Source organism: Pelophylax lessonae (assembly GCF_965119305.1).
Source record: "Pelophylax lessonae genome assembly, chromosome: 3".
Taxonomy (NCBI): Eukaryota; Metazoa; Chordata; class Amphibia; order Anura; family Ranidae; genus Pelophylax; species Pelophylax lessonae.
In genome coordinates, this window is record NC_138770.1 from 671,798,605 (window position 1) to 671,870,693 (window position 72,089).

The 72,089-nt window shown below is 44.9% G+C and overlaps 1 long non-coding RNA gene across 1 annotated transcript; it reads left to right on the top strand.

Moving 5' to 3' along the window:
• Window positions 1-21,411: 21,411 nt before the first annotated feature.
• Window positions 21,412-52,511, top strand: LOC309551171. The gene is made up of 4 exons (XR_014225058.1): window positions 21,412-21,509; window positions 28,166-28,213; window positions 36,281-36,325; window positions 52,453-52,511. It is a non-coding gene; the product is annotated as an uncharacterized lncRNA (long non-coding RNA).
• Window positions 52,512-72,089: the final 19,578 nt, after the last annotated feature.

Sequence of the window (72,089 nt, forward strand, 5' to 3'; positions counted from 1 at the left end):
CAACATACTGTATAAATAGTTGGTGAAGCATCATTCAGTCTCCAGGTGGATGTAACCTGTTCGTAGTTGAACACGGATGCCCACATGCAAATATCTACAGAACCGCAGAGCTCTTTGTTTACCCACTTCAGCTCCTGAAGATTTTCCCCCTTAATGACCAGGCCATTTTCTTGCGATTCGGCGCTGCCTTACTTTAACGGACAATTGCGCGGTCGTGCGACACTGTACCCAAATAAAATTAATGTATTTTCTTCCACAAACAGAGCTTTCTTTTGGTAGTATTTGATCACCTGTGCAATTTTTAGATTTTGCGCTATAAACAAAAAAAGAGCGACAATTCTGAAAAAAAAATAAAAAACGATATTTTTTACTTTCTGCTATAAGTCCCGGGTTAACATTTGTGCGATGCGGGAAGGCTGCGATTATACAGCGTGTTCCCACATCGCTTTTGCACCCCTGGCAGTTCACACTGCCATATGCGATACGCAGGGGGTGTCAATTAAAAGTTAACGACACCCCCAGTTGAGATCGCATATCGCAGTGCGGTCTGCAAGTTCGCACAGAATCGGATCAGAATAGGGTCCTGTGCGTGTTTAGTGCGGATGCGGTGCGAATTCAGCCATACAAAGTGTATGGCTGAAATTTGCACCGCACAGAGATCGCATGTAATTTAGGAGCAGTGCGCTCCGAATTACATGCGATCTCTGTGATCGCACTAATGTGAACCAGCACTTAAACATTCCCAATAAAAAAATTTTAAAAATCACATTTCTTTATCAGTTTAGGCCAATTTGTATTCTGCTACATATATTTGGTTAAAAAAAAAATCCCAAAAAGTGTACATTAATTGGTTTGCACAAAAGTTATAGCGTTAACAAACTACAGGATAGATTTATAGACTTTTTATTTATTAGGCTCCATGTACACGGGACATTGTAAATGGCCGTTTAGGAGCAGTTGGGCGTTTTTTTTCAGAAGCTCCTGAACCCACCTACATTTTATCTTATCTGTCCATGTACACAGGGTCCTTTACAGTCATTTGCAGGCAGTTGAGTTCAGGGACATTTTTTGGAATGCAATTATTTGCGTTCGAACGTGTGTTTCCCGGCGTTTCAAACGCAGAAACGCGGCCAAATGTGACCGAACGTGATGAACGTACGTTCAGCCACGTTATAAGTTTTTTTTTTCTTCCATTCAAAATCAGTGGTTCCCTATGGGAATCCGACTTGTGGCGCGACTTGCGCTGTAAGAATCTTGAGGGGGAACTCCACGCCAAAAATGGGAAAAAAAAATTGCGTGGGGGTCCCCCCCAGGTTTCAAACCAGGCCCTTCGGGTCTGGTATGGAATTTGAGGGTAGCCCCACGCCGAAAAAACGGTGTGGGGTCCCCCCCAAAATCCATACTAGACCCTTATCCAAGCATGCAGCCCGGTAGGGCAGGAAAGGGGAGGGGACGAGCGAGCGCCCCCCCCCCCGGACTATACCAGGCCACATGCCCTCAACATGGGGGGGGTGTTGGTGCTTTGGGGCAGGGGGAGCTAAGCACCTTGCCCCCATCCCATGTTGATGAGGACAAGGGCCTCATCCCCACAACCCTGGGCGGTGGTTGTGGGGGTCGGCGGGCAGGGGGCTCATCGGAATCTGGAAGCCCCCTTTAACAAGGGGGCCACCCAGATCCCGGACCCCCTCCCCATGTGAATGGGTATGGGGTACACTGTACCCCTACCCATTCACCCCTTAAAAGGCAGTGTATGTAAATAACGACAGGAGACGTTTTGGAAAGTTTATTAAAAATCTTCATCCGGTCTTCTCTGCTCTGGTCTTCTCCCTCTCCTGGTCTTCTGCTCTTTTGTTGTCCGCTCTTCTGCTCTTCTTCCTCCGGTCCTCCTCCGATGGATGTCTCCGGTGATTATGCTGGTCTCCGGTCTCTGCAGCTTGTTATATAGCCATTGTGGGCATGGCCCCCCGATGATGTCATCAGGATGCCCCACCCCCTCATGTCACAGATGACGTCATCTGTAACATGAGGGGGCGGGGCATCCCGATGACGTCACCGGGGGCCACGCCCACGATGGCTATATAACAAGCTGCAGAGACCGGAGACCGGCATAATCACCGGAGACATCGTCGGAGGAGGATCGGAGGAAGAAGAGCGGACAGCAAAAGAGCAGAAGACCAGGAGAGGGAGAATCAGGATGCCCCGCCCCCTCATGTCACAGATGACGTCATCTGTAACATGAGCGGGCGGGGCATCCCGATGACGTCACCGGGGGCCACGCCCACGATGGCTATATAACAAGCTGCAGAGACCGGAGACCGGCATAATCACCGGAGACATCGTCGGAGGAGGATCGGAGAAGGAAGAGCGGACAGCAAAAGAGCAGAAGACCAGGAGAGGGAGAAGATCAGAGCAGAGAAGACCGGATGAAGATTTTTAATAAACTTTCCAAAACGTCTCCTGTCGTTATTTACATACACTGCCTTTTATGGGGGGGGCAGAAAAAAACGCTGCTAAAAGCAACGTGGCAAAACGTGCAATAACGTAAATGGAAAAAGCTACTGAAAGCACGTTTAACAGCTGCTTTTTCCCGGCGTCAGAACTAGTTTTGCAGCACGTTTTTTCTAACGTTCTGTGTACATGGAGCCTTAATTTGTTTATTAGTAATGGTGGTGATCAGCGATTTTTAGCGGGATTGCAGCATACAGATCGGACCCCTAACTGACATTTTTGACTATTTTCGGGGACCAGTGACATTACTACAGTAATCAGTGCTAAATATTATGCACTGTTACTGTAATAATGACACTGACAGGGAAGGGGTTAACACTGGGGGTGATCAAAGGGTTAAATGTGTTCCCTATTGTGCTTACTAACTGTGTGGGGGGATGGGTTGGACAGAGGCAGAGAGAGATCGGTGTTTCAGTTTAGCTGAATCACACAATCTTTCCCTGCCTCTCTGACAGGAGAGCTGCCTGCTTTGTTTACATAGGCAGGCGGCTCTTCTGTCATTCTAGCCGAAGATTTGCTGGAGGCCGGTGGCAGCGATCGAGCCCGCTCCTCCCGCGGTCTGGCTCCCGCTGCGTCTAATCACAGCGGGAGCGCGCATGTTTTGTCTGCTTTTCCTACCACACTTATTCCTTTTAATCCTTTCTGCGATTATAAATATAATAAGTGATCGATGCCTTTTGTTTATGTCAATATCAGGCCTTGTTGTATCTCTTACATTAAAAGAATATTAATAATGAATAACCACTGTGCTAAATAAAATAAAAATAAAATCCAAATTGATTACAGAAGAGAAGGTAGTCACTAATAACATAAAAAATAAAAAAAAAAAACGCAAAGTAGGTGAGTAATACAATAAAAAAAGAATGATGTTACAATGGAAATACAAATGCTATCAGTATACAGTAATAGGACAAATTGCAAGATGGAAAAAGTTGCAGAAGAGCGAAACAATAAAAATAAGGCTCCTTTCACACGGCCGCTGCGGGACTTTTTTTTTTTTTCCCACGGAGCGGATGCCATTTCTATCATCCGCTCCGTGTGCCCGCATATCATCTTATCCGTTTGCGGATGATATGCGGACATAATGTAAGTCTATGGGCACTGCGGATGTCAGCGGATGACACCGCTGACATCCGATTTTCCTTCCTTTCCGTTTTTTACACGGACGGAAAAATGGGGTTCTGTTCTGTTCGTAAAAACGGAACAGAACTGAAAGGAGGAAAATCGGATGTCAGCGGATGGTATTCCGCTGACATCCGCAGTGCCATTCACTTACATTAAAGTCCGCAAATCATCCGCAAAAAAATAGGATGATTTGCGGACACACGGAAAGCAGCGGAGCGGCCGTGTGAAAGGAACCTAAAGGTGATACATTACATAGACCTCCTGATGGTCCTGAGGTTTGTGCTCAAAGAGGTCTCGGCTCTAAGAGAAATTTTTAGAGCTTTGACTGTTTTTTTTATATACCTTCTCTATCCAACCCCCTTTAGTTAAAATAAAGAATAAATAGAAAAAAAAAAACACACCCTTAAGGCCCCATTCACACATACGGTCCGCTCAGTTCATCAGTTCAGTCACGTCAAAATGTATCAGTTTTTCATCCGTTTTTCATCCATGTTTTTTTTTACATCCACTACCAATGCAAAAACGGAAGAAAAACGGACCGTTTGTCCGTTTACATCGGTTTTTCGTCCGATCCGTTTTTTTGACGGATGAAAAATAGGGCATTCATCTGTTCCAAAAAACGGACATTGACAGAAGCGGATGAAAACGGATGTTAACGGATGATCATCCGTTTTTCCATAGAGATGCATTGATGTCCGTTTTTCATCCGTCAATTTTCATCCGTTCAGTTCATCAGTTCAGTCACGTCAAAAATGTATCAGTTTTTCATCCATTTTTCATCCGTTTTCTTTCAGTTTTCCATCCATTTTTCATCCATTTTTTTTCATCCATTTTTCATCCGTTTTTTTTGTCCGTTTTCATCCATTTTCCATCCTTTTTCATCCGTTTTTTTCCATCCATTTTTCATCTGTTTTTTTTCATCCATTTTTTCGTCCGTTTTTCGTCCGTTTTTCATCCGTTTTTAATCCGTTTTTCATCCATTTTTCATCAGTTTTTTTTTTTTACATCCACTGCCAATGCAAAAACGGATGAAAAATGGACCATTTGTCTATTTACATCCGTTTTTCATCCAATCCGTTTTTTTGACGGATGAAAAATAGGGCATTCATCCATTCCAAAAAACGGACATTGACAGAAGCGGATGAAAATGGATGTTAACGGATGATCATCCGTTTTTCCATAGAGATGCATTGATGTCCGTTTTTCATCCGTCAACGGATGGATGACAAACGGACCATATGTGGGAAAGGGGCCTAAGGCCCCTTTCACACATATGGTCCGTTCAGTTCATCAGTTCAGTCACGTCAAAATGTATACGTTTTTTATCCATTTTTCATCTGTTTTTTCCATCCATTTTTCATCCGTTTTTTTCATCCATTTTTCATTCGTTTTTTCCATCCATTTTTCATTCGTTTTTTCCATCCATTTTTTCATCTGTTTTTCATCCGTTTTTCATCCGTTTTTCATCCGTTTTTCATCCGTTTTCTTTCAGTTTTCCATCCGTTTTTCATCCATTTTTTTCATCCATTTTTCATCCGTTTTTTTTGTCCGTTTTCATCCATTTTCCATCCTTTTTCATCCGTTTTCCATCCTTTTTTCATCCGTTTTTTCCATCCATTTTTCATCCATTTTTTCGTCCGTTTTTCGTCCGTTTTTCATCCGTTTTTAATCCGTTTTTCATCCATTTTTCACCAGTTTTTTTTTTTTACATCCACTGCCAATGCAAAAACGGATGAAAAATGGACCGTTTGTCTATTTACATCCGTTTTTCATCCAATCCGTTTTTTTGACGGATGAAAAATAGGGCATTCATCCGTTCCAAAAAACGGACATTGACAGAAGCGGATGAAAATGGATGTTAACGGATGATCATCCGTTTTTCCATAGAGATGCATTGATGTCCGTTTTTCATCCGTCAACGGATGGATGACAAACGGACCATATGTGTGAAAGGGGCCTAAGGCCCCTTTCACACATATGGTCCGTTCAGTTCATCAGTTCAGTCACGTCAAAATGTATACGTTTTCCATCCGTTTTTCATCCATTTTTCATCTGTTTTTTCCATCCATTTTTCATCTGTTTTTTCCATCCATTTTTCATTCGTTTTTTTCCATCCATTTTTCATTCGTTTTTTCCATCCATTTTTTCATCCATTTTTTCATCTGTTTTTCATCCGTTTTTCATCCGTTTTTCATCTGTTTTTTTTTACATCCACTACCAATGCAAAAACGGATGAAAAATGGACCGTTTGTCCGTTTACATCCGTTTTTCATCCGATCCGTTTTTTTGACGGATGAAAAATAGGGCATTCATCCATTCCAAAAAACGGACATTGACGGAAGCGGATGAAAACGGATGTTTTTACATAGAGATGCATTGATGTCCATTTTTCATCCGTCGACGGATGGATGAAAAACGGACAAACGGACCGGGGCCTAATGTTGATCAGGTTTTGGGTCATCCTCACATCACCCCCCCCCCCCCTCCAAGTGATTCCCTCCGAACTGCATTGTTTTTAACAACATTGCATTGCTTATAGATACCATCTATATACCAAGAAAAAACAGCCTTCCCAGCATCGTGGACAAAAGAAAAAACAGACCTTCAAAAGATAACAACTCTAGAAACAATACATCAGACTCTCCCAGCCCAGATAATAGCCTAGATACAATAAAACAAATCTGTTTTATGATGTCAGCTGTTCTGATACTTTAGAGTCACCAAAAGTTCATTTCAGGTAAAAATATTTCCATTACACGCGCGCCGCCAAAGCCATGTGCACATAATCATGTAGTCTTACATTAATCTTACCATTAGGCAATCAAGGGTAAATCATGGGACACGGGGATAACATGCGAGGTGTGACAACAAAGCCTCAAAATTGTAGCGCCAAAAGATGCAATCATGCCAAACCTATAATAAGGAGCATAGGCGGATGGGTAAATCGCTATTCTAGCCAAACATATTCATTTACTATCCTAAAGGCTCTTTCACACAGTCCGTCGGACGGACTCAGTTTATCTCAGTGGGGGTTCGATCCACCGATCCCCCGCTGAGCAGGAGGATAACAGCTGTTCTCTGTGCTGTGTGCGGAGACAGAGCTGTCGGGTCCCCATGCATCTCTATGGGGGAATCGGATGGGAACGGACCGTCGGGAGCACACAGGGGCCCACAGAAGGCAGAACACAAGTGATCTGGATAGGAGGAGTTGCGGAGGCAGAATACAGAGGAACCAATCTCCTCCATTTTCCTCCTGCAGCTACAGGAGGAAAAAGGAGGAGAGTGATTTCTCTACATGCTGCCCCCGCCCCCCTCCTATCCAGGTGTACAGGGGAGCCGCACAGGCATCCTGGAGCATAGGGGCCCGGTTGCAATTGCAACCCCTGTAGTTACGCCCCTGCTAATACCTAATGTGAAGGGAAGGGGAAGCTTTATGCCTTGGATGTTTGATGGCTACTAGTTTGATCAATACCCTGACTATGGAATGCTGCATCTACAACGTGACCATATCTGTTATATATTTCCTAAGGAGATCCTACTAAGTGTCATATTAGGTATGATAGTAAGTGAATATGTTTGGCTAGAATAGCGATTTACCCATCCCCTATGCTCCTTATTATAGGTTTGGCATAATTGCATCTTTTGGCGCTACAATTTTGAGGCTTGTTGTCACACCTCGCATGTTATCCTCGTGTCCTATGATATACTCTTGATTGCCTAATGGTAAGATTAGTGTGTGGATCTGAAAATAATACAGTGGTGTTGATACAGACTATGACGGATATTTGTGATGTATAATTTTTTCTTTTTGGATAGATCAATGATTTTTCTTTTCCAAACTTTAAGCCGGCGTTCCGGACATATTAGGACACTTACCTGTCCTGCAGTCCAGCGATGTCGGCACCGCAGCCGATGTTTCCACCAGCTCTCGGATGCTGCCGCCGTCATTGTAAGGGAACCCGGCAGTGAAGCCTTGCAGCTGCATGGCCGGGTCCCTACTGCGCATGCGCGAAGCGCTCTGCACTCTTTTACTGGCCTTGAAGCAGAGAAAGGAGGAGGGGGGCCGAACTTCTGACGTACCTCACAGCGGCGAGGTCAGACGGAAGTGGGGATAGGTCAAAAAACAGGTACCTGCTCCCCCAAAAAGGTGCCAAATGTGGCACCTGGAGGGGGGAGGAGACAGGTAAGCAGAAGTTCTACTTTTGAGTGGAACTCTGCTTTAACCACTTAAGCCCCAGAGGATTTGGCTGCTTAAAGACCAGGCCCTATTTTGCGATTCGGCACTACGTGACTTTAACGGACATTTACGCGGTCGTGCGACGCTGTACCCAAACAAAATTGATCTCCTTTTTCCCTAAAACGTCTTTCAGGACAGCACCTTAGAGAGATGGCTCCTCCCTCTCCTCATCAGGAAACACCCCATCCACCAGATTTTAAAAGGAGGCTTCTCCCACCATTCGTCAGTTTTTGTGTTTCCTCCGGCCGAGGAACACCTCTGTGGGGAGCTGGGCTCTCAGCCCCGGTTCACACTTCTGCGAGTGCCGGGTTCGCATGTAATGTCGGAGCGCACTGCTCCGACATTACATGTGATCAGCTGTGCGGTGCGAGTTTAGCCATACAGTTTGCATGGCTAAATTCGCATCGCACCCGGAGCAAACACGCACAGGAGGCATTTTTGCAGCCGCATCAGGATCGGATCGCACAGCGGTTCACACTTGTGCGATCCGCTCCTGTGCGAACTGCACGATCGCACTGCGATATGCGATCAAACTGGGGGTGTCATTAACATTACATTGACACCCCCAGTGTATCGCATATGGCAGTGTGAACTGCCGGGGGTGCGTGTGCAATGCGGGAACAGGCTGCGAATTCGCAGCCTTCCCGCATCGCATATATGTGAACTGAGCCTCAAGGTGCTATCCTGAGAGACCAGGCTTCCTACGTCCAAATAACATCAGCAAGAAGAATCAGTGAACTGAATGCTTTATCAGCTATTGAACCTTTCTTGTCCATATATCCAGACAGGATAATTCTCAAGACGGATCCAGGGTTTCTCCCAAAAGTAGCTTCAACGAGAAACCGAGCACAAGAAATTGTGTTATCTACCTTCTGTCCTAATCCATCAGGAGATAAGGAAAAAAGCTTTCACCACTTAGATGTAAGAAGAATTCTTATACACTACTTGGAGGTTACTAAAGAATTTAGATCCTCAAACTCTCTTTTTGTTCTTTTTTCTGGCAACAAAAAAGGTCGCCAGGCATCAAAGGGATCAATAGCCAGATGGCTCAGATCCGCTATTGCAGAGGCTTACTCCCAAATGAAATTGTCTCCCCCCACAGGGGATCAGAGCTCCCTCTACGAGAGCGCTAGCCACTACATGGGCAGAGAAAGCTGGTGCCACTCCAGATCAAATCTGCAAAGCGGCTACGTGGTCAAGCCAGTGCTGTATCTTGGCCTAGGCCAACAAGGCCCAGGCCTAGGGCGGCACTTTGCAGGGGGCAGCAAAAAAGTGGGCACTGATAAGCTTCACTGATGGGGCTGCATTGATATGCTGCACTAATGGGCTGCACTGATGGCGAATGATGAGGCTGCAATGACTGCCACTGATGAGGCTGCAATGACTGCCACTGATGAGGCTGCACTGATAAGCTGCACTGATGGGGCTGCACTGATAAGGCAGCACTGATGGGCACTGATATGATGCACTGATAGGCTGCACTAATGGGCACTGATAGGCTGCACTGGTGGCCACTGACAGGGCTGTACTGATGGCCACTGATGGGCAGTAATGAGGCTGAACTTATGAAAACTGATGAGGCTGCACTGATAAACTGGTTGTAGTCTGTGGTTTATAGATAATAGGGCGGGTCATAAACATGAAGGGGTGTGGCCTTTACAGGAAGGGGTGGGTCATATTTAAATTGGGGGTGCCCAAGTTTAGTCAGGCCTAGGGCAGTACAAAACCTAAATACACCACTGGGTCAAGCTACTTTACATTTGCACGACACTATAGGTTGGACCTTTTGGCAGCTGAAGATCAGGCTTTTGGCAGAAAGGTCCTTCAGGCTGTGGTCCCTCCCTAAATTGAGTAAGTCTCGATAATCCTCTCTAAGGTGCTGTCCTGAAAGACGTTTTAGGGAAAATTCAAGTTAGACTTACCGGTAACTTGTTTTCCAATAGTCTTTCAGGACAGCAGGAGGATCCCGCCCTATTGTATAAAGTTTATTGCTGTGATTAACCAGATCTGTTTATGTGTTCCAGCATGGGCCGGAGGTACTCTTCTACAAACTGACGAATGGTGGGAGAAGCCTCCTTTTAAAATCTGGTGGATGGGGTGTTTCCTGATGAGGAGAGGGAGGAGCCATCTCTCTAAGGTGCTGTCCTGAAAGACTATTGGAAAACAAGTTACCGGTAAGTCTAACTTGAATTTTTTCCCACAAACAGAGCTTTCTCTTGGTGGTATTTGATCACCTGTGCGATTTTTTATTTTTTGCGCTATAAACAAAAAATAGCGACAATTTTGAAAAAATAAACAATATTTTTCACATTTTTTTTATATGAAATTCTCAAAAAAAAAAAGAGTAAAAATCAAATTTTTTTAACATTTTAGGCCAATTTGTTTTCTGCTGCCTATGTTTGGTAAACAAATCGCAATAAGCGTTTGCGCAAACGTTATTGCGTTTACTAACTATGGGAAAGATTTATGTCATTTTTATTGTTTTTTTGTTACTAGTAATGGCTGCGATCTGCGATTTTTTTTTTTTTTTTTGCAGGACTGCGACATTGCGGCGGACAGATCGGACCCCTAACTGACATTTTTGACACTTTTAGGAGTACCAGTGACATTACTACAGTAATCAGTGCTAAAAATATGCACTGTTACTGTCAAAATGACACTGGCAGGGAAGGGGTTAACTTTATTGGCGATCAAGGTGTTAAGTGTGTCCCTAGGGGCGTGATTCTAACTGTGGGGGGCGTGGCTTGTGATGTAATCACAGAGACATAGCAGGATCGTATGATCTCTGCACTTACATCAGGGAGAATGACAGGCGGCTGTGTTTACATCAGCCGTCTGCCTTTCTCCCTCTCCTGCGGGAGATCGCGAGTGGCCGGCGGACATTGGAGCCACCGGTCACTCGCGCGGGGTTGCCTGTGAATGAGCGGGGGCGGGAGCGCGCCTGCGGCGGCATGCTGAGCAAGTGACGTAGGGGACCCCTACGTCACTTTGCCCAGCAGCGGCTGCCTGCCGCAGTATATCTGCGGTGGGCGGTCATTATGTGGTTATTGTTTGAGGTCCTGAGGAAGCCATAATTGCGAAACACGTTGACCTCTTCACACATTAACAAAGGAATATTGAAGAAAATTCCTACTGATGATTTGCACTATCCCTATAAGCACCGATTTGTATGATTATATGTAGAATCCTTTTTTATAAAAAAAAAAATTCTGTAATAAAATACTCTTTTTTCTTTTTATATTAAATACGGTTTCACTGTCCTTTTCTGGTACCATTACATGCCAAACCTTTTTTAGTTCTCCTTAGTGAATTCATCCAGTGCATCCCCTCACCAATTCACACCAGTACAAACAAATGGCAACCACCTACATGCATCATCCTTCCATGTCCTCCTTGCTGCAAAGGCCAGTTATCAGTTGGAGTGGTTGCCATGTGTTTGTACTGTTCTACAGGAACCACCGGGACCTCATATTCATGGCTTAGATGTCACTTCAGCTATTTAAGAGCCCATTGAGTAGGTGACCAAGAGAGGCAGATATAAAATAGTCCGATGTAAAATGATGTAGGAGGTCTGTTTTCGAGGCAGTTTGTTTGTACAGGTCAGATCCATGCAGGTACAATCCCTCTGTAATATGGTTTTGTATTATCTGATCTAGGGATAGACCGATATGTTTTTTTTAGGGCCGATACCAATACCGATATTTTGGTCACAGCGTATCGGTATCGGCTGATATGGGCCGATATTTTGTACATTTAAAGTTTTGAAAAATAAAGACAATTTTTGACACAAATCTGGTTCTGAACATGTTAATTTTTGTTTAATGCTTAATGGCTGGCTTGCTGGCACCCTGTGGTGGGTGGCTGGCAAAGTGCCTGTGGCTGGCTGGTACAGGGTCTGTGGGTGGCTGGCTGGTACAGTGCCTGTGGCTGGCTGGTACAGGGCCTGTGGGTGGCTGGCTGGTACAGGGTCTGTGGGTGGCAGGCTGGCAAAGTGCCTGTGGCTGGCTGGTACAAGGTCTGTGGGTGGGTGGGTGTCTGGCACAGGGGCTGTGGGTGGCTGGCTGGTACAGTGCCTGTGGCTGGCTGGTACAGGGCCTGTGGGTGGCTGGCTGGTACAAGGTCTGTGGGTGGCAGGCTGGCAAAGTGCCTGTGGCTGGCTGGTACAAGGTCTGTGGGTGGGTGGGTGTCTGGCACAGGGGCTGTGGGTGGCTGGCTGGTACAGTGCCTGTGGCTGGCTGGTACAGGTTCTGTGGGTGGCAGGCTGGCTGGCACCCTGTGGTGGGTGTTTGGCTGGCACAGGGGCTGTGGCTGGCTGGTACAGGGCCTGTGGCTGGCTGGCTCGCTGGTACAGTGCCTGTGGCTGGCTGGTACAGGGCCTGTGGCTGGCTGGTACAGGGCCTGTGGCTGGCTGGCTCGCTGGTACATTGCCTTTGGCTGGCTGGTACAGGGTCTGTGGATGTGGGTGGCTGGCTGGCACCAGGCTGCTGTGATTGGGTGTATGGCTGTGATACACTCCTGCGAGACTAGTCCCGACTCCAGACGAGGCTGTCCAAGACGAGGGAGGCGGCCTAAGAAGGCAGAATGACGTCACAAAAATATCGGCAATATCGGCCAGTTCCGGGGCCAATACCGATATATCGGGGGAAAGTGCCTATCCCTAATATGATCTCTTCGGCTAGTCAAGTCTTTGTGTAATGTGTAAAAAAAATACCAAGCAATCTACTGCTGTTGCAGAAAAAGGTAGATACATGCAGTATTTCACATCTGGCTAATTAAAAATAAATAAAAATATATATGTAGCACCCTCCTAGGTAGGTGATAGTGAGAGAGTATAGTTTTTGGCTCTGTCTGCCTATCAGAGGAGCAGCAGGGAAATCTATATTGCACTCTGCCTACCAGAGAGCAGGATCTGTGAGTTAGGGCTGCTCAGTGTGTGATTCATTGGGTCTAGGGAGTATTTCACACTGGTCCAATAGGGAGGCATGTTGGACAGTGGGAGGAAACCTGACCAATGAGTACACGGGCCTTGATACAGTCTTAGTGATTGGAAGAGACAGGCTGTCTCGGTGCATTGTAGGATACTGTATAAAAGCCAGGAGCACATGTGCTGCGGGGTCTTTGGCTGGTGAGCGGAGTCCCGGAAGGAGGGGGCGGTGGCCTCGTCCTCTGTAGCAGTGGCACGCGGTCACAGGTGGTCGGCCTGGGGACCAGAGGAAAGGAACTTAACCCAAAGGTCCAGGAGAACTGACTAGAGGGGTAGAGATACTGGAGACCCTGGAAAAACAGTATCGTGAGTACAGGGGATAGTGTCTAGGGGCCTGACCTGAGGGGGGCCACCCCAGTGTAGGATAGTCAGAGGACGGGTGTCAGTCTGTGGAGTTAAAGAGGATACTAGGCGGGTATCCTGAAGATAATCTACCCAACGAAGTTATCTGCACAGAGAGTTAATCTAAATTCATCTAGTGGCAAGGTGAATCTGCAGCCAGCTGCATCTTCAGACAGGAGTCCTCATCCATTGTGAATAATTCAATTTGGAGTATCCCACTCTTCCCTTCTCCCATCCCTATTTAAAATAAAACACCAAAAACAACTACATACCCCTGGATTGCGTATTGACTGAGCCAAGAAGTAAAGTGTTAATCTGTGAATGCCAGTGTTGCTAACAGTAACCCAGGAGTCCTAAAGGGGGCAGTGCTACATATTCAGATTTTTTTTTTATTTTTTTTAGAATAAACATAATTAGAAAAACATGTATAGAATAAATTCCATAAACAATTGAGTTCTGATAGCAGATAAAAGGATATGATCTTTGAATACAGCTATATTTGTCCCTCTGGGGGTAATGTGCTGCTGTTTCTCTGGTGGCATCTAGTGTTCAAAATAAATACTGCACTTCATTATTTTCTGGGATAATGTGCTGCCATTTCTCTGGTGACATCTAGTGGGTAAAAATGAATATAGCACTTCATTGATTTCTAGGATAATGCAATGCTGTTTCTCTGGTGACATCTAGTGACTAAAAAGTATTACTGCACGTTTTCCCTAAGCAGCAGAAGAAACTCACGCTGCATAATATTACCTGGGGCTTCATTCATAGAAAAACATGTTTTGTTTCTGGTCTAATGGACAGGTGAGCTCCAGGCTAAACCATTATTTATCTATTCACAAGTGCAAGAATGGGAAGAACATTTGTCAGTGTAATCGGTGTAGAATGTTATCTCCAGAAACTGAACTTTTGCTCTTGGTAAGAGACAAATATACTCCATGAGTAATTATTTCCTGTAACCCCTTCTGGAGATAACATTCTACACCGATTACACTGACAAATGTTCTTCCCATTCTTGCACTTGTGAATAGATAAATAATGGTTTAGCTATGCATACTAGCACATTATGTTACACTTACCTGCAACGAAGCCCACGTTGTCCGCCAGTCATGGCACAGGGCTCTGGAGAAACGGCACGGGCGGCCGTTTCTTCAAAACGCATGCGCCGATGACGTCATCGGCTGCATGCACTGTAAATACCTGTTAAACGGTGCAAGTTTAGGAGATATTTATAGCACCTATAGGTAAGCTTTATTATAGGCTTACGTATAGGTAAAAGTTATTAACCACTTTAGCCACGGAGGATTTTCCTGCTTAATGACCAGGCCCTATTTTGCGATTCGGCACTGCGTTACTTTAACAGACAATTGCGCAGTCGTGCGACGCTGTTCCCAAATAAAATTGACGTTCTTTTTTTCCCCCACAAATAGAGCTTTCTTTTGGTGGTATTTGACCACCTGTGCGATTTTTATTTTTTGCGCTATAAAAAAAAAAACAATATTTTTCACATTCTGCTATAGAACATTCCCAAAAAAAAAAAACATTTAAAAATCAAAATTTTTTAACATTTAAGGCCGATTTGTATTCTGCTACATATTTTTGGTAAAAAAAAAATCGCAATAAGCGTATTTTGATTGGTTTGCGCAAAAGTTATTGCGTTTACTAACTACGGGAAGATTTATGTAGTTTTTATTGTTTTTTTTTTTTTTTTTACTAATAATGGCAGCGATCTGCGATTTTTTTTCTGGGACTGTGACATTGCGGCGGACAGATCGGACCCCTAACTGACATTCTTGACACTTTTCGGGGGACCAGTGACATTACTACAGTAATCAGTGCTAAAAATATGCACTGTTACTGTAATAATGCCATTGACAGGGAAGGGGTTAATACTTTTATTGATCAAGGGGTTAAATGTAAGCCTAGGGGCGTGATTCTAACTGTGGGGGTGTTTGGCTTGGGAGATGATCACAGAGACATGCGATCCTATATAGCAGGATCACATGGCCTCTGTGATCACTTCAGGGAGGAGTTTGGATGGCTGTGTTTACATCAGCCGTCCGTCCTTCTCTGTCAGCGGGGGGGGGGGGGGGGGAGATCACGAGTGGCCTGGCGGCCATCGGAGCCGCCTGTCACACGCACTGGCTCCCCAGCTGACGAGCGGGGGCGCTCGCCCCCTAGAGTCTCTTGAGCGAGCAACGTAGTACTACGTCGGTTTGCCCAGGAGCGGCCGCCTGCCGCAGTAAATCTGCGGTGGGTGGTCGTCAAGTGGTTAAAATGGGTTTGCAACCACGGTAAAGGAGATCTATGGTCACAGCATACACTTTTTTTTTTTTGCAAATATTTTATTTATTCATAGAGAGAACAAAAGGATGAACAGGTACAAATAGCAGAGACAAAATAGAAAATATAGCAACAAGAAAATGACATTGGCATGTACATATTATCATGTTATCAATACAGATCAATACCAATACCTAGCTTTAGTATGTACGGCAAGACACAGTTGCGCGTTCAAATGTAAGCATCCTCTGGTTTCTGGTTTGACATGTTACAGTAGCAACAACTATGAGTGAATTGCCGTTACCCATCACATCCTTCCCTCCTCATTTTATAAATTGAAATGAAATGAAAGGAAGGATAACTCACAGGGAGTGAGTGCAGAAGTGAAATGAAGAAGAGAAAGAGAGAAAGACAGAGAGAGAGAAAGATGGAGAAAAAAAAAAAAAGAAGGTGGGGGTGGGTTGGTTAAGTGGTCAGAGTAACCACTTTCAGACCGGAGGATTTTCCCCCTTAATGACCAGGCCCTATTTTGCGATTCGGCACTGCGTTACTTTAACGGACAATTGCGCGGTCGTGCGACGCTGTAATGAAATTGACGCCCTTTTTTTCCCATGAATAGAGCTTTCTTTTGGTGGTATTTGATCACCTGAGCGATTTTTATTTTTTGTGCTATGAACAAAAAAAGAAGCGACACTTTTGCAAAAAAAAAAAAAAAAAAACTATTTTTCACATTCTGCTATATAACATTCCCAAAAAAAAAAAAAAAATTAAAAATCAAATTTTTTTTTAACATTTTAGGCCAAGTTGTTTTCTGCTACATATTTTTGGTAAAAAAAAATTGCAATAAGCGTATTTTGATTGGTTTGCGCAAAAAAAAAAAAAAAAAAAAATGAAAAATCAAAATTTTTTTAACATTTTAGGCCAATTTGTTTTCTGCTACATATTTTTGGTAAAAAGAAAAAAAAAAAATTGCAATAAGCATATTTTGATTGGTTTGAGCAAAAGTTATTGCGTCTACTAACTACGGGAAAGATTTATGTCATTTTTCGTTTTTTTTTATTTTTATTTTTTACTAGTAATGGCGGCGATCTGCGATTTGTTGCAGGACTGCAACATTGCGGCAGGAAGATCGGACCCCTAACTGACATTTTTGACACTTTAGGGGGGACCAGTGACATTACTACAGTAATCAATGCTAAATATATGCACTGTTACTGTAATAATGACACTGGCAGGGAAGGGGTTAACCCTATGGGTGATCAAGGGGTTAAATGTAAGCCTAGGGGAGTGATTCTAACTGTGGGGGGGGGGGGGGGTTTGGGCTTGTGAGATGAACACAGAGACATGTGATCCTATATAGCAGGATCACATAGTCTCTGTGATCATCCAAGGGAGAAGGACTGGTGGCTGTGTTTACATCAGCCGCCCGTCCTTCTCTGTCAGCGGCGGGAGATCGCCAGTGTCAGGCGGCAATCGGAGCCGCCTGACACCCGCTCTGGCTTCCCCGCAGACGATTGGGGGCGGGAGCCCTCTGCCGGCGGCGCATGCTCGCCCCCTAGCTCCTCCCAGGCAGATGACATTTATTAACATGATTCTGCCTGGGAGAGACACTTTGCCGACGTAAATAGAAAGTAAGCGGTCGGCAAGGGGTTAATATACAGTCGGCAAACAATACTCTACATTAACAACTATGCCTAGCAGAACCCATGAGGATTTTCCCCTTATTCGATAGGATAAACATCTTCCAAATCATCCAAGTTTTATCATATTTTTCCCTTTCATGCTGAGCTGTTAGGACTCCATTTTATTGATCTCTTCGACCTTACGTATGCATTAACTAAAAGTCAGGGGTTGTTGTTTTTTCTAAAGTAGTGGAATACAGGATTTAGCGGCGTTCAGGATTTGGTGCAGTAAAGACTTTCTATATTTTTGCACTGGGATGTTTGGGAGATGAAGCAGGAAGAAAGCTGGGTCATTTGGGATCTGGTATTCATTAAACTCTTTGGCGAGATTCCAGACTGCCCTCCAATAGTGAGCGAGTTTCGGGCAGGACCAAAAAATGTGCAACAATGTTCCTCGCTCCCCCCGGCATCTCCAACAGAGGTCCGTAGTGTGTGGATAGAATTTATAGAGTAGGGTGGGCACACGATACCACCTCATCAGTATTTTATAGTTGTTGGTTTCCTGTATTTTAGTACAGGTTGACGCCTTTAGCGAGAGCAAAGAGATATTTTGTTTTTGTAGAGATGTGAAGGTGCGATTAAGATCCGCCTCCCGCTTCTGCAAAGAAGGTAGGTAGTATTGCTCTGGTGGAGATATCAAGAGTAGGGATCGACCGATTATCGGCAAAGCCGAAATATGGAGGACCGATATGCACTTTCCCCGATATATCGGTATCGGCCCCGGAGGTTACCAATATTGCCGATATTTCGGGAAAGTGCTTGTACCAGAGTGATGGCTGCAGCTAGAGGCATCACCCCGGTACCGGCGTCCATAGCCGACGGTCGGCTGTCTTTTAATGACAACCGATGCGGCTGAGAATTACACCCGGCATACAGGACAAGAGAAGTGGTACTGTGCAGAGTCCATACATACAGAATAAGAACAGATACTGAGAATTACACCCGGGACAGGAAAAGAGAAGTGGTACTGTCAGGGCCGGACTGGCCTATCGGGATACCGGGGTATTTCCCGGTTGGCCGCTTTAAGATGGGGCCGCCCGCAGCCGCAGCGCCGCTTTAAGCATTGTGGCCAGGCCGGCTGCTATTATAATGGCCGCGGCGCTGCAACCCCGCCCCCGGCCTCCGCTCCCGCTGTGCTCCAGACAGAGAGTGACTCTGTGACGCTGTGGGCGGCTACGTCAGCCGCTGTGAGCGGCATGACGTCACTTTCGGCGGGGGCGGCTGCGCGGCGGTGGATCAAGTCTGAGTGACTGACTGGCTGCCTGCAAGACTGTCACGGCGCCGACTCTTCATGACATGGGATCATCAGGAGGAAGGTATGTGAGCACATACCGCTTGAGGGGGGCACACAACTTACACTGCAACTGTACCAGGGGAGTGAAGGTCGGGGGCTTACTAAGGGGGTCTGTACTGGGAGTAGGGCTTACTGAGGGGTCTGTACTGGGAGGGGGGCTTACTAAGGGGGTCTGTACTGGGAGTAGGGCTTACTGAGGGGTCTTTACTGGGAGGGGGGCTTACTGAGGGGTCTGTACTGGGAGGGGGGCTTACTGAGGGGCCTGTACTGGGAGGGGGGCTTACTAAGGGGTCTGTACTGGGAGGGGGGCTTACTGAGGGGTCTGTACTGGGAGGGGGGCTTACTAAGGGGTCTGTACTGGGAGAGTGGCTTACTGAGGGGTCTGTACTGGGAGGGGGGCCTACTGAGGGATCTGTACTAGGAGGGAGGCTTACTAAGGGGTCTGTACTGGGAGGGGGGCTTACTAAGGGGTCTGTACTGGGAGAGGGGCTTAATGAGGGGTCTGTACTGGGAGGGGGGCTTACTAAGGGGTCTGTACTGGGAGAGGGGCTTACTGAGGGGTCTTTACTGGGAGGGGGGCTTACTGAGGGGCCTGTACTGGGAGGGGGGCTTACTAAGGGGTCTGTACTGGGAGAGGGGCTTAATGAGGGGTCTGTACTGGGAGGGGGGCTTACTAAGGGGTCTGTACTGGGAGAGGGGCTTACTGAGGGGTCTTTACTGGGAGGGGGGCTTACTGAGGGGTCTGTACTGGGAGAGGGGCTTACTAAGGGGCCTTTACTGGGAGGGGGGCTTACTGAGGGGTCTGTACTGGGAGGGGGGCTTACTGAGGGGTCTGTACTGGGAGGGGGGCTTACTGAGGGGCCTGTACTGTGAGGGGGGCTTACTGATGGGGTCTGTACTGGGAGAGGGGCTTACTGAGGGGTCTGTACTGGGAGGGGGGCTTACTAAGGGGTCTGTACTGGGAGAGGGGCTTTCTGAGGGCTCTGTACTGGGAGGGGGCTTACTAAGGGGTCTGTACTGGGAGAGGGGCTTACTGAGGGGTCTGTACTGGGAGGGGGGCCTACTGAGGGGTCTGTACTGGGAGGGGGGCTTACTGAGGGGTCTGTACTGGGAGGAGGGCTTACTAAAGGGTCTGTACTGGGAGAGGGGCTTACTGAGTGGTCTGTACTGGGAGGGGGGCTTACTAAGGGGTCTGTACTGGGAGGGGGGCTTACTGAGGGGCCTGTACTGGGAGGGGGGCTTACTGAGGGGCCTGTACTGGGAGGGGGGCTTACTGAGGGGTCTGTACTGGGAGAGGGGCTTACTGAGGGGTCTGTACTGGGAGAGGGGCTTACTGAGGGGTCTGTACTGGGAGGGGGGCTTACTGAGGGGTCTGTACTGGGAGGGGGGCTTACTGAGGTGTCTGTACTGGGAGGGGGGCTTACTGAGGGGCCTGTACTGTGAGGGGGGCTTACTGAGGGGCCTGTACTGGGAGAGGGGCTTACTGAGGGGTCTGTACTGGGAGAGGGGCTTACTGAGGGGTCTGTACTGGGAGGGGGGCTTACTGAGGGGTCTGTACTGGGAGAGGGGCTTACTGAGGGGTCTGTACTGGGAGGGGGGCTTACTGAGGGGTCTGTACTGGGAGGGGGGCTTACTGAGGGGTCTGTACTGGGAGAGGGGCTTACTGAGGGGTCTGTACTGGGAGGGGGCCTACTGAGGGGTCTGTACTGGGAGGGGGGCTTACTGAGGGATCTGTACTGGGAGAGGGGCTCACTGAGGGGTCTGTACTGGGAGGGGGGCTCACTGAGGGGTCTGTACTGGGAGAGGGGCTCACTGAGGGGTCTGTACTGGGAGGGGGGCTTACTGAGGGGTCTGTGCTGGAAGGGGGGCTTACTGGGGGGTCTGTGCTGGAAGGGAGGCTTACTGGGGGGTCTGTACTGGGAGGGGAACTTACTGAGGGGTCTGTACTGGGAGGGGGGCTTACTGAGGGGTCTGTACTGGGAGGGGGGCTTACTGAGGGGTCTGTACTAGGTGGAGGGGCTTACTGAGGGGTGGTGCTGGTATGTCATTTTTTTCCAGGGCTGGTTTTCATACCCAGTCCGGCCCTGGGTACTGTACAGAGTCCATACATACAGAATGAGAACAGATACTGAGAATTACACCCGGCATACAGGACAGAGAAGTGGTACTGTGCAGAGTCCATACATACAGAATAAGAACAGATACTGAGAATTACACCCGGCATACAGGACAAGAGAAGTGGTACTGTGCAGAGTCCATACATACAGAATAAGAACAGATACCGAGAATTACACCCAGCATACAGGACAAGAGAAGTGGTACTGTGCAGAGTCTATACATACAACAGATACTATTCCTGCCTCTCACAGTCTGATTGGACAATGAAGGAGCAGTAGAAGAATGATGATGTCATCTCTCTGCTCTCTGCTCCTCTCATCATGTTACTGTTTAGAATATTTGCATGCAGGACATCTGATTGGCTCCCAGTGCTGCTCCTCCCTCCCCTAGTCTGAGTACTGCTCTGTCTAATTCATGTATTTATATTAGCTGCATTTTAACACTTTATGATATATAAAGGAATACAGAGCTGCATTAATTTGTGTCTTTTATATCTGCCTGGAAATCGGTTTTATCTTTCATAACATATTTGTTGTTGCTGTACAGAGGAGGAGAGGCGTGTTATTGAGGATGGTACAGCCGGATGCGGCCCCAGGGCTGCAGATAACAATATAACCAGGTCCCCCGGTGTGTGGTTCATGTTGTATCGTCATTTACACCTCATGTTTATTTCCGGTGCGATTTCCTCGTGTCTGAACTTTCTCTTTAAACGTTTCTCTGAAATTGGTCCTCTGTTCTCTGCCGGGTGCGAGTCTGCCACCCGACTTCCCAGGTAGACGGAAGAGGGAGGACCGCCATGACAAATGAAAGTGAAAGTTTCACCAGCCCAGCACAGCGATAGACATCACAGCTTTACCAGAGGCTTCCACCACTTCATGCAGGAATCCAGATCAGCGCACACCTACTCACCTGAAATACGACACTATCAGAGAGCAGGTAAGAGTGCAGGGTGGATAGAGACTGGGCTGGGAGGGATATGATGAATTATTAGTTTCCTTTATTAATATTATTATTATTAGTAATATTATTATTATTTTATTTTTTGATTCTTTATCATTATTATTTTTATTTATTATCATTATTATTATTATTTTTGTTATGGTTATTTTTATTATTATTATTATTAGTTTATCTCATTCCAAAGAGATTCACAAATACTCACATCTGTTCCTGTAATGTCTACATTGATTCAGTCTGCTCACCAACACTGTGAGCTTGCTGACTCTGATTTCATTGCACACTGTGAGCTTCTCACAATGCGCAGGAATCCAGATCAGTGCACACCTACTCACCTGAAATACGACACTATCAGAGAGCAGGTAAGAGTGCAGGGTGGATAGAGACTGGGCTGGGGGGGGGGGGGGATATGATGAATTATTGGTTTCTGTTTATTATTACTATTTATTATTATTTTATTATTATTTTATTTTGTATTATTATTATTATTATTATTTTATTATTATTAATTATTATTACTATTATTATTTTATTTTTATTTATTATTATTATTATTATTATTATTATAGTTGATCTCATTCCAAAGAGATTCACAAATACTCACATCTGTTCCTGTAATGTCTACATTGATTCAGTTTGCTCACCAACACTGTGAGCTTGCTGACTCTGATTTCACTGCACACTGTGAGCTTCTCACAATGTGTAGGAATCCAGATCAGTGCACACCTACTCACCTGAAATATGACACTATCAGAGAGCAGGTAGTAGTGCAGGGTGGATAGAGACTGGGCTGGGGGAGGGGGATATGATGAAATATTGGTTTCCCCTTATTATTATTATTATTTTATTTTTACGTATTATTATTATTTTATTTTTATTTATTATTATTATTATTATTATTATTATTATAGTTGATCTATAAATTATTGGTTTCCCTTTATTATTATTATATTATTAATTATTATTATTATTATTTTATTTGTACTTATTATTATTATTTTATTTATTATTATTATTATTATTATTATTATTATTATAGTTGATCTCATTCCAAAGAGATTCACAAATACTCACATCTGTTCCTGTAATGCCTACATTGATTCAGTCTGCTCACCAACACTGTGAGCTTGCTGACTCTGATTTCACTGCACACTGTGAGCTTCTCACAATGTGCATTAGAAGCTGCAGCAAGTCAGACAGAGCCCCGCCTCATTTCCTGGCCGGAGGACGTCCAGCATCATCTAGCGCAGGAATGTTAATTGCCACAGACCAGTAATGGCAAATCTTGGCACCCCAGATGTTTTGGAACTACATTTCCCATGATGCTCAGCTACACTGCAGTGTAGTTGAGCATCATGGAAAATGTAGTTCCAAAACATCTGGGGGTGCCAAGGTTCACCATCACTGCCATAGACAAATGTACAGGCAACATCTGTAGGAGAAGGATATGTATTGCTTGCCAAGCTAGTTAGGGAAATCTGTATCTGTGACATAACTGTTGTTTTATATACAGTTGTGTTCAAAATTATTCAACGCCCCCCCCCCCCCCAATGCTGTAAAGGGTTTTAGGGAATTTAGTGTACATTTGTAATTGTATTTAGAATTAAATCCTACAAGGACTTCTTAAAGAACCATATGCAACTAAAATTACATCAATTGGTTTTGTAATACAGTAGTAAATGTTTCTTTTGTGAATTCTTCATTGACACAATTATTCAACCCCTTAAAGACTACCACTCTGAAGAACAGAGGTTCATTGAATTGTATTTAATCAGGTATTGAAAATACCTGTGGATGTCAGGGAGCAGCAATAAAGCCTAATAAGCACCAATTAGGCAGCTTTAAAATAACTGTGATACTCAGCTCCTTCTAGGCATTTACTGGTGTGGTTACAAACATGGTGAAGTGAAGAGAATGGTCCAGGAAGACAAGAGAAGAGGTGATTACTCTTCACAGGAAGGGCAATGGCTATAAGAAGATTGCAAAGATGTTAAACATACCAAGAGACAAGAGAGTGGTGTGGTGAGTCCTGCGCTGTCTAGGGAGAACGATTTCGAAGAGTTGGTGTAAATCCCTAAAGCTGCTAGTACCAGAACTGGTAACCATACAGTATCAATATCATATATAGGTGGGGGGTACAGTGCTTCTGGGTAGATGATATATGAACTATACTAGGTGATATCGCCTGTTACAATAAAAGAAGGGAACTGTAGCATGTGTGGGTGATTCAATATATAAAAAAAACCCCTGAAGAAGCCACGTGATGCGGAAGTGGCGTAACGCGTAGGGACGCTCGGACCGGAAGTGACGCACATTGCGGAAGTGAGGACTGCGAGCCCACTCCGATGCTACTATATGCGCTTGTTTCTTTTCAACAAATGTGAGTGTTTTTAACCCTTCTTAAATAAAGCACCCCGTTTTTCCATGACATACTTGCACTATTTTGAGCCTTTGTTTTGAGATCCACTGAAACCGCTGGGAGCCCGGAGAGGGAGTAGGGAGCCAACCCACCCGCAACAGCCCAGTTATCTGGCCCTAGTGGAGCACGGTACAGGATTGGAGAGGAGTCCCCTGGATTAATTATAAGGCCTTTATCCTTAGACCTTGAGGTGAGCTGCTAGAACACTTAGAGGGGCTGAGGAGAAGCACCCCACCACCCTAAACACGGTGTTAGGTGAAGGAGCAGCACTTGTGGATAATTCCCCCCACTTGAACACTTACCTTGATTATTTGGATTATATTTCAACCAGACTGATGTATTTTTGTGGAGCACAGGGGACACTGTGAATTGTATTTATTATATTTATTTATATGCACCTGAGCACTTTATCTGTCGCCATTACACTACTAGCACTATTAAGTGTTTTCCATTCTCTTATTTATTTATTTACTTTGAGAGTGCCGTGTCAATATTTTAGCACTGTGTAATTATTTATCCAAGTACGGATCCATTTTGCACTTTTTATACATTGCACTTTATATTTTTATATATTGAATCACCCACACATGCTACAGTTCCCTTCTTTTATTGTAACAGGCGATATCACCTAGTATAGTTCATATATCATCTACCCAGAAGCGCAGTACCCCCCACCTATATATGATACCAAGAGACACCATAGGAAGCATCATTCGCAAATTCAAGGCAAAGGGCACTGTTGAAACGCTACCTGGTCGTGGCAGAAAGAAGATGCTGACTTCGACTGCTGTGCGCTACCTGAAGTGGAGTGGAGTGGAGAAAAGTCCCCGTGTGACTGCTGAGGAACTGAGAAAAGATTTGTCAGATGTGGGTACTGAAGTTTTTTGCTCAGACAATACGGCGCACACTGCGTAATGAAGGCCTCCATGCCAGAACTCCCAGGCGCACCCCCTTGCTGTCTCGCAAGAATAAGAAGAGTCGACTGCAGTATGCCAAAAGTCATGTGGACAAACTACAGAAGTTTTGGGATAGTGTTCTGTGGACTGATGAAACAAAATTAGAACTGTTTGGGCCCATGGATCAACGCTATGTTTGGAGGAGGAAGAACAAGGCCTATGAAGAAAAGAACACCTTGCCTACTGTGAAGCATGGCGGGGGGTCAATCATGCTTTGGGGCTGTTTTGCTTCTGCAGGTACAGGGAAGCTTCAGCGTGTGCAAGGTACCATGAATTCTCTTCAGTACCAGGAGATATTGGGGGACAATGTGATGCAGTCCGTCACAAACCTGAGGCTTGGGAGACGTTGGACCTTTCAACAGGACAATGATCCCAAGCATACCCCCAAGTCCACTAGAGCATGGTTGCAGATTAAAGGCTGAAACATTTTGGAGTGGCCATCACAGTCACCAGGCTTAAATCCGATTGAGAACCTCTGGTGGGACTTAAAGAAAGCAGTTGCAGTGCACAAGCCTAAGAATGTGACTGAACTGGAGGCTTTTGCCCATGACGAATGGGCGAAGATACCCGTAGATCGCTGCAAGACACTTGTGTCAAGCTATGCTTCACGTTTAAAAGCTGTTATAACTGTAAAAGGATGTTGTACTAAGTACTAAGATTGGATGTCACTTGGGGGTTGAATAAAACTGATAATGATGTGAGCACAGAAAAGACATTTGTGGTTATTTCATTATAAATGTTGTGTTATATTTGTCTGACCTACACGTGCCTCTTTGATTTCATTGTAAGCAGGATGACTGAATGATCAAAATCAATGTCAAACTGGCCAAAACCATCAATTTCAGTGGGGGTTGAATAATTTTGAACACAACTGTATGTGATGTACATGCTTACTTAGGCACTTAGCAAACAGGCATGAGCCGGGCTAAGTCATTTATAGCTAGCAAAAAAAAAGCTTTGATTTTGAAGTCAGGGTCTGAAATTCCTCCTGAGTTTCAATTACCTATTTGCTGCAACAGAACTGCATTACAATGCGTTTTGGTGGCTGTGAACGCACCTGCATTTGCTAGATGCACGGAGGTGCCATTTAAAATGAATGCAGAAGGCAGCGCGTTTCAGTGCAGTGCGGGAAAAATACATTTTCACACCTTCCCGCACTGCAAGTGACATGAATAAGCCCTAGGTGAGAGTGGAGAGGGGAGGAAGTCTTGGATACAATGTAACAAGTTTGGGATTCTCTTTATTGGATACACATCAGATCCTCAGGAATGATACAATTGTATCTATCTGTATATTATTCTATATATTATATACATGAATTACTAACAAAACAATAATTTCCACCTTAATCATTGGCTGACGCAGTGCGAGGCGCTCCGAACACAATGTGACCGATATGACAGGTTGTCGGAGATCTTCATCGGGGCGTTTGAAAATGGCGCCAACAATTCTAGTTTGGAGGAGGGGGGAGGAGAGATCAGTATTGCAACACACCTGAGACACCTGCCTCTGCAAACCTGCATGCTTGTGGGGGGGGGGGGGGAGAGAGCCAGCACAGGCCTCAGGCAAGGGGGGGAGGGGCTGAGATCCAGCGCAGGCCTCTGGGTGGCGGGTGGGGGGGGAGATGTGGGGGATCGACCCCAAGCACATTGATTCTTTAACCCCTTCATGACACGAGTGAAACAAATTCTAACACAATTGCGCAACTTTGCCATATGTTAGTATCATCACAGCTTCTCTAGGGTAGATTATACCACGCTTTTTTCCTTCTTTTTTTAAGGACAAATTGTGCTTTTAGTTGGTGGTAAATTGTAATAATATCTCAGATTTTGTTATTAGCTATGAAAACTTAAAGTGGAGCTCCACCCAAAAAGGGGAAATTCTGCTTTAAGCACCCCCCCCCCCCAAATATGCCACATTTGTGATGTCATGTTTTGGGGGGGGGGGAATAGGTACCTAGTTTTGACAGGTACCCGCTCCCGCTTCCGCTCTGAAGTTCTTCTCTCTCTCCCCTCTCTCGCTGAAATCTTTTGGGACACGTCAGAGGTCCCAGAAGATTGCCCGACCTATGGGGAGGCGCTGCACGGCTCGTGCATGCGCAGTGCGCAACCGCAAGCTGTCGCAGCTAGGTGCCCACTCTTGGGATGCCGGCGCCGCCAAGAGGAGAGGAAGAGGAACAAGGCTTCGGGGGGCCACATTGCTGGACCGTGGGACAGATAAGTGTGTGTTTTACTGCAGCAGGTCGGCTCTGTTCCCGCGAAATGGTTTGCGAAACTGCGAGCGAGAGCACGCGCAATTGTCAGTTAAAGTAAAGCAGTGCCGAAAAGCAAAAAATGGCCTGGTCATTAAGGGGGAAAGTCTCCCAGGGCTGAAGTGGTTACATTTAGAAATGATTTATCAGTAAGGCCCCTTTCACACACTCACGTCCGTCGGACGGAGTCCGTTTTTCTCAGCAGGGGATCGATCCGCCGATCCCCCGCTGAGCAGGAGGATGACAGCTGTGTCTCCGCGCTGTGTGCAGAGACACAGCTGTCAGTTCCCCATGCATCTCTATGGGGGAAATCGGATGGGAACGGACCGTCGGTCCGTTCTCATCCAATCCCATCTGCTGGACGGATGGAAAATAGGGTTTCCATCCGTCCAGATTTGACGGATCGGATCGGATGTCAGCGGACATGTCTCCGCTGACATCCGATCCCCCATAGAGATGCATGGGAGGACCGTTCAGATCCGCCAAAAAAACGGACAGGCGGATCTGAACGGTCCGCCTGTGTGAAAGAGCCCTAACACTATAAAATGTTAAGGCCTCTTTCACTTCAAAGTTGCACGTTTTTACAGCCATTTTGCCGCAACTTTTTGACATGATTTTGCCGCGAATTTGACTGGGCTTATAATGTCTTTTCCTCAAAACGCATAAAAATCATGCCAAAAGTAGTGCAGGGACTACTTTGAAGTCGGTGCGATTTCAAATCGCCCAGATATGAATGGGGCTAATTGGAAATAATGGAGAACGACTCGTCATGCGATTTTGCAGTCCCAAATCGCATGACAAGTCGCACAAGTGTGAAAGGGGCCTAAAAGTTGTCAGGTGAAGCCGTACTTTGCCCCTGCATTTCTCTTTCTCTGTAGTTAAAAATTCTCTCATTTCCACACTGACCTCTGCTTATCCCATCCTTCTCCAGGACCGGCTTATCTCATCCTTCTCCAGGACCGGCTTATCTCATCCTTCTCCAGGACCGGCTTATCTCATCCTTCTCCAGGACCGGTCGGGAGGATTTAGTAGCTCCAGGAAACCTCCACCATGTCCAGTACGTATCCCATCAGTGCCGAGTGCTTTGTGCAAAGATTTGTTCATAGATGGTTGAGTATTTATTTATTTCAGGTACTTATATAGCGCCGTCAATTTACGCAGCGCTTTACATATACATTGCACATTCACATCAGTCCCTGCCCTCAAGGAGCTTACAATCTAAGGTCCTTAACTCACATAGTAGGGTAAATTTAGGCTGGATCCAATCAACCTACCAGCATGTCTTTGGAGTGTGGGAGGAAACCAGAGTACCTGGAGAAAACCCACACAGGCACCTACCAGGCAGGTAGTGTCATGGTTGGGATTTGAACCAGTGACCCTTTTTTTTGCTAGGTGAGAGTGCTAACCACTGTGCCAATATTGTTTGGCACAGTGGTGTAGTGGTTAGCACTCTCACCTAGCAAAAAAAAGTGTCACTGGTTCAAATCCCAACCATGACACTACCTGCCTGGATTTCAAGCGGTAGTATCCCGCTTTTTGACACTTTTACCTACAGGTAAGCCTATAATAAGGCTTACCTGTAGGCAGTGCTGTATCTTGGCCTAGGCCAACAAGGCCCAGGCCTAGGGCGGCACTTTGCAGGGGGGCAGCAAAAAGGTGCACCCTGCACACAAAAAAACAGCCTCCTCCCGGTTCCCGCGCGAAAAGGTTTCTCCGCCGGCTTGTGCTACACTTTTAATATAGTGCCAGTCTTATGGGGTGAATTGGGCCAGAGGGCAGAGTCCAAGAGGCAAATCGGTCTGGCATCTCCATAAAGCGGTCAGTGATGAGGCTGCACTGATGGGCAGTAATGAGGCGGCACTGATAAGGCTGCCAGATGGGCACTGATGAGGCTGAAAGTTTGGGAACTGATGAGGCTACGCTGATGGGCACTGATAGACTTGTCGTCTGTGGTTCACAGATGACAGGGCGGGTTGTAAACAGTAAAGGGCGTGGCCTTTACAGGAAGGGGTGGGTCAATTAGGGGGTGCACAACTTTAGTCAGGCCTAGGGCAGCACAAAACCTAAATACACCACTGCCTGTAGGTACAAATAATATCTCCTAAACTGGCACGGTTTAGGAGATATTTACAGTGCATGCAGCCGCTCGCGAGAGCGGCGCATGCGCTCTGAAGGTCCGGGGGGACCTTCAATTATGTTTGCCGGGAGCTTGCCGGAAAATCACTCCCGCGCGCATGCGCGGGAGTGACGTCATCGCGGCTCCGGCCAATCATCGCGCCGGAGCCGTCTCTTCCGGCCAATCACCGCGCCAGAGCCGCCGAACCCGGAAGAGCCGGCGAGGGATCATGGCAGCGCCCGCAGCGATGTCCGGGGGTCCGTGTCGGGGCTTCGTTCTAAGGTAAGTTACACATAATGGGCTAGTATGCGATGCATACTTAACAAAAAACCCCCTTGAGGAATGGTTGGGACTTTAGAGGTAACTATATTAGACTCTCATGACAGAGATATATAATTAAAAATGTGTCTTTATTTTGAAAAAGTAGAATGATTAAAGAACCATCAAAACAGAAGGAACATATATTAGGACAGTATACATGGACATTTATACAAACAGTCACAGGTTACAGCAGAATCCAACGCGTTTCAAATGCAGTATAATACATGAATCTTCCTCAGGGAATCTGCATATATTCCTGAAAAAGTAACCACATACAGAATAAGTCCCAAAAAGAGGGGCATAGTTCAGTATATACAGTTTACAGATATATAGATATATATAATCTTGCAATTGCGACCATGTAGTCTCGAGAAGAAAAAAACAAAAAAAAAAAAAACAAAACCCAGGAAAGAAGGGAGGAGGGGGGGGAGAAGGGAAGGAAAGGAGAAAAATTCCCAGATGGAGTACCACTGATTAGGAGATCACATACCTGCAAAAAATGGGAAAGCCCAACAACCCTGTCCCAATGGGGATATGTTCCGTTCCCACAAAGTGAAAGCTAGAGTCAGGTGTGTGTATTATTGGCCTTAACCTAGAAACAATGGTAAACAATCAGAAAACTACTATGTAGAGTTCAAGCTGCACTATACCAAAAAATATTTCAAACAATTCACCTGGTTCGATGATTAATCACAAATAAAAAAAAAAAAAAAAAATTTATATTTATTTTATATTTATTTTTATTATTTTTATTATTATTTACATTATCATTATTTTTATTTCATCATTCTTATTCTTATTTTTATGATCATTATTTTTTAATTTTATTTATATTTTTTATATTTATTTTTATATTTATTTTTATTTATTTATTTTTATTATTATTATTATTTTTCTTCCTTCCACCAGGTGGATCCACGAGCACAGTGGGACTGCTACTTCCTGATCCCTGTGGGGGGATCATCCCCAACTGGAAGCCCGGCATGGGTGAGACATCTCCAAGGGTGTCCCCAACTTTGGATGTGGACCCTGAACATCTGGAGAAAGAAGCATTTTTCGGAATGGTAAATCCCTGGAGACAACTGTCTCCGGGGATTCCAGGTCTGAACCCCCGATAGTTTTCGGGGGTCTAACGCCACTACCCATGCCGGGGCTATATCTGATAATGATTGTCCCTTTTTTTTTCCCCAAGTGGTGCCCGCCTTAAAAGGGTTTTTTTTCTCTACTTAGTTGAACCTGTACTACGATTGGATCTTTCATGTGAGATATAACCATTAATTTATATCCTCATATTTTCAATCGGGTTTCACTTAAAATCTATTTCCTTGTTCATCTTGCTGTGCCTATGAACCGCCGTGATCTCGGGTGGACATACAATAATGTCCAATACCGAGTAAGGGCGGAAGTAGTCACTAGTTTTGGCTTCATACAGCGCTCCGCAACTTGGACATCTAAAACGGAAGTGATGTCATTCCTAATAAACCCGCGGGCTATCCCGCGATAGACGGAAATGACGACATCATTACACACAAATCTCGCGATGTTTACCGCGAGACCACTGGCCCCCCTTGGGTTATTTAAGGACACGCCGAGAGTCAGTCCGGAGAGTTATCTCTCCGAAGTCACCTCAGGACTGGTGTTCCTCGAAACCTTTTACACGATAGTAAGTACCTTTCTTAGGACCCCGATTGTTACATTTATTTTTGATTCTGGCTAAGGAGGCTTTTTCTTCCCTCCCTCCAGTCTATTAGGACACACGTGGTGGACGCCATTGCGGCTCTATCAAGGTACCATAGAACTGGATTCTGTTAGCCTTGGTGGACAGCGTGACTCCATGATTTACTGCCTTCCCTACATTTAATGGTATTATATTTTCCTTTATTTTATTGGAAATATTTATTACGTACTCTAAGCCGAGATTTCTATATATATTGACATAGATGTATGTATTTTCTTTACATTCATCTTAGGCAAGTAATGGTGCACTTCTCACCAAGGATTCTGGAATATACTTTTGCTTGTATATATCCCGAGGGACTATACATATATATTGAATTGATGGAAATATCACAATGACTCACTGCTACTGAGGTAAGGCACCCCATATGAAATGTGTCCACCATATTTCATATGACGGTCACGAACATCTATGTATGGCTTAGTTTTTCCTTTTCCTTTCCTAATATAGGATCTATCAAATTTTGGAGATACTCATATTATGGAATAATCAATTGGAACTTTCCAGGAACAATATCCTTTTTCCTCCCCCCTGTGTTTTTTATTTCAGGGAAAACTTTTTACTCCCTTTTTTCTTCACTTTTTTTTTTTTTTTTATTTGTGATTAATCATCGAACCAGGTGAATTGTTTGAAATATTTTTTGGTATAGTGCAGCTTGAGCCCCGGTTCACACTTGTGCGTGTGCGGGGTTCGCATGTAATGTCGGAGCGCACTGCTCCGACATTACATGCGATCGGCTGTGCGGTGCAAGTTTAGCCATACAGTTTGTATGGCTAAATTCGCACCGCAGCCGCTCCAAACACGCACAAGACCCTTTTTTCTAGCCACATCAGGATCGGATCGCACAGCGGTTCACACTTGTGCGATCCGATCCTGTGCGAACTGCACGATCGCACTGCGATATGCGATCAAACTGGGGGTGTCGTTAAGATTACATTGACACCCCCAGCGTATCGCATATGGCAGTGTGAACTGCCAGGGGTGCGTGTGCGATGCGGGAAAAGGCTGCGGATTCGCAGCCTTCCCGCATCGCATATATGTGAACCGAGCCTTAACTCTACATAGTAGTTTTCTGATTGTTTACCATTGTTTCTAGGTTAAGGCCAATAATACACACACCTGACTCTAGCTTTCACTTTGTGGGAACGGAACATATCCCCATTGGGACAGGGTTGTTGGGCTTTCCCATTTTTTGCAGGTATGTGATCTCCTAATCAGTGGTACTCCATCTGGGAATTTTTCTCCTTTCCTTCCCTTCTCCCCCCCCTCCTCCCTTCTTTCCTGGGTTTTGTTTTTTTTTTTTTTTTTTTTTTTTTCTTCTTCTCGAGACTACATGGTCGCAATTGCAAGATTATATATATCTATATATCTGTAAACTGTATATACTGAACTATGCCCCTCTTTTTGGGACTTATTCTGTATGTGGTTACTTTTTCAGGAATATATGCAGATTCCCTGAGGAAGATTCATGTATTATACTGCATTTGAAACGCGTTGGATTCTGCTGTAACCTGTGACTGTTTGTATAAATGTCCATGTATACTGTCCTAATATATGTTCCTTCTGTTTTGATGGTTCTGTAATCATTCTACTTTTTCAAAATAAAGACACATTTTTAATTATATATCTCTGTCATGAGAGTCTAATATAGTTACCTCTAAAGTCCCAACCATTCCTCAAGGGGGTTTTTTGTTAAATAACTCTATAGGGATTATGGTAACACAGTACTTGGCAACTACCTACATATATTTATAGTATGCGATGCATACTAGCTCATTATGCCTTTGTCTTGCAGGTTTTTTTTTTTATTTTTTTTTATTTTAGGGTTTACAACCGCTTTCACACCAAGCAACCAATCCGGTAATTTTTAGAGATAACAGTAATGTAATATACAGATGCCAAGTGTGCTGGATTGGCCGCTACAGTCCTGCACCTTGGTCAATGCTGCGTCCAGGGACCATGTCCCAGCATCACAGCACCAACCATATCTCAGTTAATGCACTGTCAGGAACCAGGAAGCAGACAGAAACAGAAAGTGCAGGTAAAAATCACCCCTTTAATCAGTTTCGGACTGCCCAACACATATATACTGCGGCAGGGTGGCCCGACTGTGCCAAAATGACGTACATGTGCATAATTTTGTGCAGGTGATGTAGGGGGGGGGGGGGGCGTAAACGCGATGGCTGCCCATTGTTCAGCGGAAAAACAGAACATGTAAACAAGGCAGACCGCTGTTCTGTCAGGGAGTAACAGAGAGATCTTGTGTTTCAGATCTTTAATTTCCTCTAGTGCAGGGGTCCTCAAACTATGGCCCTCCAGTTGTTCAGGAACTACAATTCCCATCATGCCTTGTCATGTCAGAGATTTACAAAGCCTCATGGGATGTGTAGTTCCGCAACAGCTGGAGGGCCGCAGTTAGAGGATCCCTGCTCTAGTGCATCCACTCCCCCCACAGTTAGAAAGCACTCCTTAGGAGCACACTAAACTCCTTTATCGCCCCTGGTGTTAATCCCTTCCCTGCCAGTGTCATCAGTACAGTAACAGTGCTTTTTTTTTTTTTAGCACTAATCACTGTATTGGTGTCGCTTTGTGTCAGATTTGTCCACCACAATGTCACAGTCCCGCTAAAAATCACTGATCGCCGCCATTACTAGTAAAAAAATAAGTCCATAAATGTATCCCATAGTTTGTAGACGATATAACACCATCAATATACACACATTATGATTTTTTTTTTTTTTAACCAAAGACATGTAGCAGAAAAATTATATTGACTTAAATTGATAAAAGAAATTCGATTTTTTTTTTTTAAATTTATTGAGAATGTTTTATAGCAGAAAGTAAAAAATATTGTTTTTTTTCCCCCAAGATTGTGGTTTATTATTTTGTTTATAGCACAAAAATAAAAACCGCAGAGGTGATCAAATACCACCAAAAGAAAGCTCTATTTGTGAGAAAAAAAATATATCAATTTTTTTTGGGGTACAGCATCGCACGACTGCGCAATCGTCAGTTAAAGCAACACAGTGCTGTATCGCAAAAATGGCCTGGTCAGGAAGGGGGGTAAAACCTTCCGGAGCAACAGTGGTTAATGAAATAGCAAAAATAACACAGTTCAGGAATGTAGCAAAAAACTGAAGCCAGGGTTTGGATGCCAGAGGGGGTAATCAGACGAGCCGGGGTCAGGAAACCAGAAGTCAGCGTAGTCAGGAGCTAAAATCAGGAACAGGAATCGGAAGAGAAGTATAACAGGCAAAATTGCACACACTGGGGATTATAGACCACGCACGGGCAAGGAGGAAATGAGCTAAGCTGCTTAAATAACAAAAAGGGGCTGGCTGTAGGCTGGATTAATGAGGCAGGTAATGGTAACCAGGTGAGTCACTGTGGTAACAACAATTGGCTGGTAATTAACCGACAGCTGAGCAGCCTCTGAGCACTGAAAGGAAAGAGCTTCTCATTAAGTAGCAGGAGCTCAGCTCTGACATGCACATGAACAGAAACCACAAAAAAGGACATGAAGCCCATGATCAGATTGGTCTGTTTTGACAGGTCAAATCAGAGCCAATTGCCAGTAGTGGCACTGCCTGAATCGGTGCGACTTCAGGGGTCGATTTCGGATGTCTGTAAAATTGCCCCTGAAGTTGAATTGAAAATGCCAGTTTGAAATCGTGTGAGTTCAGCTGATTTTAAACTGGCCTCAGTGTGAACCTAGGCTAAAGCAATTCTAAACCACTGAAGGTTTTTTCTTTTGCAACCCTGCAAGGTAATGTCATAATGTGCTAGTATGCATCGCATACTAGCACATTATGTTAAACCTGCCTTAAATCAAAGCCATCCTGCGCCAAAAAATCAGTGCTGCGGGCGCACCCATTCTCCCCCCGTTTTGCTTCCAGGTTCGCAGACTCGGGCTCTGCGACTGTCCGGAGCCACGATGATGTCCCTCCTGCACATGCGCACGGGAGCCGCCGTTTATGGGCTCTGAAGGAACGGTACGGGTTTTTTCTCTTTTTTACGAGAGGTAATTGTAGCTGTATTAGTGCACTTGCGACAGAGACCATTGAGTACTGTCCGTGATACTTTTTTTATTTGCACTAACATACAATTTTTCAGGACAAGCTTTCGGGGTATGTCCCCTTCATCAAGATCCAAGCAGTACTGATCCACAAAATGTTAGCAGCATGGTAAAGAAACACAAAATCTCTAAGCCAAAGGAAAAAAAAAAAAAGGAAAAAACCAAACAAACATAAGTTAAACTGGTAATAAAACCAGCTTGATTAGTGAGATAAGATAGAGGGAGAGTTGAAGACAGGGGAAGGTGGGGGGGGGGGATAGTCACGGAGGGGGTCGTAAAACTGTAGGATAATGAGTAAGGAAACCCATATCTAAGTTTAAGCCGTTATTTTTTGTGTCAAAAAGAAGTATCATTCTTAGTTCAAAAGTTTTCCTTTCCTGCATGGTTCTGAAATTCCCTTTAAGAACATTTTGTGGATCAGTACTGCTTGGATCTTGATGAAGGGGACATACCCCGAAAGCTTGTCCTGAAAAATTGTATGTTAGTGCAAATAAAAAAAGTATCACGGACAGTACTCAATGGTCTCTGTTCTCTTTTTTATAAATTTGCAAAGATTTCAAACAAACATCTTTCACGTTGTCATTATGGGGCATTGTTTGTAGAATTTTGAGGAAAATAATTTTGGAATAAGGCTGTAACATAACAAATATTGGAAAAAGTGAAGCGCTGTGAATACTTTCTAGATGCACTGTAAAGCATGGAGAAATGGATCAATGGGGGAAGTTGCTTTGAAGATTAAAAATGAATTAAGTAGCACTTTGGTTTGTGGCGTTCAGATACAATGTAGAATTAATGTAAAATACTGGCATTTCCTGTGGTGTGGCAGTAAATCTCTGGAGCGCAATAATTCCCACAATCTTCTCCCATTCTGCAGGTCTGGAAATGGACTGCACCGAGCCGCTGTCTCAGAACGCAGAAGGTAATTTTTTGATTCTTCTTGTTTCAGTTAATTTCCTCTTCCGTTGCAGATCCCCGTCAGGGCCGTCTTTAATGCAGGGCAAATGGGGCAGCTGCCCTGGGCCCTGTCATTATTGTGGGGCCCAAAGCAGCTGACCCTTAAGCCCACGCTGCCCGGGAATGTCTGCAGCAGGGCTGGCTGGTGCTAGGTTTGGTGGAGAAACATCTGACACTGTTTCCGGTGCCCTGCTACAGAGAGTGGTGTCTCCTGCCTCAGCATGTCAGGCTGCAGAGGTGGAGGGCAACCTCTACAGCCATATGGGGGCGGGTCTGGAGAGCTCTGTGGTATGGGGGGCCCAGTAGCAGGGTAAAAACTATTGCAAGTTTCTTAGTTTACTGACAGTGCTTTGTCTCTCCTTTTCCAGCCTGCAGAACATCTCTCCTCTCTTGTGATGTTCTGCACGGCAGGGAGAGAGGAGACATGAGTGATGTTCTGCAGGGCAGGGAGAGAGCAGACATGTGTGATGGTCTGCAGGGCAGGGAGAGAGGAAACATGTGTGATGATCTGCAGGGCAGGGAGAGAAGAGACAATTATTATTCTGCAAGGGAGGGAGGAGACGTGTGATGTTCTGCAGGGCAGAGAGAGAGGAGACATTTGTGATGTTCTGCAGGGCAGGGAGAGAGGAGGCGTGTGATGTTCTGCAGGGCAGGGAGAGAGGAGATGAAGTTTGTGATGATCTGCAAGGCAGGGAGAGAGGAGACAGGTGTGATCGTCTGCAGGTCTGGGAGAGGGGAGATGACATTTGTGATGATCTGCAAGGCAGGGAGAGAGGTGTGATGGTCTGCAGGTCTGGGAGAGGGGAGACAGATGTGATGGTCTACAGGGCTGGGAGAGGGGAGTCATGTGTGATGGTCTGTAGGGCAGGGAGGGAAGAGACATGTGATATTTTGCAGGGGAGGGAGGAGACATGTGTGATGTTCTGCAGGGCAGGGAGAGAGGAGACGTGTGATGTTCTGCAGGGCAGAGAGAGGAGACATGTGTGATGTTCTGCAGGGCAGGGAGGGAGGAGACATGTGTGATGTTCTGCAGGGCAGGGAGAGAGGAGACGTGTGATGTTCTGCAGGGCAGAGAGAGGAGACATGTGTGATGTTCTGCAGGGCAGGGAGGGAGGAGACATGTGTGATGTTCTGCAGGGCAGGGAGAGAGGAGGTGACGTTTGTGATGATCTGCAAGGCAGGGAGAGAGGAGACAGGTGTGATGGTCTGCAGAGCTGGGAGAGGGGAGACAGGTGTGATAGTCTACAGGGCTGGGAGAGAGGAAATGTGTGATGATCTGCAGGGCAGGGAGAGAAGAGACATCTGATATTCTGCAGGGGAGGGAGGGAGGAGACGTGTGATGTTTTGCAGGGCAGAGAGAGAGGAGACATGTGTGATGTTCTGCAGGGCAGGGAGAGAGGAGACATGTGTGATGTTCTGCAGGGCAGGGAGAGAGGAGGTGACGTTTGTGATGATCTGCAAGGCAGGGAGAGAGGAGACAGGTGTGATGGTCTGCAGAGCTGGGAGAGGGGAGACAGGTGTGATGTTCTGCAGGGAGAGGAGAGACAGGTATGATGTTCTGAAGGCCTAGAGACAGGTGTGATGGTTTGCAGGGCTGAAGACAGGTGTGAAGGTCTGCAGAGCTGAAGACAGGAGTGATGTTCTGTGACAGGTGTGATTTTCTGCAGGACTGTAGATAGGTGTGATACTCTGCAGGGCTGGGACAGGGGGGACAGCTGTGATGTTCTGCAGGGCTGGAGACAGGTGTGATGCTTTGCAGGGCTGGAGACATGTGTGATGCTCTGCAGGGCTGGAGCCAGGTGTGATGGTCTGCCAGGCTGGAGACAGGTGTGATGTTCTGCAGGGCTGAAGACAGTGAGTGGTAATGATATGCTGTAACCTCTAGCAACCAATCAGTAAACAGTAATGATAAGGAGTACCCTCTAGCAACCAATGGGTGTGCGGTAATGATAAGCAATAACCTCTAGCAACCAATGGGTGAGCGGTAATGATGTGTAGTAATGACTAGTAACCAATCAGTGAGCAGTAATAATGCACAGTAACCTCTAGCAACCAGTGAGTGTGGACCATTTCTTTGTTTACATTATTAATTTTTTTTTTAGATAAGTCTATGTGTGTGTTTGGTTTTTTGAGATATGTCTATGTGCTATGGGATGTTGGGGGTGGAGAGTGAAATTGCATGGGGGGGGGGGCCCAAAGAAAAAGTTTGCCCAGGGTCCAATCAATAATAAAGCGGAGTTCCGGCCTCGCGGGTAAATTTGAGCTAAAAATACCCCCGGGACAGTCAGGGCTAGTGCATTCCACAATAGATAGCCTCTGTACTGTCCCGGGTCGCACTTACCTTTTAGAAGAAATACTTACCTTGAAAATTTCTTCTCCAGCGCTGCCATCTCAGGTTTGGGCAGCTAAAGCCGCAGCATCCCTCTTCGTGTCCTCTTCCGTGACGTCGGAGTCCCACAATGCACTGCACTGGCCCTGCTCGTCACGTCCGGTACGGGCGCGTCATCCCTCCACAGCTTCTGGCCATGCCCAGAAGCTGTTTAGCAGGGAATGAGGCGCCTGCACCGGAAGTGACGAGCGGGGCCGGTGCAGGCGCATTGATTCCTGGGAGTGATGACATTCAGCTCCCAGGAATCATCGCAAACCGGAAGTGACGGCGTGGGCCGCGGCCGCAGAGGGAGGGAGTGGAAGGAAGGTGAGTATATTTTCTTCTATAATAAGGTAAGTAAACAAAAAAAAATCACCAGTATCCATTTCTTGTTCAGGTTGCACTCAGCAAGCGGATGGCCCAAAATCGATTTTATCTATTTTGAGGCTGGAACTCCGCTTTAAAGACGGCCATGATCCATGTGTATTAAAAACCCAAATCCATTCAAACTTTTTATTCTAGTGGGGAATAACTACTGTTAGAGTGATACTATAGGTGCATATATATATATATATATATATATATATATATATATATATATATATACACTTACCTTTGCGTAATAATTTTGCACAGAGCAGCCCTGATCCTCTTTTTTTTTTTTTGGGTCCCCCGCCAGTGGTCCTGGTTCCTCCCCCCTGCCAGCCTGCAAGCCTCTTGCTATGAGGGCACTCGAGCAGGCTGTGAATGGACATTGCCCATTTACACACACAGTGCATGCCTCGGCCCCGCACCGCCTCCCGCTCTTTCCTCAATTGGCTTACTGGCTGTGATTGACAGCAATAGGAGCCATTGACTTCCACTGCTGTGTGAGCCAATAAGGAGAGGGAGACCCGGGTGGGCTGCTGCTCTCATGCACATCGCTGGATCAGGATGAGGCTCGGGTAGGTATAAGGGGGGGCTGGGGGGGGATATATTATATATATATATATATATATATATATATATATAATATATTGTTAGCTCAATCTTGTCAGGAGGCAATTACAAGATGATATACGGCCCTTCAGTCCGAACTCCCCCTGTATAGTGAATTCCCCCCCGCTGGCCAGGAGATGCAAAGACAGACAGCACTTAAGCATAGCGTAGACACATCTAGTTTATTTCAAGTTTCGCTCACACATTTAAAGGAAATTTGGGCGGCAAAACCCCGTTTAAACCAGTTACAATTCATGGGTCAACTTATCAATAGAACATATCTCACAGAAAACAATACATGAAAAGGCTTTTGTGTTCCCTATACATCTCTGTCAATATGAGGTGTCTTGTGTCTGAAATTGTGTTTTGTGGGAGAGCCGATCCGTCTGTGTTCAGCTGTCTGATGTGTTAATGTAAGCAATTGTCAATTGTGTTTAGGTGTTGTCTGTCGTCTATATGCAAAATATCCAACTGTCAAGTGTCCAGGGTGTATGAATGAAAAGGTGTTTAACATGTAAACACCTATCACTGTCTGTCGTCTATATGCAAAATACAACTGTCAAGTGTCCAGGGTGTATGAATGAAAAGGTGTGTTTATTATAATTGCAAGTGGCCACATTCCATTGTAGAGTGGGCACGAGCTGAAATGTATTATGAAATATAATATTTCAGTAAGGCGCATTGATACACTCTTTCAACCCAACCTTTGATCCCAACTTTATTCATAAGGGTGGGATCACCTAGAGTCTGTGAATAGCACTATGTGCCCTCCTGGGATATATGTCCAACTATGAATGAGCTGGACATTCTTGACATACCTGGGTTGTGTATGAGTGCATTTCATATTATTGGTAACTGACTTGCACAAAACAGGTGACATTATATTCTAAGGTGTATGTAGGCTGGTGACTTGGTTGTGTGCACATAGGGATATAACTTCTTAGAATTCTGTCAAATCAAAAACAGACATGTTCAATGGGGAGGGCCATAGCTTGCAAGAATCTATGGCCTGAAAAATCTAAACTCCATATCATGGCAATAAAGTCACTACAAATAGACCATGGCAGCACATACCACCTGTTGACTATAGCATGTGAATCTCCAACATCTCCTAAAGCCTTTGCCAGGAAAGGGCAAAAATAAACCCCCACGTTCAATGGGAGGAGAAAATTCCCTTTCGACCCTCGTATCATCAGAGCGGTCAGACTAAATCCCTGGCGGCTACAACGTTAAACAATGTCCTTTGTGTCCAATAGGCTTGACTTCAACTGTAAAGTGGAGACATGAATGTCTCATGTCTCTCTCCTTTCCTGGGGTGAGGAAGGGCAAAATGAGGAGAGGTTCTCCGGGTGGTGAGCACATGTTGCAAGTAACCAGACAGTGGCTACTAGTGTTAAGCTTGCTACAAAGAGTACCACTGCTGCACGAATGGGAAGTCTTCCAGGAGTAGGGGTGTCCGTTGGCATTGTACCAATGCGTCTGTCTGGATCCAACTGGAATTCGTCTGGTGCTCGTCACAATCTCCGGTCCGCAGTCGTGGGGTCCAGAGGTGGGGCTTCCTTCAGTCGCGATGCGTGGATCCAAACCGGGGAGTCGTCTGTCAATACCGCTGTTCTGGTCACTGCTTGAACTGTCGCAGGAGGTCCGTAGGGTGGGTCTAGCGACGTCAGCTTATGGGGGGGCCTTCGCCAGGACTCTGTCTCCAGGCTTGAATGGGTGGGTTGGTGCACCTGTTGGCAAAGGAAACGAGAGCGAGATATCACCATAATCACTGTTTAATTTTTCAATTAATTCTGCCACATATTCCTCTTGCATCTGCTGCAAGCTCTAGATATGAGAATTAATGGATTCATAGGGCTGGGAAGGGTCTCCCCATCAAAATTTCAAAGGGAGATAGCTTGGTACTTGGGTCTGGAGTCATTCTGACTTCAGCAAGAATAGCAGGTAAGTACAGAGACAAGAATACAAGTTTTACAAGAATGGCAGGAGTATATTGCGGCACTGGGCTTCTGGTCTTACAGGCAGGCAGCAAAATAAATGCTAGTAAGAACCACTCGCAGCACTGGGGTTTAGGGCCTACAGGAAGGCAGGTAATTTTAAGACAGGAAGGATACCTAATGGCACTATTTTGGGAGAACACAGCATGTCCACACATGCAACAATGGTGAGGGCCCTTGGAGGGCTTGAACTGCCTTGTATTCTCCAAAGGTGGAGATGGGTTAACTTGCAGTCCTCTGACTCACCCAAGCAGGCAGCTACCTAGAACTAAAGGCCAATAGACAATTGAGAATCCCTTGCATGGCTAAGATGCTGTGATCACTGAACAGCAGGGAGTAAAATTCAAGCTGTCTTGTGTACATGGACACACAGAGGCACACAAAACAGCTAGAAGTGAGTACCCATGCAAACATAAATTTATAAGGGATTGCACAGTTGCTCAGTGACACTGAGCAGGAAATTGAAACCAAATAGCCTTGGAGACACAGGGTCTGACTTCAAGGACCATTTATATGCAAAGCCTGGGGCAATGAGTCACCTTAGAATGAAAAGAGATGGCTTGGCTGGCCATGCAACTAATTGAATTCACCACAGGAGGTTACCTTGGCTTAAAGTTTAAATCTTTAACAATACCAAAGTAGTAACGCTGACATAAATTCATTACAATTCTTAGCACACTATAGGTGTAATAATAGAGCAACAAGTCATCCAATTCCATCCATCTCACAATACAATAAAAGAAAACTTTATAAGACAAGATATGCTTAATTATCTAAGGCATAGCACCTCATTAATGCCAGAGCTCATATATGTCAAATTAGAACACATCAAATATCTGACACCCAATAAACAAGAACTTTCTAACAGTCTAATCAATCAGAAAAAAACAATTTGTAAACAATACTCCCATAAGGTTGGGTTGTCATTGAAGGCTGTGAGCATCCTTCGTTCTGAAAGTCTCAAATTAAATTTATCTGAGAAATAAGCATCAAGAAAAATTTAGTAACAAAACATTTTACTTTTCCTCCTAAAAATAAACCAACGGTTAGAGGAATTTAGCATACAGTAAGCATGTCAAACATTTTCCTTCCTAACAGTGCACTTCTCTAATACCAAAAATTGTTGACGTCTAATTATTACTACGTGGATTTCTATATTTTTTTGTTTTGTTATGGTATACCATAAATTCAAAGAAAAAATTATTATTGTTCACCATGGTTAAAAAATGAGCAGCTCAAAAATAAATATTAGTAATTTCCCATTTGGCTACAAGAACTTATACGTCACCATTTTTCACCCATTTGGAACATTCTTCAAAACTGTTTTTTTCTACAAAAGCAAAACTGAACTGATAGTTAATATACATCTGCATATACGATTAACAGATTCTTAGATTCTTTTGTACTTTCCTCTTCAAGTTTACTCAGCTCAGTCAATTTGTACAATACAACTGTTTACACTCCCTAGCCTTTGCAATTACCTGTGTCACGGACGGGAGAAGGGGGGGGGGGGGTTTGTGCTAAAAAAAAGGCACCAAATTTTTTTTTGTTTTAAAAAGTCAGTGATAAAGATAAAAAGTCAGTGACACAAAACCTCAATGATAAAGTTCAAAATTGCTCACGATTTTAAGGATAGAAATACAATTTTAGTCCTTAAGGTCACACTTTACACACCAAATATATTTTCTTGCTTCTAAAAGCTGCCATGACCAGCATAGCACGGATTTGTTACCTTTTTGTTGTACTCATGGCAAAGTCACATCACTTTAAAACATAAGTAATAAACACAAAACAAATCATTATGCAACCAGTATTCATTCAGTGTTATGAAATGCTTTGCTGATACAGCACTTTCTCTATCGCTCATTGACAGACGTAGTCTTCTTGATTCTCAAGAGCTGGGTTATGTTGTCTCCGCAGGAGTAGGACTAGGCAGAAAGACAAAACGTTCTGGCTCCACCTTAGGGGCAGTCCCTGCTGGTATATCCTCCCTCTCTCTGCTACAGGGAATCAGTTTTTTTCTGTCTAGTCAGGAGTAAGGACCTAAGATCCTTGCTGGGATCTTTTTGGTCCTGGCAAGATTTTTTCTTTAGAAGAAATATTTTTTTAGGTAGTTTTTTCTCCAGTGTTTTTCCTGTGAGATCTTCAAGCAAAAACGCCGGACTGGGCGACACTAGTGGTCACCCCAGCCGGCCTACGAGCGCGCACAGACCATTGCATTGCGCTTGGTCGGCCGCGACACATTCAAGTAAGTATGCGGGGCCGGGCGACGGGCTGGATGTTGAGATCCAGTGGTCACCCCGGTTTCTGCCTACGAGCGCGTGCAGACCAGAGCTCCGCGCTGGGTCGGCCGCGACGGAGTCCCATTGGAGGGACTGACCTTGCGAGTTAAAAGTCTCGCTTGGACGCCAGGAACCTGAGAGTCGAGGCGTCCGGAGTGGTCCACAACCCCCCACCCCGGTGGAGAGGGTATTGTGAAGAGAGGGTGCCTGTCGGCTTGGTATGGTGAGTAAACGTTCCCTTTTTTCTTTCCTCGTTATGAGGCAGTATGAATTATGGGCCCCTCCATACATGGTCAGTATATATCTGATACTAAAAAGTCCCCCTTGTAAATACAGCATGTGTTTGTGGGAAGTGGACTTGGTTTGAGAGCTAACACTCTACCCAGCAGACTGTAGCATTACAGCAGACATAGGAGGTATAATCCTACCTTATTTGTAGTGTATCTCCTGTAGATCAATCAATCGCCACTCAGCAGAGATGCAGGTGGATGTGCTGGGAAAAACGATTTCGGCGGTCCGCCGCCATTTTGCCGTAGACCAGGTGCATGCATGTCCTCAGGTCACGCCGGCCGCCATGTTTTTGGAGTCTAATGTCTCCTGTATGGGGGCGGCCATGTTTCATGAGCCCAGCTACCTCGTGGAGAGCTGGGAACGCCGGAAGGCGTACACAGGGGGCAGAGCCACGTCCTTCTACCCGGGAAAAAGCAACAGCTCCTTCCAGTCTGTAAAAGACAGACGCTGACTGCAGTTGGTTGGAAACTTCACTGCATCGGTTGGTGAGCCTTGGGGGTCCCTCTCTCTCTCTGTGGGATCGAGAAGCAGGTACTCTGAGGGGCGCTATTGCGCTAGGGGGAGACACATAAAAAAAAAAAAGAGGTATTTTTTATTTGAAAAAAAAAAAAAAAAAAAAGTTTTTTTGTGTTTTCTGGCAAAGGTGTCCTGTATTAACATGGACCCTGCCACTCATGTATCTCCTCCGGATCCCCTCGAGGGGTCTGCGGGATCCTCCAGCACCCCACTGACGATTGAATCATTGTCCGCTATTATGGAAACTTTTGTGTCCCGGGTGGAAGTGGCTTGTCAGGGACAGGGCGCAAGTAAGCGACCCCGCCTAACCCCTTATTATCTGAAACCTCGGATTCAGACTCTGAGCCTATTTCTGCAGTTGCAGGTACTTCATCTGGTATTGGTGTCTCGTGTACTGTCTTTTCAGACAGTGAGGAGGATGTTTCGGCATCAGCCATAGCCAGAGAGGAAGCGTTGGTAAACGCACTCATTGTATCTGTTCAAGAAACCTTAAGATTACAGGGTATTCCGTCAGAAATAGCTGAAACTGAAATCCCTTTTGGGACTAAAAAATGCATCAAAGTGGCGAAGGTTTTTCCATTGCCCAAATGTTTTGGCAATCCAATCAAAGAAGAATGGAGTCTGCCAAAACGCATTTCTACTATTTCTAAACGCATTAACAGGCGTTATCCGTTTGAGGATTCACCAATTGCTAGATTGAATAAAGCCACGGTTATTCCTCTAGAAGACGCTCCGTCTTTTAAAGATCCAGTGGATCGCAAGATAGAAGCTATGTCTCGCACCATGTTTACCTTGATTGGATCAGCTTTCAGACCAATAATTGCTATTGGTCTGGTTTCGCAGGCTGTAACTGTATGGACCAAGTGGTTACGCCGGGACCTAGAAGAGGTCCCTCAGGCGGTATCAGATTCGTTGAAACAAATGATACAGGGGTTACAGTTTGTGTGTGATGCGGCGTTAGACGCCACTTCATTATTGGCGCGAGCATCTGTCTCAGCGGTGGTTCTCAGGCGTACACTGTGGCTAAAAGGTTGGTTAGCCGACCAAGGTTCCAAAAAAGCATTGGCTAATATCCCCTTTTTAGGAGAGCGTCTATTTGGAGCCAACTTAGATGAGATCATTAGGATCTCACGGGTGGAAAGAGCACCTTTTTACCGCAAAATTTTAAAGGTAAAGGAACTCGTCAAAGACGAGGGCCTTCTTTTTCTGCTCACAAGAGGTTTTTTTCGTTCCGCGGGTGAAAAAATTAAGTCCTCCAAAGCTCCTGCAGGAGGCGTCAGGGGTCGTTGGTCGGGCAAGCAAAAGCCCGCCCCCTCTAGACCTGAAGATAAACCGTCCAAAGCCTGAAGGTGCGCCCCCACCCATAACTGGGGTGGGGGGACGTCTTCGCCGGTTCCCGGATCCATGGCTTTCCAGAATCCCGGACAGATGGGTTTGCGAAGTCATAAGGTCAGGGTACAAGATCGAGTTTCGATCTCTTCCACCGGCGCGATTCTTCCCTTCCAATAGCCGACTATCCCCGGATCGTTTAGACGATCTGCGGAGAGCAGTCACAGATTTACTACAACAAGGAGTGGTAGTCCACGTTCCTTGGACAGAACGGTTTCAAGGGTTTTATTCAAACCTATTTACAATACCCAGGAAAGAGGGCAAAGTGCGTCCAATTCTGGACTTAAGGGCACTCAATTCTTTTGTCAACATAAGAAGATTCAGAATGGAGTCCATTCGCACAGTAGCAGCCTTTCTGCATCCAGGGGATGTCCTAGCGTCCATAGACATCAAGGACGCATATCTTCACATTCCCATTTTCGCAGGACATCAGCGGTTTCTACGCTTTTCCGTAGAAGAGAACCACTATCAGTTTGTGGCGTTACCTTTCGGTCTCGCCACGGCTCCGCGGGTCTTCACGAAGGTGTTGGCCCCAATGTTGGCACTTCTGCGCCAAAGAGGCATATCGATCCTTGGTTACCTAGACGATCTTCTGCTTCATGCAGAGTCTCCTCAGACATTGCTACAAAACATAGAAATTACTATGATTTCTTTACAGGAATTCGGGTGGCTGGTGAACCAGCAAAAGTCATTTCTGGTTCCCACCCAGAGGCTCGAATATCTGGGTCTAATTCTAGACACAGTCAGGACAAGAGTTTTTTCTTCCGGTAGGGAAACTCCGAAAGATTCAATCAGCAGTCCAGTTGTTACTATCCAACAGCTGGTCTTCCCTTCGGACTTGCATGAGGGTTCTGGGGTTGATGGTGGCTTCCTTCGAAGCAGTCCCATTTGCCCAGTCCCATACCCGAATTCTTCAGCAAGAGATTCTTCTCAGATGGAATCGGAATCCGGAATCCCTGGACAATCAGATCCGATTGAGCAAACAGACCAGAGAGTCTCTGGTCTGGTGGCTTCGGTCTCCGATGCTCAGCCAGGGAAAGTCATTTCTGCCAATATATTGGACGACAGTGACCACGGATGCCAGTCTATCCGGATGGGGAGGAATTCTCGGTCAGTTATCTGTCCAGGGACTTTGGTCCCCGGAAGAATCCAGGTTACCGATTAATGTATTGGAACTGAGAGCGATCAGACTTTGTCTGATTCACTGAACCGAGCAGCTCCAGGGCAGCCCGGTTCGGATCCAGTCGGACAACGCCACGGCCGTGGCTTATGTCAATCACCAGGGGGGCACCAAGAGTGTCCGAGCGGCCAAAGAAGTGGCTTGCATTCTTCGCTGGGCGGAACGATTTGTTCCAGCAATCTCTGCGGTGTTCATTCCGGGGGTGGAGAATTGGCAGGCAGATTATCTCAGCCGTCAGACTCTGGATCTGGGGGAATGGTCCCTCCATCCAGACGTTTTCCACCAGTTGTGCCTACGATGGGGCACCCCGGATATGGATCTGTTGGCATCTCGATTCAACAGGAAAGTTCAGAGATTCGTGGCTCGCTCCCGCGATCCTCTAGCAGAAACCGCAGACGCACTGATCGCCCCGTGGGGGCAATACCAGCTAATGTATGCCTTCCCTCCTCTTGGGTTACTGCCAAGACTTCTTCGCAGGATAGAGGAGGAAGGAATTCCAGTAATCCTGGCAGCTCCGGACTGGCCTCGTCGAGCTTGTTACGCCGACGTGGTCAGACTGGTGGCGGACGTCCCGTGGAGACTTCCTCTCAGGGAGGATCTACTGTCTCAGGGACCGATCTTCCATCCTGCTTTACGATCGCTGGTTTTAAACGGCCTGGTTATTGAGACCCAGGTGCTGAAGGACAAGGGATTGTCAGCTTCAGTTATTCCTACTCTAGTTAAAACAAGGAAAGCGACTTCCAGAAAGATTATCATCGTACATGGAAGTCTTATATTGTGTGGTGTGAATCCCTTGGGTTCCATCTACATCTTTATTCGGTAGTCCGAATATTGGCTTTCTGCAACAGGGAGTTGAGCAGAAGCTGGCTTTGAGTACTATCAAGGGTCTGGTTTCAGCATTTGCTATCTTCTTTCAGAAGCTTTGTCTACTCATTCCTTGGTGCGGAATTTCATCCAGGGGGTGCGACACCTGGCTCTGCCAGTGCACGCGCCGTTACCATCCTGGGATCTTAATTTGGTGCTGTCGGTTCTTCAGACACCTCCCTTTGAAAATATCAGGGAGATTCCCTTGCTTACTTTATCCCAGAAGGTGGTCTTCTTGGTGGCTATCACTTCTGCACGCAGGGTGTCAGAACTGGCTGCATTATCCTGTTGTTCCCCAGATCTGGTGGTTCATAGGGATAAGGTTGTTCTTCATCCGAATCCATCCTTCCTTCTAAGGTGGTTTCAAAGTTTTATTGAATAAGGACAGTGTATTGTCCTTCCTATGTCCTTAGCCCAATCATCCTCGAGAATTTGCATGGCATTCCTTGGATGTAGTTCGGGCGATCAGGATATACTTGAATACTACGGATTCAATTTGTAAGACGGATTCACTGTTTGTGATCACGGATGGCCCTAAGAAGGGGTTGCCTGTTCTGCTGCGACCATCTTTAGATGGATCAGACAGACGGTGGTATAGGCTTATTTTATCTAAGGGTCAGGATCCCCCGTTCCCTGTTAAGGCGCATTCTACTCGGGCGCTTAGAGTTTCCTGGACCTTCCGCCATCAGGCGTCAGTGGTTCAGGTTTTCAAGGCGACTGTTTAGTAGTCGGTTCATACCTTTACAATATTGTATAAGGTTTATGTGATGGCATCGTCAGATGCCTCTTCTGGCTGCAAGGTTCCTGCAGGCCACTGTTTGAGGAGACTGTTGGTCTACCTCGAGGATTTGTGGGGTAGGTCTCATCTGTTTACTCGATGAGTCCTTTGATACTTCTGGTTGGCTCCGGTTGGGCCTTCTAGATTGGATTTTGATTCTGTCAATCCCACCCCTCATTTTGTGGCACTGCTTCTGGATGTCCCAGCTCTTGAGAATCAAGAAGACTACGTCTGTCAATGAGCGATAGAGAAAAATGGATTTTTGTAAGATCTTACCGTAAAATCCTTTTCTCTTAAGCTCATTGACAGACGTAGTACCCGCCCCTCTATCATTGAGTTGGGTTGGGTTAAATTCTCTGTTACTGCTTTAGAACAGAACTGATTCCCTGTAGCAGATAGAGGGAGGATATACCCTCAGGGACTGCCCCTAAGGTGGAGCCAGAACGTTTTGTCTTTCTGCCTAGTCCTACTCCTGCGGAGACAACATAACCCAGCTCTTGAGAATCAAGAAGACTACGTCTGTCAATGAGCTTAAGAGAAAAGGATTTTACGGTAAGATCTTACAAAAATCCATTTTTTAGGAACATTATTAAAACTAACACAACATAACGATCCATGGATCTCACACACCTCTAAGGTTGCCCATACACGATACAATTTTCATACAATTTTCCTAAACGTAAATTTCATTTTTTTCCTTGGGATTCTCCTTACCTTGAGAATTGCCCATTTATTCTAAGCTCAGAATATAAAGTGAAATTAGCTGAGTTTGAAGGTTTATATATATATATAGGGATGGTGAGGTCAGTATTTAGACTTTATTGGAAAACCTAGTTTCCAATTTATGTGGTTTTCCTGCGTCTTTATAATCATATTTATATACACCCAATTTATGGTTTGCTGTTAACTATTATTGGTGGGCAAGTTTATACCTTCAAGCTCAGCTTAATATCACATACAATCTCCACCTACATCTATACAATGGCATGCAATCTTATATAATGACTAAAAATACACTTAAATGTCTATACAGCAAATATACAAGGTTTAGAGGGAGAATTCACTATCACACACAGTACTGCTTTGTAACCGGGTTTCAGAGCCTGGGGTATCAGACCCCTTCTTATCTTTGGGGCTTCAGACCCCTATTTTCTTTAGGAATATCAGATTCCTGGGAGGCGCTAAAAAATAGCACTAACTGGGTACCGTTTATCTGCTCTGACAGTATAGGGTGGTAATAAATAAAAAATAGAATTACTCACCCAATATTGTGTTATGGCAGATCCCAACTTCTTGACACCAAACTGTTAGCTCAATATTGTCAGGAGGCAATTACAAGATGATATACGGCCCTTCAGTCCCAACTCCCCCTGTATAGTGAATTCCCCCCCCGCTGGCCAGGAGATGCAACGACACACAGCACTTAAGCATAGCGTAGACACATCTAGTTTATTTCAAGTTTCGCTCACACATTTAAAGGAAATTTGGGCGGCAAAACCCTGTTTAAACCAGTTACAATTCATGGGTCAACTTATCAATAGAACATATCTCACAGAAAACAATACATGAAAAGGCCTTTGTGTTCCCTATACATCTCTGTCAATATGAGGTGTCTTGTGTCTGAAATTGTGTTTTGTGGGAGAGCCGATCCGTCTGTGTTCAGCTGTCTGATGTGTTAATGTAAGCAATTGTCAATTGTGTTTAGGTGTTGTCTGTCGTCTATATGCAAAATATCCAACTGTCAAGTGTCCAGGGTGTATGAATGAAAAGGTGTTTAACATGTAAACACCTATCACTGTCTGTCGTCTATATGCAAAATACAACTGTCAAGTGTCCAGGGTGTATGAATGAAAAGGTGTGTTTAATATAATTGCAAGTGGCCACATTCCATTGTAGAGTGGGCACGAGCTGAAATGTATCATGAAATATAATATTTCAGTAAGGCGCATTGATACACTCTTTCATATATAACGCATGAATTATAATCTAATCAATAATATATATATATATATATATATATATATTATATAATAAAATTATATTATTGATTAGATTATAATTCTTGCGTTTGTGTTTCAAATTTATCACATCTGGGATGTCTACTAGAGTCTTGTTTTGGTCAGGTTTAAGTCAGTAACTACTAAGAATTGTAGGCCTATAGTACATAACGCCAAATTTCCATTCAAAAAATTGTACCGCTTTTGGTACATAATTCCTGACATAATCATACCGCCAGGGAGGTTAAAGCGGAGTTCCACCCTGAAAGGTCACTTTGCCCCATCTGCTTGCTCTGTGTCATCTGAAAAAGAAATGGATAATCACGATTTTGTTTTTTGTTCACTTACCTTATTATAGAAGAAAATATACTCAAATTTCTTCCTCTTCCTCCCTCTGAGGCCAGGGCCCGCACCGTCACTTCCTGCTTGTGATGACTCCTGGGAGCTAAACATCATCGCTCCCAGGAATCAATGCGCCTGCACCAGACCCGCTCATCAGTTCCGGTGCAGGCGCGTCATTCCCTGCTAAACAGCTTCAGGGCATGGAGACTGCGAGCCAGGCCTTCTCATCCAACATCAGTGCCTGACCTCACAAATGCTCTTCTAGAAGAATGGTCAAACATTCCCATAAACCTTATGGACAGCCTTCCCCCACCTGTGATCCTTCTATATAGGATCACAAATCTCTATGGTCATTTCATAAGCCCCCCCCCCCACATTTAGAATCACTCCCCTAGGCTCACATTTAACCCCTTGATCACCCACTAGGTTAACCCCTTCCCTACCAGTGTCATTATTACAGTAACAATGCATATTTTTAGCACTGATTACTGTAGTAATGTCACTGGTCCCCCCAAAAGTGTCAAAAATGTCAGTTAGGGGGTCTAATCTTTCCGCCGCAATGTCGCAGTCCCGCTAAAAATCGCAGATCCCCGCCATTACTAGTAAAAAATAAATAAAAATTACATAAATCTTTCCCCTAGTTTGTAGACGCGATAACTTTTGCGCAAAAAAACCAAAACACACTTATTGCAATTTTTTTTTTACCAAAAATATGTAGCAGAATACAAATTGCCCTAAAAGGATAAAAAAAAATAGATTTTTACATTTTTTGGGGGAATGTTATATAGCAGAATGTGAAAAATATTGTTTTTTGTTCAGAATTGTCGCTTTTTTGTTTATAGTGCAAAAAATAAAAATCGCACAGGTGATCAAATACCACCAAAAGAAAGCTCTATCAATTTCATTTGGGTACAGTGTCGCACGACTTCGCAATTTTCCGTTAAAGTAACGCAGTGCCGAATCGCAAAAAAATGGCCTGGTCATTAAGGGGGCAAATCCTTCCGGTCCAGAAGTGGTTAAAAAAATGTTCACATATCTTTTGTTGGTTCTGATGGAGTGCCAATATTGTGCGGCTTTGTGACTCTCTGTATTTGTTTTTTTTTCCCACAGAACAAGAACACAGTCAGTCCAACACGGTGGAAATGACCAGTGCTTCCAATAGTCAGGAGACAGGTATGTAAACATGATGTAAATTGTATTGAGGGATTAGAGATGATTAATATATATACAGTATCTAACAGAAGTAAGTACACCCCTCACATTTTGGTAAATACATTATTCTATCTTTTCATGTGACAACACTGAAGAAATGACACTTTGCTACAATGTAAAGTAGTGAGTGTACAGCTTGTATAACAGTGTAAATTTGCTGTCCCCTCAAAATAACTCAACACACAGCCATTAATGTCTAAACCGCTGGCAACAAAAGTGAGGACACCCCTAAGTGAAAATGTCCAAATTGGGCCCAAAGTGTCAATATTTTGTGTGGCCACCATTATTTTCCAGCACTGCCTTAACCCTCCTGGGCATGGAGTTCACCAGAGCTTCACAGGTTACCATTGGAGTCCTCTTCCACTACTCCCCGATGACATCACAGAGCTGGTGGATGTTAGAGACCTTGCGCTCCTCCACCTTCCGTTTGAGGATGCCCCATAGATGCTCAATAGGGTTTAGCTCTGGAGACATGCTTTTCCAGTCCATCACCTTTACCCTCAGCTTCTTTAGCAAGGCAGTGGCCGTCTTGGAGGTGTGTGTGGGGTCGTTATCATGTTGGAATACTGCCCTGCAGCCCAGTCTCCGAAGGGAGGGGATCATGCTCTGCTTCAGTATGTCACAGTACATGTTGGCATTCATGGTTCCCTCAATGAACTGTAGCTCCCTAGTGCCGGCAGCACTTATGCAGCCCCAGACCATGACACTCCCATCACCATGCTTGACTGTAGGCAAGACACACTTGTCTTTGTACTCCTCAACTGGTTGCCGCCACACACGCTTAACACCATCTGAACCAAATAGGTTTATCTGGGTCTCATCAGACCACAGGACATGGTTCCAGTAATCCATGTCCTTAGTCTGCTTGTCTTCAGAAAACTGTTTGCGGGCTTTCTTGTGCATCGTCTTTAGAAGAGACTTCCTTCTGGGATGACAGCCATGCAGACCAATTTGATGCAGTGTGCAGCGTATGGTCTGAGCACTGACAGGCTGACCCCCCACCCCTTCAACCTCTGCAGCAATGCTGGCAGCATTCATACATCTATTTCCCAAAGACAACCTCTGGATATAACAGTGAGCATGTGCACTCAACTTCTTTGGTCGATCATGGCGAGGCCTGTTCTGAGTGGAACCTGTCTAGGTAAATCGCTGTATGGTCTTGGCCACCTTGCTGCAGCTCAGTTTCAGGGTCTTGGCAATCTTCTTATAGCCTAGGCCATCTTTATGTAGAGCAACAATTCTTTTGTTCATATTCTCAGAGAGTTCTTTGTCATGAGGTGCCATGTTGAACTTCCAGTGACCAGTATGAGAGAGTGAGAGCGAAAACACCAAATCTAACACACCTGCTCCCCATTCACACCTGAGACCTTGTAACACTAACGAGTCACATGACAACGGGGAGGGAAAATGGCTAATTGGGCCCAATTTGGACATGTTCACTTAGGGGGTGTACTCACTTTTGTTGCCAGTGGTTTAGACCTTAATGGCTGTGTGTTGAGTTATTTTGAGGGGACAGCAAATTTACACTGTTATACAAGCTGTACACTCTTTACATTGTAGCAAAGTGTATTTTCTTCAGTGTTGTCACATGAAAATATAGAATAAAATATTTACAAAAACGTGAGGGGTGTACTCACTTTTGTAAGATACTGTATGTACAGCAGACCTCTGTGTGAGCATTATAGAGCAACATTTTTCCTTACAGGGATTTATTTTAGATATTTAAGTGACAAATATCGCTGAAAGGTTGTAAGGCTTATCAATGCGTGCTTATGACATTATAATTGTATATGGGGGCAGTTACAGTGCATCCGGAAATTATTCACAGCGCTTCACATTTTCCACATTTTGTTATGTTACAGCCTTATTCCAAAATGGATGAAATTAATTATTTTCTTCAAAGTTCTACAAACAATACTCCATAATGACAACGTGAAAGAAGTTTGTTTGAAATCTTTGCAAATTTATTAAAAATAAAAAAACGTACATAAGTATCACAGCCTTTGCTCAATACTTTGGTGAAGCTCCTTTGGCACCAATTACAGCCTCAAGTCTTTTTGAGTATGATGCTACAAGCTTGGCACACCTATTTTTGGGCAGTTTCTCTCATCCTTCTTTGCAGGACCTCTCAAGCTCCATCAGGTTGGATGGGGAGCGTTGGTGCACAGCCATTTTCAGATCTCTCCAGAGATGTTCAATCGGGTTCAACTCTGGGCTCTGGCTGGGCCTCTCAAGGACATTCACAGAGTTGTCCCGTAGTCACTCCTTTGTTACCCTGGCTGTGTGCTTAGGGTCATTGTCCTGTTGGAAGATGAACCTTCAACCCAGTCTGAGGTCCAGAATGCTCTGCAGCAGGTTCTTATCAAGGATGTCTCTGCACATTGCTGCATTCATCTTTCACTCGATCCTGACTAGTCTCCCAGTTCCTGCCACTGAAAATACCCACAGTATGATGCTGCCACCACCATGCTTCACTGTAGGGATGGTATTGGCCAGGGGATGAGCGGTGCCTGGTTTCCTCCAGACATGACGCTTGCCATTCAGGCCAAAGAGTTCAATCTTTGTTTCATCACACCAGAGAATTTTGTTTCTCATGCTCTGAGAGTCCTTCAGGTGCCTTTTGGCAAACTCCAGGCGGGCTGTCATGTGCCTTTTACTGAGGAATGACTTCAGTCTGGCCACTCTACCATACAGGCCTGATTGGTGGAGTGCTGCAGAGATGATTGATCATCTGGAAGGTTCTCCTTTCTCCATAAAGAAAGGCTGGAGCTATGTCAGAGTGACCATCGGGTTCTTAGTCTCCTCCCTGACTAAGGCCCTTCTCCCCTGATTGCTCAGTTTGGCAGGGCTGCCCACTCTAGGAAGAGTCCTGGTGGTTCCAAACTTCTACCATTTGCGGATGATGGAGGCCATTGTGCTCATTGGGATCTTCAATGCTGCAGAAATTTTTCTATACCCTTCTCCAGATCTGTGCCTCCATACAATCCTGTCTCAGAAGTCTACAGACAATTCCTTGACCTTCATGGCTTGGTTTGTGCTCTGACATTCACTGTTAACTGTAGGACCTTCTATAGACAGATGTGTGCCTTTCCAAATCATGTCCAATCAACTGAATTTACCACAGGTGGACTCCAATTAAGTTGTAAAAACATCTCAAGAATGATCAGTGGAAACAGGATGCACCTGAGCTCAATTTTGAGTGTCATGGCAAAGGCTGTGAATACTTATTTAAATGTGATTTTTTTCAGTTTTTATTTTTAATAAGTTTGCTTAGATTTCAAACAAACTTCTTTCACGTTGTCATTATGGGGGATTGTTTGTAGAATTTTGGAGAAAATAATGAATTTAATCAATTTTTGAATAAGGCTGTAACATAACAAAATGTGGAAAATGTGAAGCGCTGTGAATATTTTCCGGATGCACTGTATAGTTATATATGCAGTGAGACTTTCTGCAGTTTCTAATAATATATAATATGAGAATCCTCCTTCTCCTGCGCGTGATACCTCTACCATTCCCTCATCTGTTTTTTTTTTTTACAGACATGGATCTGAATGAGTGTTTGGAGGATGGAAGTGAGGACCAGGATGCAAACCAAACCAACAGCAGCCACAACGGTTCAAGCAGTGATGGTAAAACTGAATGTTGTAACCAGTAACCCAGATTACATCCGTTGTACAACTCAGTTAGTGTATCTCTAAACTATGGACCAGTTTGAGGATATCTGAATTGCCAGACCTGTGCAGTGCAACCTGTGAAGCTCTGGTGAACTCCGTGCCTAAGAGGGTTAAGGAAGTCCTGGAAAATAATGGTGGCCACACAAAATATTGACACATTGGGCCCAATTTGGACATTTTCACTCACATTTGTTGAGTTATTTTGAGGGTACAGCAAATTTACACTGTTAGGGCCCTTTCACACGGCCGCTCCGTGTGTCCGCAAATCATCCTATTTTTTTGCGGATGATTTGCGGACATCAATGTAAGTGAATGGCATTGCGGATGTCAGTGGAATACCATCCGCTGACATCCGATTTTCCTCCTTTCAGTTCTGTTCCGTTTTTTGGAACGGAACAGAACCCTATTTTTCCTCCGTTCAAAAAATGGAAAGGAAGGAAAATCGGATGTCAGCGGTGTCATCCGCTGACATACGCAATGCCCATAGACTTACATTATGTCCGCATATCATCCGCAAACGGATGGGATGATATGCGGACACACGGAGCGGATGACACAAATGTGATCCGCTCCGTGAAAAAAAAAAAAAAAAGTCCCGCAGCGGAGCTTCACACGGAGCGGCCGTGTGAAAGAGCCCTTATACAAGCTGTACACTCACTACTTTACATTGTAGAAAAGTATCATTTCTTCAGTGTTGTCACATGAAAAGATAGAATAAAATATTTGCGAAAATGTGAGGGTTGTACTTACTTTTGTGGGATACTGTATACTCCTGCAGGCACTGCACAGGTCTGGCAATTCAGATATCCTCAAACTGGTCCATAGTTGGCCCTGGGTGGTCCTCCATCCTTCTCTACTGTAGTTAGACATTGGTGGCAAAGGAGCACAGGGGCACTGCTGGAACACCATCCACAGTCGTGCGCTCCCACCACATTTCTATTATTTTTCATGCAGGACAGGGGGTCTCTAAATGTTCTAAACAAAGAGCCAGTTTACTGTTCTCTAGACTTGCAGGGGGCCAGACAGTGGGAGAAATAGTGTCCTATCGTTGGTGTCAGTGGGAGGAATAGTGTCCCATCATTGGTGTCAGTGGGAAGGATAGTGCCCCATCATTGGTGACAGTGGGAGGAATAGTGTCCCATCATTGGTGTCAGTTGGAGGAATAGTGCCCCATCATTGGTGTCAGTGGAAGAATAGTGTCTCATCATTGGCGTCAGTGGGGGAAATAATGCCCTGTTTGCAGTGTGCACATTAGGACATACCTCCTTTATCCAACTCGACTAGGTCATGTTCATCAGGTGTCCCCACTACTACATGGGTCTTGTAGGTGAGGTGTCCCCAACATCAACATAAGTCATATAGATCAGCTGTCCCCACCGATAACATGGATCATGTGCATCAAGTGTGCCCATGTGGATCAGGTGTCTATATCATTTTTTGCATCATGTGGGTCGGGTGTCGCCACTGTCAGCATAGGTCATGAGGATAAGGTGTCTGCACCATTAACTGTGTATTAGGACCAGTATTAAAATCTATAAATAATTCATAAATCCTAAAATTACATTAATAACAAGCATCCAACCAAATGCATAAGAGGATTACCATCAATTTAAGATACAATACCCCTAAATTACGAGTTACAGGAGGAGGATCAGACATATTTCATCTGCTAAGTGATATGGACATCTCATGCATATCATATATTGTCTCTTTCAAATGGTCATTTTGAACTGTGCAATAATATGTTAGTGTCGCATACCTGTATATACGAGTGGTTATTTGAGTTACTGTTGCCTTTCTATCATGTGGAACCAGTCTGGCCATTCTCCTCTGACCTCTGACATCAACAAGGCATTTTCCTCCACACAACAGCCGCTCACTGGATATTTTCTCTTTTTCCCACCATTCTCTGTAATCCCGAGAAATGGTTGTGTGTGGAAAATCCCAGAAATACTCAGACCGGTGTTCCGTGAAAAAACCCTACCCGTGAAAATTCCCTACCCTCGTCATTTCCTCTTCACATACGTCATGGAACAGCTGAGCAGGTTACCACTGCGCATGCTCAGAGCTCCGGAGGGTAGGGAATTCTCACGGGGTAGGGTTTTCTAACGTTACACCGCATCAGCTGTTGCCACGGTTACATTAAATCATCTCCGCTGCTACATTAAATCATCTCCGCTCCTACCCCTGTGACTTCCCTGATCTCGGCTACTAAATGTAAAAGCGGCGAAGGGTCTATGAAAATATAAATCATGGAGTCGAGATCTCCGTGATTTATATTTTCATACATCCGCCACTTTTACATTTAGTAGCCGAGATCAGGGAAGTCACAGGGGTAGGAGCGGAGATGATGTAATGTGGCAGCGGAGATGATTTACTGTACCCGCGGCAACAGCTGATGTGGTGTAACGTTACACATCACTACCCCGTGAAAATTCCCTACCCTCCGGAGCTCTGAGCATGCGCAGTGGTAACCTGCTCAGCTGTTCCATGACGTATGTGCACCGGAAGTGACGAGGGTAGGGAATTTTCACGAGGTATGGATTTTTTAACGTTACACCGGCCCGTCTGCCACCAACAACCATGCCACGTTCAGAGTCACTTAAATCCCCTTTCTTCCCCATTCTGATGCTCGGTTTCAACTTCAGCAAGTCGTCTCCACGTCTAGATGCCTAAATGCATTGAGTTTCTGCCATGTGATTGGCTGATTAGCAATTTGTGTTACCAAGCAACTGAACAGGTGTACCCAATAAAGTGGCCGGTGAGTGTATGTATCATGTAGGAAACAAATGTTGCAGAGTGTGATCACTGGGTGCAGCGCAGTCCATTCAGATCAGACATTTTGGAGTAAACAGGAACTGGCTTCTTTATTGGAACATGACACAGAAAGCAAAGATGTCACCTCATTGTAATAAGAACAACAGACAGGAAGAGATAACCAACAAGTTCAGTACAGTGTACAGGATATTACAACAAATCATAGAAATGCATAGCATATCACTGAGCATTAGCAACACCTAGTGTCCTATTTGTGAACTGCAATTAATCTGCTAAACTGAAAGCTGTTGTATCTCCAACAACAAAGATAGCACATATACATCAATATGTTCATTTTGCAATCTCTAACAGAATGATATCTGATTGGATGATGGTCGGTCTTCTCCATAGATGGACATTGTGGGTCCAAGGTGACCATGTGTGATTATTAGAAGCTCATGCCCTGACAGAGTACTATTATCCAGTGAAAACATCCTTATCTTTCATCAAATAAAGAAAATCTCACAAATATTATTTCTTATCAGACGTAGAAGAAGATGGTTCCTACCAGGTTAAGAGCTCCATCACTCTGAAGGTCCAGACCACGAGCCCCAATAGAAGCCAGGAGGGGTCACCTGACAAAATCAATGGAAATATAAGTAAGGAAAGGTTTTTCTCCAATTTATAATATTCGTTTTCTGGAAATGGTAAATACAAATGTTGGTGACCTTGCAGGATGTTCTTACATTTTCTGGTGCTGTTCATTTATTTTTTATGTTTTTTTTTTTCCTCTGACCTCCTATTGTGGATTTTGCTAAACGGAAAGTGAAATATGGAGCTAGAGACTCTTAAGGATGCTGCAGAGAGCTCAGATGTGGGAGCATTTATTTATGAAGAGGCTGTGATGGCAATGAAACCTGGCAGCAGGGCCGTCTTTAAGACAGGACAAAAGGGGCAGCTGCCCCGGGCCCAGTCATTGTTGTGGGGCCTAAAGCAGCTGCCCCTTGAGCCTGCACTGCCTGAGAATAGTTGATAAGTGGATTTTAGAGGGCCCAAGAAAATGTTTGCCCAGGGTCCAATCAATTTTAAAGACGGCCCTGCCTGGCAGTCTCACGTGATACGAACCCAGTCTCCTGCAGCAGTTTGATCATGACCTGTATTTTCTATGCAGTCCATGACCACATCATGCAGGGCTGCAGATAAGGGGGTACCACCAGTCCTTTTGTAGCAGAAGGGCCCAGGCAGCAGGGTGAATCGGATATGGGCAGGGAGAGTAATTGGTGCAGCAGGGGGGCACTTACTGGAACCAATCCCCTGTATGGCTCTCTCTGCAGCAGCTGAAAGCAGCCTTCTTCTCCTCTCCCTCCTGTTGGCTCAGCTGCTGCAGAGAGAACCATACAAAGGATTGGTTCCAGTAATTGCCCCCTCCCCCCCACCACACAGATCATGGTCCCTGTTCACCAAACATTTCCCCCTGCTGCCCAGGCCCCCCTGTGTGCCCCCGCTACCCCTGCAGTGCTTCCGGCTTCCCTCCTCTTCTTTCCTGCTGGCAGCTGCAAGCACACAACAGGATCCTTCAAGGTTGAGAGTGGGGGTAGGGTACAGTAAATATGTCATTCTTATCAGCCCCTTCCTCGTCTGAATGAACAAAATCAGTGATCGGTGCTGATCACTCACTGTGTTCATTCATAACCGAAGCATTGGCTGTATTGGGCCCCATGTCAGGTTGTCTGCATGGGGCCCCGTGGCTTTAAGCAGCAGCCCTGGACAAATTTAACCCTTTGTAAATTAATTAAATGGAAGTGGGTGTGGCGCTGCTTGTCATTGGTTGAGTAACGAAATTTAGTGTGGTGATTACTAAACTAAATTACAAATTCTAAATTCATAAATTGACAAAAAGTATGCAGCCAAGTGTGTGCTTACTAGAGATCGACGAATTATCAGCAAAGCCGATATATCAAGGGCCGATATGCACTTTCCCCGATATATAGGAATCAGCCCCGGAGGTGTCCGATATTGCCGATATTTCGGGAAAGTGCTGTACCGCAGTGATTCCTGCAGCTAGAGGCATCACCCCGGGAAACCGGCATCCATAGCCGACGGTCAGCTGTCTTTGTAATGACAACCGATGCGGCAGAGAAGCCACTTGGCTGTCCCCCCCCTCCCACTGCCTTCCACGGCTCGCCCGGGTCTCCCGTCCCACCGGGAGACCCGGGCAACCATCTTGCACGGCCGCCGAAGAAAAAACCGTGCTGAGCTGTTTACATCCAACTTTGGACTGGAAAAAGAAAGAGCAGTAGAAGACCACACCGGGTGCCACTCCTGTCACCGTAGAACAGGAAACTGAGGCTACAATTGGCACAGGATCACCAAAATTGGACAATAGAAGATTGGAAAAACATTGCCTGGTCTGATGAGTCACAATTTCAGCTGCGACAGTTTAAACGCCATGGCCTACCTGAGTATTGTTGCTGACCATGTCCATCCCTTCATGACTACAGTGTCCCCATCTTCTGTTGGCTCCTTCCAGCAGGATAATGCACCATGTCACAAAGCTCCAATCATCTCACCATTGGTTTCTTCACCATGACAATGAGGTCACTGTCCTCCAATTGCCTCCACACTCACCTCATCTCATCCAATAGAGCACCTTTGGGATGTGGAGGAACAGGAGACATGACAATGAGGTCACTGTACCCCAATGGCCTCCACATTCACCACATCTCATCCAATAGAGCACCTTTGGGATCTGGTGGAACAGGAGACATGACCATGAGGTCACTGTATCCCAATGGCCTCCACACTCACCAAATCTCATCCAATAGAGCACCTTTGGGATGTGGTGGAACAGGAGACATGACAATGAGGTCACTGTATATTAAAAAAGAATAGCGCACATATGCAAAAGAAATGACTATCAAATATGGAGACAATCCATAAATAAAAATGGGGATTTGGTCCTACCATATGGCCATATCGTGCTCAAGGTCACTGTACCCCAATGGCCTCCACACTCACCACATCTTATCCAATAAGGCACCTTTGGGATGTGGCGGAACGGGAGACATGACAATGAGGTCACTGTATCCCAATGGCCTCCACATTCACCACATCTCATCCAATAGAGCACCTTTGAGATGCAGTGGAACAGAAGCCATGACAATGAGGTCTCTGTACACCAATGGCCTCCACACTCACAACATCTCATCCAATAGAGCACCTTTGGGATGTGGTGGAACGGAAGCCATGACAATGAGGTCTCTGTACACCAATGGCCTCCACACTCACAACATCTCATCCAATAGAGCACCTTTGGGATGTGGTGGAACATGAGAGATAACAATGAGGTCCCTGTACCCCAATGGCCTCCACATTCACCACATCTCATCCAAGTAACATTTCAAACACCTTGTTGTATCTATGCCACAAAGAATGAAGGCAAAAGGGGGTCCAACCCGGTACTAGCAAGGTGACCCTAATAAAGTGGCCGGTGAGTGTATGTTTCATGCGTGCATTTAGCTGATTTCTTGGAGTTTATTTCTTTCTTTGCAAAGGTTTCTGTGAACGTAAAAACAGAGATGCATGTCACGTTCTCGGACAGCAACGAAAAATGTAGGAATCTGAAGAGAAAGCCGGGGAGCTCCGAGGGAGAGGTGGGAAAGGAGAAGAAGTTTAAATAAGAGAAGGTCGGACCCTGGAGAACCATCATGAGAGACACAAGACCAGGATTTCCTGCCTATACCTTTAGATCTCTGTTGCTCTACGAAAAGATCTGTGACTTTATATTGATCAGAATCACAATGAAAAAAATGTTTTGGTGCTTCAGACATTAGTCAGCCATGCGGCTCTTAGGGCTCCTTCAGCAGCTCTTGGCAACCCTCTGCAAAGTGATTCACCATTTGACAGGTGGCTAGTAGGGGGTAATATGTCGCCTCCTTACTGACTTTTTTTTTTCTTAAAGGAGGTTGAACCACGGCACTTCAACCACACGTAGGGCGGTTGTTGCACGACCCAATACACTTAAATGGGTCGCATTTGGCTGCGGTACTGCCCTCCTAATGTGACATGCAGCTAACTTTTTGACGTAAAGCATTGCTTGCAGAATGTGTACAGCCCTGATCAGCTGCATTGCTTCCTTAGTTGGACGGTCAGGGGTGGTAAACCCAGGGCTTTTTTTCAGCAGGAACGCGGGGGAACGCAGTTTCCCGGCACCTCCAGCACAGAATGTATGTATTGGCACAGTGCTGCAGGCTCTATTGATGCTGACTGCTGGGGAATCTATTCTAGCTGGAGGAAATATATTTTTGCATGGGGGTCAATTGTTGCTAAGGAGGTCCATTGTTGCTGGTGGGGGACCTACTGTTGCTGCGGGTGGGTCTTATATTGCTGGGGGGTTCCGTTTTTGCTGGGGGAGATCTACTGGGGGGGGGGCTATTGTTGCTCGCTGACAGAGAGTCTATTGATGCTGGATGTGGGATTATCTGTTGTTGCTGCCGGGAGTCTATTGTTGCTGGGGGGGGGGGGGGATTTTGTTGCAGGTGGTCCATTGTTGCTAAGGGGATCTATTATTGCTGACGGGGGCCCAATTGTTACTGGCTGCAGGGGATCTATTTCCCTGCTTTTCTTGTTATCGTAGCCAAATTCCATACAAATTACTTAGCGCCACGAAATGATACAGTACTTGGTTTTTTATTTTGGGATTCTGGGAGGTGTTAGGGGGTGTAACCAAGGAATGGTGCTCTGAGGTGGGTGGGTGGGGGGGGGGCAGAGAAAAGGGGAGTTCCTGCACTCACTTTTGTTGCCAGCGGTTTAGACATTAATGGCTGTGTGTTGAGTTATTTTGAGGGGACAGCAAATTTACACTGTTATACAAGCTGTACACTCACTACTTTACATTGTAGCAAAGTGTCATTTCTTCAGTGTTGTCACATGAAAAGATAGAATAAAATATTTACAAAAATGTGAGGGGCGTACTCACTTTTGTGAGATACTGTATATACTTTTGAAAAACACAAAATAATTTGGTTATTCCTATGTTGGAGATATGAATGCAAAACATACCCTCCAAACTTACAGCAAAAACGGCGGAGGATGGTATAGGTCAAAAACTTCTGGGGGGCGGACACAGGGGCCAAAGGTCGACATGTCGATCCAATGTGAATGAGGGCTTACAGCGATCTTGTAGCTATGCAGTTTGATTGGCTGAACTGCGTCACCTGATAAAATCAGCCTAGGTCTACATTTTCAAAATATATAACCAGACCAACATTGTACTGTACCTGTATCTGTTCCTTTGTGTTATTATTTGTTGCCTTTATCTTTGTTGTCTATGTGTTTTATATATGTTACATTTCTAGATAAAGTGTATCTAATGCTTAAACCTTTTTTTTTTTTTTTAGTTTGGATGTGGGCTTGTAGGCTTTAGATCAGCCTTTCTCAACCTTTTAACCACTTGCCGACCGCCGCAAGTAAATATACTGCGGCGGTCAGCCCCGGCCAGGCAAAGTGACGTATATATGTCACTAGCCTGTCACCGGCTTGTGAGCCAATAGCGGGCGAGCGCGCTTCCGCTGAGGCGCGCGCCCAGCCGCGGCTCGTTCACTAAGCAGTCAGTGCGTGTGACCGGCGGACCCGATGTCCGCCGGTCACTCGGCGATCGTCGGTAGAGAGGGAGAAAGGCAGGCGGCTGATGTAAACAAGCCGCCTGTCATTCTACCCTGTGTAAAAATGGAGATCAGACGGTTCTACTATGTAGGACCATAGATCTCTGTTTTTACAATAGTAGCCATGTCCCATCACAGTTAGAAACATGCCCCTAGGACACACTTAACCCCTCCCTCTCCAATACAGTTAACCCCTTCCCTGCCAGTGTAATTTTACAGTAGCAGTGCATATGTATAGCACTGATTACTGTAGTAATGTCACTGGTAACCCCAAAAGTGTCAAAAATGTCAGTCAAGGGTCCGATCTGTCCGCCGCAATGTCGCAGTCCTGCAAAAAAAAATCGCAGATCGCCGCCATTACTTGTTAAAAAAAAAAACACCAAAAATGATAAAAATCTTTCCCTTTGTTAGTAAACGCGATAACTTTAGCGCAAACCAATCAAAATACGCTTTTTGCGATTTTTTTTTTTTTACCAAACATATGCAGTATAAAACAAATTGGCCAAAAATGTAAAAAAATGTTGATTTTTACATTTTTTGGGGGGGAATTTCATATAAAAAAATGTGAAAAATATTGTTATTTTTGCAAAATTTACGCTCTTTTTTTGTTTATAGCACATGATCAAAAAATCGCACAGGTGATCAAATAACACCAAAAGAAAGCTCTGTTTGTGGGAAAAAAAGGACGTCAAATTTGTTTAGGTACAGCGTCGCACGACCGCGCAATTGTCCGTTAAAGTCACACAGTAAAAATATCGCAAAAAAACCTCTGGTCAGGAAGGGGGCAAAATCTTCCGGGGCTTAAGTGGTTAAAGACAGAGGAACCCTTAAAATAATTCTCCGGTCTCAGGGAACCCCTGCTAAAAATTAGATATCTACAACTCATGATACATTAGTGTGATGGTCAGTGGGAAAAATTCTCCTTACACTTGTGGACATTGGGAAATATTACCCCCCTACAGATCGCTGAAAAGATCAATGGTGTCAGTGGGAACTTATCTGAGAGTCAGAAATTGCCCATTGCTCAAGGAACTGCTAGCAACCTCTGGAGGAACCCTGGTTAAGAAACCCTGGTTTAGACCCTCTGTGGGGGTTTTATTATTGGCTGTGTCCCTGCTGGGGAGATCAAGCTTCTCTGTGCTTTTAACCATTCTCACCAGCAGTGGTGGGACAAGGTCTGGTGACACCCAAGGTGAAGATGCCAAAATGCACCCCTTTCCCTGAGAAGCTAAGACAGATGAAGCTTGCACATTCATGACTTTATTGATTGGGTCAGGGCAGATATGACAGCCCTAGGGTCACCATGATTTGGGTCCATGGGAAACCAAATGCGATGGGGGAAATGTTCCAGCATGGTTATATTTTTGTTATTTGGTCATAATAATCATGGGGAAACCGACCCAGAATTTAATTAACATACTGATAACCAAACGCCAAAATCTTGGTACTAAAGTGTCTTATAACTCATCCAAAGGGACATTTTATTCTTGGATTTATCCATTATTCAGCTTAAAGCTGAATTCCAGGTAAGGTCATTTTACATAGTTACCTTAGTCCACCTTGGCTCTGTGTCAATGGCTGCATCAGCGGTACTTGGGAGCGAGCCCCAACAGGTGCCCCCAGGGAAGACAGCTTTCTGTGGGTGCACCCAATAAAGAGGAGGGGCCTGGAGTTCCGGTGGGGCAGCCCAGAAGAAAAGTATTTGGGCTGCTCTGTGATATAAACTATTGCACAGAGCAGGTAAGTATAGGCATGCTTGTTATTTTTATTTAAAATAACAAAGGTTTACAATTCCTTTAATGTTAGATTTTTATATAATGACATGTTCCCTTGCTAGATAGGCTTTGCAGAAAGATGTTGTCATCCTTTGTATCCCCGTAATACCTTGTTGTGCTACAATGAGGTATTTGGGACTGTAGAGGTTATCCAAGCTGATAAGGTGTTCCAAAACAGCAGAAATTAATGTCTCTTTTAACCACTTGCCATATATACTGGGGCAGGCTGGCTTGGCTGCGCGAATTGCCGTACCTGTACTGCGGGATCGCTCCTGGGGACCAGCGTGCACCGCCAACGGTGGGCTTCGGCCCCCACTAGGTAGCGGGGATGGTGATTCATAGGGCCGGGGGCCACGATTGACGCTGGGCATCGGCGATCGCTCCCCACTGAGAGAGAACGACGGTCTGCTGTTGTAAACACAGCAGACCGTTCTTCTCTCTGAAATGATCACAGAGCGCCTGTGATCCTTCTATATAGGAACACAGGTCTCTATGATCATTTCACAAGCCGCTCCCCCATACAGTTAGAAAACACTCCCCTAGGCTCACACTTAACCCTTTGATCACCCCTGGGTTAACCCCTTCCCTGCCAGTGTCATTATTACAGTAATTGCATATTTTTAGCACTGATTACTGTAGTAATGTCACTGGTCCCCCCAAAAGTGTCAAAAATGTTCGTTAGGGGTCCGATCTGTCTGCCCCAATGTCACAGTTCCAATAAAAATCGCTGATCACCGCCATTACTAATTAAATAAATAAAAATTACATAAATCTTTCCCCTAGTTTGTAGACGCGATAACTTTTGCACAAACCATAAACACACGCTTATTGCGATTTTTTTTTTTTTAACCAAAAATATGTTGCAGGATACAAATTGGCCTAAAAGGATGAAAATTTTAGATTTTTAATATTTTTTTTTGGGGGGGGGGGGATGTTATATAGCAGAATGTGAAAAAAGTTTTTTTTTTTCAGAATTGTCGCTTTTCCTTTTTTTTTTTTTGTTTATAACCCAAAATATAAAAATCGCACAGGTGATCAAATACCACCAAAAGAAATCTCTATATGTGGGAAAAAAGGACATCAGTTGTATTTGGTACAGTGTCGCACGACCGCGCAGTTTTTCGTTAAAGTAACGCAGTGCCGTGTAGCAAAAAATGGCCAGAAGTGGTTAATTATTGTTCCATAAGTAGATTCTGAGCGGTGTGATTTTATTTTTTATGTACAATGTTTATGTTGGGAGGGTCCAATGTGGCAAATATTTGGAACTAGAGCTTAAAGAGGAAGTAAAGTCTGCTATTTTTTTTCTTTTTTTTTTTTTTACCTGCAAAGTAAAGGCATAATGTGCTAGTATGCATCGCATACTGGCACATTATGTGACACTTACGTGCAAACAAAGCCCTTGTCCCCCCCCCCCCCAGCTGGAGGCCGCATCCATCTTTGGTGACCTGTTGTCACTTGTTTTCTTTTTATGTGTTTGCCCTGTGTGGCAATGTGTTGTGTTGTATGTTGTATTTCATTGGAAAAACGAATAAACGGAAATTAAAAAAAAAAAAAAATTGGCGCACCCCCATGACTTGTTTTCTCCTTTGTATTTGGGATGGACTTTCTCTGACCTCATGGCTAAGAAATGAGTGCCGGTTCACACATGTGCAATGTCAGACATCGCATGTGATCCGGAGGGCACTGCTCTGTGAAACACATGCGATGTCTGTGCGTTGCAAATTCAGCCACACAGATTGTATGGCTGAATTTGCATTGCATTCGAACCAAAGTCGCACAGGAACCTTTTTTTGGTTCGCATAGGTGTTCACACCTATGCAATCTGATTCATGTCCGAACTGACAGTTCACACTGCGATATGCAAACTGATCTGGGGTTGTCATTAACTTTGTATTGTAAGTTGTAAAAGGCTAGCGCTGAGGATTAAAATTATTAGAAGAATAAAATAGGGTGAGCTGCTGCTCGGTATAAGGAAGGGACGTGCCTTAAAAAGTGTAAAATATAAAACTACCTGCGCTGCTCCAAGGAGCAGCGCAGGTAGTTTTATATTTTACATTAACTTTGTATTGACAACCCCAGCGATTTGCATATGGCAGTGTGAACTGCCTGCGAGTTGAGTGCGATGCGGGAACCCGCAGTGGATTTGCAGGGTTCCCGCATCGCATGTGTGTGAGCCGGTACCAAGGGAGGACTGGGCCAGGGGGGCAATTGCCACCCGGTCTGCTCTGATTCCCCCACAAAAAGGCTGCGCTGCTTCTGCCACAGACATGCCTATAGGATTCCTGGTGAAGAGAAGTAAAAAGTCCCCGCCGCTGACCTACTGAGTGTGGGATGAAGACAAGGACAGAGTGCAGCCCCCCCCCCCCAGCATGGATGGTGTAAACTGTGTCTGAGCAAAGGTCGGTTCCATGCCTCACTGGAGACTCTCCTCCCCCAGGCAGCCCTGACCGAGCTGTCCCAGCTCCCCCCAACTGCCCCCTGCTGGCCAGGTGGGGAACCCCAATTTCGCTGGTGAGTAGAGAGTACCTGGAGCGGAGCTTTAGCCTGGAATGGGGGTCAGGAGGAGGCCGGGAAAAGGGAGAGTGGGAGGGGAGCCAAGTCGCTGTACCATAGGCCTCTGGTTTTTATTTGCCCCCTGGCCCAAAAGTTGCCAGTCTGTCCCTGAGGTTTAGGCATGAAATCTTAGAAAGTTAGGCATCGGTTACAAGATGTGTAACAAAAGTAGAAATCACATACACATGATGCATACATTATGGTCATTAATATCTTTTATTCATCATATTTAGTGACCCTAGCCCAGTGATGGCGAACCTTGGCACCCCAGATGTTTTGGAACCACATTTCCCATGACGCTCAAGAACTATACTGAAGAGTGCATGAGCATCATGGGAAATGTAGTTCCCAAAACATCTGGGGTGCCAAGGTTCGCCATCACTGCCCTAGCCAGTCCCCCACCACACCATCTACTTCCTGGACTGAGATGCCGGCTCAGATAAATCCTGGTGTCGGTGCAGTCCTTGGATATATTCAGAAATGTTTGACACAGATAAGCCTCTGTTACAGCATCTCATCTTGTGACTTGTGCAAAGATTCAGTCGAAAAGGAAAGTTTTTCTTGAACTCAAGTACTGCCAGTAGTCCTACCTGCTCTACCATGCCCCTGCAGTATTGGCTTACCAACCCCTTTGCCTGACTCTAGACTCAGTCCTTCTGTCCACTAATTTCACCCAAGCTCATTTGAATTACCCTTTCTTTGCCTGGACAGGCTTTTCACCAGTCACTATCTGCATCTTTGCAAATACAGACCATCCATCTGTCCCACTCCATACGATGTTGTTACAGTGTTGTAGTCTGATCACTGGGGAGGGGTGACTGAGAAAATGCTGCTGAGATGACATCATCTCAGCCTAGGCAAAGTCACTGGATTGCGGAACCTCTCAATTCTGCTGTCCTCTTGCAGCCTATAAGCAGTCACTTCCTGTCTAAATGCACTCCAGCAATGGCTGCATTTTATTTCTCAGGGTGAGTTTCCTGATGATGACTACAGTGGACCATGCCTGAATGATATGTGTTGAAATAGCCAACAATAGACAGGGTGACAATGCAGGAGAGCAATAAGGAGGCAAGAACAGCGTGTTATCACCCTACACAAGGAAATGCCTGAACAAGGACCTTCATGAAAGTATCACCACATAATATTTTAATAAAATTTGAAAATTAAAAAAAAAAATGTTATTATATTATTTACTGGACGCCCATTCCTTGTGTCCCTCCACCACGTTTCCAGCTCTGAAAATGAAGCAGGGAATTGCTATGTACATACCAATCTAGCAGCTGCAGAAGTAAAAATCAATATTTTTCAACAGAAATAGTAAGATACAAAGTAACATTTTTTATAAACATTAATCAGCTGGGAGATAGAGAGATACAAAGTAACATTGTTTATAAACAATGATCAGATGGACGATAGAGAGAAGCAAAGCAACATTGTTTATAAATATTGATTAGCCGACGATAAAGAGATACAAAGGAACATTGTTTATAAACATTATTTGACAGGAGATAGAGAGATACAAAGTATCATTGCTTATAAACATTGTTCAGACAGGATATCAAGAAATACAAAGTAACATTGTTTACAGTATAAACATTGACCAGCCAGGAGATAGAGAGATACAAAGTAACATTGTTTATAAACAATTTTCAGAAAGGACATAGAAAGATACCACATATCATTGTTTATAATCATTGTTCAGATAGTAGATAGAAAGATACAAAGTAACATTGTTTATAAACATTGTTCAGATGGGAGATAGAGAGAAGCAAAGTAATATTGTTTACAGTATAAACATTGATCAGCCAGGAGATAGAGAGATAAAAAGTAACAATGTTTATAAATATTGATCAGACAGGAGAAAGAGAGATACAAAGTAACATTGTTTATAAACATTGATCAGACGATGATAAAGAGATACAAAGTAACATTAAATATAAATACAGTGCCTTGCGAAAGTATTCGGCCCCCTTGAAATTTGCGACCTTTTGCCACATTTCAGGCTTCAAACATAAAGATATAAAACTGTAATTTTTTGTGAAGAATCAACAACAAGTGGGACACAATCATGAAGTGGAACGAAATTTATTGGATATTTCAAACTTTAACAAATAAAAAACTGAAAAATTGGGCGTGCAAAATTATTCAGCCCCTTTACTTTCAGTGCAGCAAACTCTCTCCAGAAGTTCAGTGAGGATCTCTGAATGATCCAATGTTGACCTAAATGACTAATGATGATAAATAGAATCCACCTGTGTGTAATCAAGTCTCCGTATAAATGCACCTGCACTGTGATAGTCTCAAAGGTCCGTTTAAAGATCAGAGAGCATCATGAAGAACAAGGAACACACCAGGCAGGTCCGAGATACTGTTGTGGAGAAGTTTAAAGCCGGATTTGGATACAAAATGATTTCCCAAGCTTTAAACATCCAAAGGAGCACTGTGCAAGCGATAATATTGAAATGGAAGGAGTATCAGACCACTGCAAATCTACGAAGACCTGGCCGTCCCTCTAAACTTTCAGCTCATACAAGGAGAAGACTGATCAGAGATGCAGCCAAGAGGCCCATGATCACTCTGAATGAACTGCAGAGATCTACAGCTGAGGTGGGAGACTCTGTCCATAGGACAACAATCAGTCGTATACTGCACAAATCTGGCCTTTATGGAAGAGTGGCAAGAAGAAAGCCATTTCTTAAAGATATCCATAAAAAGTGTTGTTTAAAGTTTGCCACAAGCCACCTGGGAGACACCAAACATGTGGAAGAAGGTGCTCTGGTCAGATGAAACCAAAATCGAACTTTTTGGCAACAATGCAAAACGTTATGTTTGGCGTAAAAGCAACACAGCTCATCACCCTGAACACTCCATCCCCACTGTCAAACATGGTGTTGGCAGCATCATGGTTTGGGCCTGCTTTTCTTCAGCAGGGACAGGGAAGATGGTTAAAATTGATGGGAAGATGGATGGAGCCAAATACAGGACCATTCTGGAAGAAAACCTGATGGAGTCTGCAAAAGACCTGAGACTGGGACGGAGATTTGTCTTCCAACAAGACAATGATCCAAAACACAAAACAAAATCTACAATGGAATGGTTCACAAATAAAC